This window comes from Pseudophryne corroboree, chromosome 6 (genome assembly GCF_028390025.1).
Source record: "Pseudophryne corroboree isolate aPseCor3 chromosome 6, aPseCor3.hap2, whole genome shotgun sequence".
In the NCBI taxonomy this organism is placed as follows: domain Eukaryota; kingdom Metazoa; phylum Chordata; class Amphibia; order Anura; family Myobatrachidae; genus Pseudophryne; species Pseudophryne corroboree.
Window position 1 is genome coordinate 825,703,409 of NC_086449.1, and position 60,948 is coordinate 825,764,356.

General features: G+C 50.8%; 2 protein-coding genes and 1 pseudogene across 3 annotated transcripts in view; 2 read left to right on the forward strand and 1 right to left on the reverse strand.

The window, feature by feature from the left end:
* BCL2L14 (BCL2 like 14) overlaps positions 1-15,585 on the forward strand; it is a 32,819-nt gene extending 17,234 nt beyond the window's left edge. For both annotated transcript variants that reach the window (XM_063929261.1, XM_063929260.1), the window contains 5 exons: positions 2,696-3,022; positions 4,091-4,255; positions 9,645-9,712; positions 10,012-10,278; positions 13,157-15,585. In XM_063929261.1, coding sequence (XP_063785331.1) covers positions 2,719-3,022; positions 4,091-4,255; positions 9,645-9,712; positions 10,012-10,278; positions 13,157-13,204 — 852 coding nt within the window. In that variant the 5' untranslated portion in view covers positions 2,696-2,718 and the 3' untranslated portion in view covers positions 13,205-15,585. The remainder of the gene's footprint in view (positions 1-2,695; positions 3,023-4,090; positions 4,256-9,644; positions 9,713-10,011; positions 10,279-13,156) is intronic.
* A 13,552-nt stretch (positions 15,586-29,137) lies between these two features.
* Positions 29,138-60,555, forward strand: LOC134933802 (uncharacterized). The gene is made up of 6 exons (XM_063929262.1): positions 29,138-29,577; positions 48,754-48,889; positions 52,273-52,639; positions 53,152-54,294; positions 56,431-56,655; positions 60,197-60,555. Exons 1-6 carry the CDS (start codon positions 29,294-29,296, stop codon positions 60,214-60,216), a joined length of 2,175 nt encoding a protein of 724 aa, XP_063785332.1. The 5' UTR covers positions 29,138-29,293; the 3' UTR covers positions 60,217-60,555.
* On the reverse strand, positions 57,117-57,235 carry LOC134937209 (5S ribosomal RNA; annotated as a pseudogene).
* Positions 60,556-60,948: the final 393 nt, after the last annotated feature.

A 60,948-nucleotide genomic window follows, 5' to 3' on the forward strand; every position in this document is an offset into this window, starting at 1 on the left:
GACTGAGGCAAGGGGCGTTTTACAGCCCCTGACGGTGTTTGAGGCGCCTGGACAGGCACTAAGTGAGTGTCCGGCCGCCTCATGTCGGCAAACGACTGCTTAAGCGAGTTGACGCTATCCCGTAATTCCACAAATAAAGGCATCCATTCTGGTGTCGACCCCCTAGAAGGTGACATCCTCATATTTGGCAATTGCTCCGCCTCCACACCAATAACGTCCTCATACATGTCGACACACACGTACCGACACACAGCAGACACACAGGGAATGCTCTATACGAAGACAGGACCCACTAGCCCTTTGGGGAGACAGAGGGAGAGTCTGCCAGCACACACCAAAAAGCGCTATATATGACAGGGATAGCCTTATGATTAAGTGCTCCCTTATAGCTGCTTTTATATTAATATATTGCCATTTATTTTGCCCCCCCTCTCTGTTATACCCTGTTTCTGTAGTGCAGTGCAGGGGAGAGACCTGGGAGCCTTCCTGACCAGCGGAGCTGTGACAGAAAATGGCGCCGTGTGCTGAGGAGATAGGCCCCGCCCCTTTTCCGGCGGGCTCGTCTCCCGCTATTTAGTACATTTAGGCAGGGGTAAATATCTCCATATAGCCTCTGGGGCTATATGTGAGGTATTTTTAGCCTTTTTAAAGGTTTACATTTGCCTCCCAGGGCGCCCCCCCCCAGCGCCCTGCACCCTCAGTGACTGCCGTGTGAAGTGTGCTGAGAGGAAAATGGCGCACAGCTGCAGTGCTGTGCGCTACCTTAAGAAGACTGCAGGAGTCTTCAGCCGCCGATTCTGGACCTCTTCTTGCTTCAGCATCTGTGAGGGGGCCGGCGGCGTGGCTCCGGTGACCATCCAGGCTGTACCTGTGATCGTCCCTCTGGAGCTTCATGTCCAGTAGCCAAGAAGCCAATCCATCCTGCACGCAGGTGAGTTCACTTCTTCTCCCCTCTGTCCCTCGTTGCAGTGATCCTGTTGCCAGCAGGAATCACTGTAAAATAAAAAACCTAAGCTAAACTCTCTAAGCAGCTCTTTATGAGAGCCACCTAGAATTGCACCCTTCTCGGCCGGGCACAAAAATCTAACTGGAGTCTGGAGGAGGGTCATAGGGGGAGGAGCCAGTACACACCACCTGACCTGTAAAAGCTTTACTTTTGTGCCCTGTCTCCTGCGGAGCCGCTATTCCCCATGGTCCTTTCAGGAACCCCAGCATCCACTTAGGACGATAGAGAAATAATGTTAATAAATAGACCCCTTAGTGGCATCCTGGGTGAGAAAGGGTCTGATCCCGGAAATATTTTTGAGATGAAAACGGCAGGACCGTGGCCCTCATTCCGAGTTGACCGCTCACTAGCTATTTTTTGCAGCACTGCGATCAGATAGTCGCCACCTACAGGGGAGTGTATTTTTACTTTGCAAGTGTGCGATGGCATGTGCAGTTTTTGAGTAGCTCAGAACTTACTCAGCCGCTGCAATCACTTCAGCCTGTCCGGGACCGGAATTGACGTCATACACCCGCCCTGCAAACGCTTGGACACGCCTGCGTTTTTCCATCCACTCCCAGAAAACGGTCAGTTGCCACCCAGGAACGCATTCGTGCTGTCAAACACTTTGCGATAGCTGGTGCAAAGGATTTTTTCATAGGAACCCACGCTGCCGGACAGCAAAGCGCCTGCGCATTGCGGCCGCAGTGCATGCGCATTCCGGAACCGATAGCACGGCTGCGAAAAATTGCAGCTTGCGATCGGGTCGGAATGACCCCCTGTGAGAGGTGCTGAATGTGTGGTGTGAAGGAGAGGGAGGAGTCAATGATTACTCCAAGACAGCGCACTTGGGGGCTAGAGGAGATAGTAGTGCCATCTATAGATAATGAGATTGTGGGAGGTGAGGTTATGCGGGAGGGAGGGAAGATGATCAGCTCGGTCATAGACATGTTAAGTGTAAGAAAGTGCTGGGACATCCAGGTAAAAATAGCAGAGAAATTAGTGAGGAGCATAGAGGAGTTACTGGAGGCCAAAGAAGCTGATGAACTTATCTGAAGAGGCTGTATAATAGGAGAAAAGGAGAGGTCCAAGAACAGAACCTTGGGGAACACCTACAGTTAGTGAAGAGGGAGGAGGTCGAGTCATGAGAGTAGACAGAGAAGGAACGGTCAGAGATGTAGGAGGACAGCCAGGAGAGGGCAGTATCACGCAAACCAAGGAAGTGAAGGATTTGATGGAGAGGGTGGTCTACAGCGTGGAGATCATTGCTGACTTTTATGAGGTTAGTTTCTGTGGAGTGGAGAGGACGGAAGCCAGACTGGAATGGGTCAAGCAGGGAGTTGGAGGAAAGAAAGGCAGTGAGGCGATTATAGACAATAGGCTCAAGGAGTTTGGAGAAAAAAGGGAGGAGAGAGATTGGGCGGTAATTAGAGTGTGTCCAATGGGGATTGGTGATACTTAATCACTCTACAAGCGTTGATAAATATGCCTCCAACTCCTGAGATCGGGGGTCTGTGTGCGTCGCACCTAACTAAATCCTGTCTTTCATCTCAATATTTTCCATCAGTAGCCTCATATCATTATATAATATAATAATATCATTATATAATAATATAATGTTGCTGGAACACAGATAAATGCACCATCGGTCACTGAGCGTTATTAGGTTATAGTGAGATAGACTATAACACCGCTATTATGTCTTCACAGTTGCTGTCTTGCGCTCCGGCACAATGGTTTCGGTACAAGAGAGTGGGATGGACGAGATCCCCCTCCAGGAGGAGGAGACTACTATGGAATACAGGGTGATGATGGCGTATGCCCAACGGACCATGCCCGCCAGCAAATACCATCACCTTCTCGGTAAGACGCCGTCCGGGCAGGGGGCAGAGGAAGTCACCTGTAACGGGGAAGGCCATAGGGTGGAAGAACGCACCCCCCGACAGAAGGACAAAAAGAAGAGTCTGCGTAAATGGCTGACCCCCCAATGTCTGCGAGCGCCAAGCTACAAGAGGAAAAAAGGACGCCACGCACCAGGTGACTGATGTGAAGGGTTAATTACATATATATCACACTTCCAATCAGTACAAAGATGGGGGTCTCTTTAAAGTATTGGGGAGAGATGTATCAAACCATTGAGGGAGATAAAATGGAGGTGTTGCCGATAGCAACCAGGTTTTTAAATGATATTTTATAGACTGTGCTAGATTTAGGATAGCTAGCCGCAGGAAATCTACCATCTCTGAATCCAATGTACGGAATAATATTGTGGGTTCTAAGGGGGACATTTACGAAGCAGTGAAAAGTGTGGAGAAGTGATCCAGTGGAGAAGTTGCCCATGGCAACCAACCAGCAGCTCTGTATAATTTTATAGTATGCAAATTATAGATGTTAGTTCAGTGCTGATTGGTTGCCATGGGTAACTTCTCCACTGGCTCACTTCTCCACACACTTCACTGCTTAGTAAATGTTCCCCTAAATTACAAATGATGATGGTTATGCTGGGAAACCAACGTATAATGCGCCGCGTGTAACACGTATGGGGACATGTGTCTGAGGCAGATAAACGTCTGTTTATCGTTATTGGTGAAAGAGATCCTAAATACATAGCGCTCTGTCCGGCGAGCAAATTTCTACCCACATTACGCGGATACGAGCGTTTCCGCATTATGAATGTAAGTATTCTCGCTATTTAGCAAAGGGTTAACGGTAAAGATAATTGCGTTATACCCCGCACGTATATATATATATATATATATATATATATATATATGCCAGGGACAATGATTAATGCAACTGCTGTACCTGGGAAATTTTCCTGCACACTGGGGAAAAGAACTGCTTGCGCACTATGATCTATACGCATGCGCAGACGATCGTTAATGTTGGTGAATGGAGCTCACGGTAATATAAACACGAATTACATTGCATAAAAAATATCCCACTATTATGGCGGCCAAGTTATGTAGCACAGAACAGGGAAACGGGATGTGGGGGCAGAGATTCGGATCGCCTCAAAGTCGCTAGCTACGCGCTGGTTGAATTTCTCTGCTCACAAGTAGATAGGCTAGAAGCAGCTTAAAAATATGTTTCTTTTTCCATCAGAGGACATGTGGAACCCGTGTGCAGTAGAGAATCCAGATTTGGAACGAACCAAAGCCATCGCCCACAGATTACAAGATATCATCCAGCGAATCACAAAACGCAGCCGAGAAGATGGGGGGTACAGGTGTATGCAGCGGGCATGCAGCGTTGAGGCGGACGGAGACGGTAAGCTGGAAATATAACAATTACATTCAGCTACCTGAACGACAGCTCTCACCCTCCTGCGTCACCCACAGGGTGCATCCCGGCCCCACCACAGACCTTATATAGAGCAGGTGGAGGCCGCTCAGCAATCAGACATTGATAAAGTCATTTTTGTGACACTGGGGGTTATTCAGAGTTGTTAGCAAACCCCCAAAAAAGTTAGCAATTGGGCAAAACCATGTGCATTGCTGGTGTGGCAGATGTAACATGTGCAGAGAGTTAGATGTGGGTGGGTTATATTGTTTCTGTGCAGGGTAAACACTGGCTGCTTTATTTTTACACTGCAATTTAGATTTTAGTTTGAACACACCCCACCCAAAATCTAACTCTCTCTGCACGTTACATCTGCCCCCCCTGCAGTGCACATGGTTTTGCCCAATTGCTGACTTTTTTGGTTTGCTAACAACTCTGAATAACCTTCTATGACCATAACGGAGCAGTTTCAGGCGGAGGTACCGTAGCAAGCATCAGCCGTTATTACTATGTAAGTCTGGGGATATCAATATTACCCCACCCCATCAGCACCAACATAGTCTGCAGACCCAGACTATCAGAGCTTTATTTAGGTTCATCCACCCCTGGCCCGAGGATCTTACAATCTACTATTCCTAATACAGATTACAAGAGAGACCGTGGTTGTCCTGAGACGGTTTGGTAAATGCTACTTGTAGCTCACAATGAGATCTTATACAGTAAGATTAATTTTACTTATATCTTGCTGGTTTACCTAAATCATAATATCACACCAGAGCTACACAATGCAAGGCCGCCCAGGTTCCAGTGCAACTATAAGTCCCCACTTGTCCCATAAGGCTGAGACTTGTAGTTCTACAAAAGCTGGAGAGTCACGTTGCTTATCGTCTAAGACTAACCTTAACTCTAATATAATGTTGCATTTGACAAAATGGCCACTAGATGGCACTGAACTGAAGCTATTGTAGGCATAGGCCCAAATCCACCCTATGGCCCTCATTCCGAGTTGATCGCTCGCTAGCTGCTTTTAGCAGCAGTGCAAACGCTAAGCCGCCGCCCTCTGGGAGTGTATGTTAGCTTAGCAGAAGTGCGAATGAAAGGATCGCAGAGCGGCTACAAAAAAAAATTGTGCAGTTTCTGAGCAGCTCGAGACTTACTCCTAGCTAGCGATCACTTCAGACTGTTTAGTTCCTGTTTTGACATCACAAACACGCCCTGCATTCAGCCAGCCACGCCTACGTTTCCCCAGCCACTCCTGCGTTTTTATCCGACACGCCTGTGTTTTTTCACACACTCCCCGAAAACTGTCAGTTACCACCCAGAAACACCCACTTCCTGTCAATCACTCTGCGGCCAGCAGTGCGACTGAAAAGCGTCGCTCGACCTTGTGTGAAACTGCATCGGCTTTTGTGAAAGTACGTTGCGCATGCGCACTGCGGCCCATACGCATGCGCAGAAGTGCCGCTTTTTCACCTAATCGCCGCGCTGCGAACGAAAGCAGCTAGCGATCAACTCGGAATGAGGGCCTATAATACCCTTCCATTATCTAGAACCCCAGTGCCTGGCATCCGCACAGTATCAAGACCATATCAGCTCCACTATTCACTTTAACTAATCCTGTGATTGGCACACCTGTGCTCAAGCAGGGACGTGTGATAGTCCATGGCGTGCTATCTTAGCTTCCCCCAACATGTAATATATGACTGCAATATAATAATCTTTAATGTTTAAATATCCATCCAATTATGGGGGAAATTTATCAACGCTTAGAGAGAGATAAAGTGGTGAGAGATTAAGGTGATCGCTAGCTGCATTCGTTCGCTGTGCAGCGACGAGGAAAAAAAGGCACTTCTGCGCATGCGTATGCAGCGCAATGCGCACGCGCTAAGTAATATTACAACGAACGTTGTAGTTTCACACAGGGTCTAGCAAAGCTTTTCAGTCGCAATGCTGGCAGCAGAGTGATTGACATGAAGAGGGCGTTTCTGGGTGTCAACTGACCGTTTTCAGGGAGTGTTCGAAAAAACACAGGCGTGCCAGGAAAAACGCAGGCGTGGCTGGGTGAACACAGGGCGTGTTTGTGACGTCAAAACAGGAACTGAACAATCTGAAGTCATTGCAAGCGCTGAGTAGGTTTTGAGCTACTCTAAAACTGCACATAAAAACTTTGCCGCCGCTCTGCGATCCTTTCATTCGCACTTCTGCTAAGCTAAAATACACTCCCAGTGGGCGGCGGCATAGCGTTTGCACGGCTGCTAAAAACTGCTAGCGAGCGAACAACTCGGAATGACCACCTAAGTACCAGCCAATCAGCTCCTAACTGCCACTATGTTACAGGCTGTGTTTGACAAATGACAGGAGTTGATTGGCTGGTACTTTATCTCTCTCCAATTGATTTCTCGCCAAGCTTTGATAAATATCCCCCAAATATCATATTTCAATAGCAGAGACTGGGTGGGATGTACTAAATGCAAAATGTGGCCAAACCTCTGAAAACTGCAACTTGTCTTCCACCTCACAATCTGTCACCCGGCAGACGTGGGGTCTGACAGGAATCATTCACTGATCAGCATTTCCTAACTCTGATGCCAGAACAGTCCCCAACACAGCTCTGAGGATTTTATTCTGTGGGAACAGGTGGGATAATTACTGAGCCGACCAAATAGGTTCCCAAACGCGGTCCTCAAGGCACCCCAACAGTCCAGGATTTAGGTATATCCCTGGCTCAGCACAGATGGGTAAATCAAATTGACTGAGGTGCTAATTAAGTCACCTGTGGCCAAGCACGGATACATTTAAAACCTGGACAGCTGGGGTGCCTTGAGGACCGCATTTGGGAACCTCTGAAATAGTCTGTAAGACCTGTGCAAATCACAAGCCGGGTTAAGGGCCACATGGGCCCAAAATGATCAAGGGTCTACTGTGAGTTGTGGAGGAGGTGTGGCCAGTGCAGTGGGGGTGTGGTCAGTGGGAGTGGCCAGTGCTGAGTGGGTGGTGCCTGGAGCAAGCTATGTTTTCGCGCCCCCTCCCCTGTACTGAATTGTTACATTTAAAAATCCTAAATTGGTGACAGGGCCGGTTCTAGACCTTGTGGAGCTCAGGGCAAAAGTTCCCTTTGGGTGTCTCCCATGTTTAAAATAGGGTCAGTGCGTGCCAAAGACTTGCAACAACAATATAGGGGCATGGCAGTAAGGATGGTGTAGTGGTTAGCATTGCTGCCTCACAGCACTGAGGTCACGGGTTCACTTCCCACCACGGCCCTAACTGTGTGGAGTTTGTATATTCTCCCCGTACTTGCGTGGGTTTTCTCCGGGTACTCCGGTTTCCTCCCACAATCCAAAAATACACTGGTAGGTTAATTGTATCCCAACAAAAATAACCCTAGTGTGTGTGTGTTATGTCATACAGTAGAGCCCCTTATACACATTATGCCACACAGTAGAGCCCCTTATACATATTACACTATGGTTGAACCCTTTATACACATTACACCATGGTAGAGCCGCTATGGAAGTAGCTGTATTTAACTATTTACTTGTTTATTTAAGATAAATTAAAAACACTATATATGCCCCAACTGACCTGACCTCATGACCCCCAATTCATCAATGAAAATACAGCCTCAAATGTGACCCCCCACAGACCTGACAACCCCACTATCAATAAAAATAATTCACCAAAATTGTCCTCCGCCCCAATTTTAAAATCCCCCAATGCCTCAATAAAAATAATACCCTAGAACTGCCTTTCAAAACCTGATTATCCCACTATGCTTCAATTAAAATAATGTTCCAGAATTGCCTAAGAGGCATAGAGCTGTGCCGCAGCAGCCTGAGGAGCAGAGAGAGAGGTGCTGCAGCAGCCTGAGGGGCAGAGAGCTGTGCCGCAGCAGCCTGAGGGGCAGAGAGAGGTGCTGCAGCAGCCTGAGGGGCAGAGGGAGGTGCTGCAGCAGCCTGAGGGGCAGAGGGAGGTGCTGCAGCAGCCTGAGGGGCAGAGAGAGGTGCTGCAGCAGCCTGAGGAGCAGGGAGAGGTGCTGCAGCAGCCTGAGGGGCAGAGAGAGGTGCTGCAGCAGCCTGAGGGGCAGAGAGAGGTGCTGCAGCAGCCTGAGAGACAGAGTGAGGTGCAGCAGCTTCTAATGCAGAGAGAAGTGCTGCAACAGCAGCTGGGGCAGAGAGAGGTGCTGCAGCATCAATGTAGAGAGAAGGGCTGCAGCAGCCGGAGCAGAGAGAGGTGCTACAGCAGCTTTGGTAGACAGAGGTTCTGCAGAAGCCTAGGCAGAAAGAGGTGCTGCAGCAGCTAGTGCATAGAAGAGCTGCTGCAGCATCTGAAGTAGAGACATGTGCTACAGCTTCCAGGAGAGAGAGAGGTGCTGCAGCAGAAGGGGCAGAGACTGGTGCTGCAGCACAGAAGTAACCCTGATACACAACTACAAGCAGACAGTGAGACATATAAAGAGGGCGGGCAGAGCTCCAGTATGTGCCGGCTGTCAGTGTCTCCTGCTGTCACCTCTGCCCTGCCTTGTTCCCTACCTGGTCTCTGAGTCCGAGTCAGTGTGTGCCCCCTCTGCTCCTGCTCTGCGGCTGCCAGTACAGTGGCCTGTGGTAAGGAAGGGTGGGGGGTGATGGGCGGCAGCGCACCCTCTAACTTTTTCGGCACCCGGAGCTCATGCTCCACTGGAACCACCCTTGCTACACCCCTGGGTGTGACCATCTCAATGTCACCCTAAATATAGTCCAGTGGTTCCCAAACTGTGTGCCGTGGCTCCCTGGGGTGCCTCGGGACACTTGCAGGGGTGCCCTGGGTTGGTGGTCCAGGACCAATTCAAATTATTCATGGTCAATATCATAGGCAAAACCAGTGCTGGTGGCTGCCAGTCATAAAATGTGGCCAAACAGAAGCAAATCTTGTCCCTCACCACACAACTGACCCTAAGGATGACATATAAACACAATCTACTTAATGTAATATTTCTTTCTAAATTTCACAATAAGAAATTTTTGGCCTAGGGGTGCCGTGAAAAAAATTCTGATACTATAGGGCGCCGTGATTCAAAAAAGTTTGGAAACCACTGATATAGTCTAAAATGAGATCACCCTGTGAGGTAAATAGAAATACAATTGTAGTAGTAATGTCTTATAGGCATTTGGCCACTATCAGGCTGTCATGGCGATGGGCCTATTTTTATGTGGAGGCCTGGAGCTGTAGCCCCGTCTGCCCAGGAACAGAGGAACCCTGCACTAGATCTCTGAGTTATTGATCAGTGAAATGGTTTATCCATGCGTTAGGATGGGTGATATTTATTTTGTGTATGCGTTGCTTGACCATTCTGGCATTTGGGTGTGAGCGGCACCTGACAACAACTTACCCTCTTTTCCAGGTGATGATGAATTAATCGCTAATATTGTTGAGATTCTGCGGTCGTCGGGGGACGCATTGAACGAGCAGGTGAGAGACACGTTGTGGGATCATCATGTAAATTTCCAAGCTCAGGGAATGATGTATCAAAGAGATGAAGCACCAGCCAATCAGCTCCTAACTGCCATGTTACAGGCTGTGTTTGAAAAATGACAGTTATGAGCTGATTGGTTAATGCTTTATCTCTCTCCATTCTCTGATAATACCCCCCCTGGGTCATTTAAATTGTTGCTACTCTCTCAGCCGGTCAAAGCTGGTGAGAACGCTTTTATATGGTGGCCGCAGGGCAAGTGTCTGACGCACTTTTCCCATTTTTGGTTTTCTCCTAGTTAATGAAAGAAAAGGACATTTCCCAGAAACTCCAAAGCTCCTGGTCTTACGGCTTCTTCAGGAAACTGGCGGACTATTACCTGTGCGATAGTGCGCCCGCCTCGGGGTCAGAGTACCAGCAGCAGACCAGTAAAATAGCGCTGTGTATCCACGCCACCACCAAGCTCACCGCGCTAGATAATCAACCCATGAACAAGGTGCTCGGGTTTGGGGTCCGCTACCTTCAGGAGAACTACACCCCCTGGATTCACAGCCAAGGAGGATGGGTATGATGAAAGGAGAAATTTTATTAAATGGAAACTCACTGCGTGAGAACGCTTTGTGTTTCATATGAAATTAACTTTAGTTATTTAGCAGTGATTCTCAAATGCCGTCATCTGGACCCAAAACAGGTCACCAGCAGGTGCACAGGTGTACTCATTACTCACTGACACATTCCCAGGGCACCCAGCAGGTGCACAGGTGTACTCATTACTCACTGACACATTTCCCAGGTCATCCAGCAGGTGTACAGGTGTACTCATTACTCACTGACACATTTCCCAGGTCATCCAGCAGGTGCACAGGTGTACTCATTACTCACTGACACATTCCCAGGGCACCCAGCAGGTGTACAGGTGTACTCATTACTCACTGACACATTTCCCAGGTCATCCAGCAGGTGTACAGGTGTACTTATTACTAACTGACACATTTCCCAGGTCATCCAGCAGGGGCACAGGTGTACTCATTACTCACTGACACATTTCCCAGGTCATCCAGCAGGTGTACAGGTGTACTCATTACTCACTGACACAGTTCCCAGGTCACCAGCAAGTGCACAGGTGTACTCATTACTCGCTGACACATTCCCAGGGCACCCAGCAGGTGCACAGGTGTACTCATTACTTACTGACACAGTTCCCAGGTCACCAGCAAGTGCACAGGTGTACTCATTACTCACTGACACATTCCCAGGTCATCCAGCAGGTGTACAGGTGTACTCATTACTCACTGACACAGTTCCCAGGTCACCAGCAGGTGCACAGGTGTACTTATTACTCACTGACACATTTCCCAGGGCACCCAGCAGGTGCACAGGTGTACTCATTAACTGACACATTTCCCAGGTCATCCAGCAGGTGTACAGGTGTACTCATTACTCACTGACACAGTTCCCAGGTCACCAGCAGGTGCACAGGTGTACTCATTACTCACTGACACATTTCCCAGGTCACCAGCAGGTGCACAGGTGTACTCATTACTTACTGACACAGTTCCCAGGTCACCCAGCAGGTGCACAGGTGTACTCATTACTCACTGACACATTTCCCAGGTCATCCAGCAGGTGTACAGGTGTACTCATTACTCACTGACACATTTCCCAGGTCATCCAGCAGGGGCACAGGTGTACTAATTTCTCACTGACACATTCCCAGGTCACCCGACAGGTGCACAGGTGTATTTATGACTAGCAGACACATTTCCCAGGTCACCCGGCAGATGTACAGGTGTACTCACTAACTGACACATTTTCCTGGTCACCCAGCAGGTGCACAGGTGTACTCATCACTCACTGACACATTTTTCAGGTCACCAGCAGGTGCACAGGTGTACTCATTATGCACTGACACAGTTCCCAGGTCACCCAGCAGGTGCACAGGTGTACTCATTACTCACTGACACATTTCCCAGGTCATCCAGCAGGTGTACAGGTGTACTCATTACTCACTGACACAGTTCCCAGGTCACTAGCAGGTGCACAGGTGTACTCATTACTCACTGACACAGTTCCCAGGTCACACAGCAGGTGCACAGGTGTACTCATTACTCACAGATGAAGCTAATTTATTTCACTTGTGATTCTGAGGAGATCTGGAAAACATGAACTGTTTCGGGTCCTGAGGGCCGAGTTTGACTACCTATGTTACATAGCACCAAAATATCAATGTCAGATATTATTAGTCCCTTATAAGTTAATATCACACACAAGCCTGTGATGGGTGGGGGGGGGGGGCTTAGGAAGAAATCCCTACAGCTAGCCCTCCCATCATGCTTACAAGACGTTAGTACGTCATGGTGTCCGCCAGGTACAAATGAGGTTTTGATCGCAGCAACATGTTTGTTAGCAATTGGGCAAAACCATGTGCACTGCGGGGGGGGGGCAGATATAACATGTGCAGAGAGAGTTAGATTTGGGTGGGTTATTTTGTTTCTGTGCAGGGTAAGTACTGGCTGCTTTGTTTTTACACTGCAATTTAGATTTCAGTTTGAATACACCCCACCCAAATCTAACTCTCTCTGCACATGTTACATCTGCCCCACCTGCAGTGCACATGGGCCCTCATTCCGAGTTGTTCGCTCGCTAGCTGCTTTTAGCAGCTTTGCACACGCTAAGCCGCCGCCCTCTGGGACTGAATCTTAGCTTATCAAAACTGCGAACGAAAGATTAGCAGAATTGCGAATAGACAGTTCTTAGCAGTTTCTGAGTAGCTCCAGACTTACTCCTACACTGCGATCAGTTCAGTCAGTTTCGTTCCTGGTTTGACGTCACAAACACACCCAGCGTTCGCCCAGACACTCCCCCGTTTCTTCAGACACTCCCCCGTTTTTCCCAGAAACTGCAGCGTTTTTTCACACACACCCATAAAACGGCCAGTTTCCGCCCAGAAACACCCACTTCCTGTCAATCACACAACGATCACCAGAACGAAGAAAAAACCTTGTAATGCCGTGAGTAAAATACCTAACTGCATAGCAAATTTACTTGGCGCAGTCGCACTGCGGACATTGCGCATGCGCATTAGCGACTAATCGCTCCGTTGCGAGAAAAAAAATAACGAGCGAACAACTCGGAATGACCCCCATGGTTTTGCCCAACTGCTAACAAAATTCCTGCTGCGATCAACTCAGAATTACCCCCACTATCACAATTCATTTTCTGTAACTCTGGTCACCAGATGGCGCTGTTCTATCAGTCTATGACACAATATTACATGTCACCCTCAGCCACACCATCTATGTGAATAGATCTATATGGAGACAAAGTTCTCAGTAGTGTCGCTCACGTCCACGCGGATTACCGCTAGATACACGGCTGCCATGTATGAAGCAGCGATTAATATCCAGAGTCGGTTCTCACACCAGATTTTAATCTCATTTCAGGAAAAAGTTATGGGGGTTAAAGAGGAGGAAGAGGAGGAGGTGGAATGAGAAGGCCGCAGCGGGACCGGACACCATTTGGCGCCCTCTGATCTCTAAGACACCGAATCCGGCGGCTCACGTGAGAAAAGACGGAAAACCTGCGAGGAATCAGTCCCCCCCCCCCCCCCCCCCCCCCATTTCTCTGGGAAAGGACCAAAGTTCGGAGGAAGGGAGAAGTAGAGGACGAGGGCTGCCGGGTTCTGTTGCAGGTCTTCATTTTATATAGACAATAGTATTTCAGGACCTGGTTTCTATTCCAGCTGAATGTTGGGGGAGGGGGAAAGGGGCTGAGTTGGCGACCTGAGGCCTTATACGGAGGTATTTTGTCGGACAAGGTCACCTGTATTACCAGCAGGCCCTCTGCTTATCCTTATCGGACATGGATCCATAAATACACCAGTGATAGGAGCCGGGAACTTGGGACTCCAGACTGTCACATATGGAATATAAGTCATTCTGACCACGTGTATGGGGGTCTTAGGATATTGCTGGTATGAGACTCGGGCTCTTTGGTTGATCATAAATAAAATGTTTGGCAACAGTAATGGTCGGATCACAGAACTACTGTACGGGGAAGAGCCAAGTCCTGGGGGAAAAGCTGCTGCAATCTCCAAGAGACTCCGGACATGGGAAAATATTCATATCCCAGCAGGACGATGCTGCAAAGCACAGAGTGTGTCCGTCGGAGCCAGGATCTCATCCCCTATACTCAATAGCTTCTGGCAGATCATTACAGCCGTCACTCCTCCACGGTATAAGGAGCAGGCATCTGACGGTTCTGCTGTTATATGGCGGTGGCAGCGTTCGCGGGTGATCTAATAACGGAGGGCGTACAGTTAGCAGCAGGCGGTTACAGAGACACCGTTACTGTCATTATAGGTGGTCGTTATCAGGGCCGGTGCTAGGGTGTTCGGCGCCCCCCTGCAAACTATAAATTTGCGCCCTCCCATATTCCTTTGGCGCGCGCCGGGAAAAGGGGTATGGTCTCACAAGTAAGGGGCATGGCCACACAGTAGTACCCCCATTTAAAATTACGCCACAATGTAGCACAATCTTATTAATCTTATACGTAATGCCCCACCCGTAGTAGTAGCGTCCTTATACGTAATGCCCCACCCGTAGTAGTAGCGTCCTTATATGTAATGCACCCCAGTAGTAGTAGCATCCTTATACATAATGCCCCTCCAGTAGTAGTAGCATCCTTATACATAATGCCCCCCGAGTAGTAGTAGCGTCCTTATACATAATGCCCCCCCAGTAGTAGTAGCATCCTTATACGTAATGCCCCCCCAGTAGTAGTAGTATCCTTATACATAATGCCCCCCGAGTAGTAGTAGCATCCTTATACATAATGCCCCTCCAGTAGTAGTAGCATCCTTATACATAATGCCCCTCCAGTAGTAGTAGCGTCCTTATACATAATGCCCCCCAGTAGTAGTAGCATCCTTATACATAATGCCCCCCAGTAGTAGTAGCATCCTTATACATAATGCCCCTCCAGTAGTAGTAGCATCCTTATACATAATGCCCCCCGAGTAGTAGTAGCATCCTTATACATAATGCCCCTCCAGTAGTAGTAGCATCCTTATACATAATGCCCCCCGAGTAGTAGTAGCATTCTTATACATAATGCACCCACAGTAGTAGTAGCGTCCTTATACGTAGTGCACCCCCAGTAGTAGACGCGTCCTTATACGTAATACCCCCCAATAGTAGTAGCGTCCTTATACGTAGTGCACCCCCAGTAGTATTAGCGTCCTTACACGTAATGGCCCCCCCAGTAGTAGCGTTGTTACACGTAATGCCCCCCTGTAGTAATAGGGTCCTTATATGTAATGCCCCCCCAGTAGTGGCGTCCATAGAGCGCGCGCACAGACATACCTCACACACACACACACACACACACAATTCACACATATATACACACACACACACACACACACACACACACACACACACACACACACACACTTCTCTCTCACCCTCCACTTACCTAATCCAGTCTCCCTCTGTACAGCAGCCAGGTCCGTGTAGCTCCGCCCCCTTATGGTCCGTTTAGCCACGCCCCCTATCGTCCCGTGTAGCTCCGCCCCTTCTGTCCCGTACTCGGCGCTCTCACAGTCACACAGAATTACAGATGAGATGAGGTGAGGGGAGGGAGGAGGCGTATCATGCTGCAGGTGCCCGCTGCCAGTGCCTGTCATACAGTGACAGACACAGCAGTGGCAGCAGCAGCAGGAGGGGGGACAGGACGGCGCAGCAGGGAAGGGATGCAGAGCAGTGGAAGCGCCTATCCGTCCCAGCGCCTCCCTGCACTGCATCCCTTCGCTGAGCGGGTAGCGCCGGGCCTGGTCGCTATTTTGGATGAATAAATGACAAAATTTAAAATCTGTTCTGTTGAATTTTTGACCAGAGTCTGTTTAACACATTTTAAGATTTAGGGACGTATTCATCATGAAAAAAATTGTGCAATGAGAATTTTTAGTTTTCAATTCTCATTGAATTCTCTCACAATTTTTTCAGTATTCAATATGCCCCAATGAGAAAATGATCACTTCCGAAAAACTGCTTCTTTTTAAAAAAAAAAAGTGATACATTTTCCCCTCTTGCTGCCCTGTGAACAAGGTAGTGAATAAATATAAATATATATATTCACTATACAACCCTGCTCCCCCACCCCCCCACCCCACTCCGGCGGCTCCTTCATAAGGGGTGCCCAGCGGCAGTGAACATGCTGCAGCCGCGGCCCCCACTGCCTCCCCTTCTGTCGGCATTCCGCTCCCAAGATCCTGGCGGAGGTATGGCGACTGGCAGTCTCCTGAGCTCCTGTCACCATACCACACCCCTACTATCAGGTAATACCCTTTTTCCACTGCCTAAAAAACATGGGTAATTGCTGTGTCTACCTGGTACTGTTCCAAGGAAAATATCCCAGGTCTACTGACCCAAGATTTCTTCCCGGGCATCGAGCGGGTGTTTAGCAGGTAAAACAGCTCTTATATTCTTACCCGTTTTTCTTACCCATGAAATTGCAAATGCCACTGATTGGTCTTTCCAGAGCGCTGACTGCTGATGTAATCACCCAGAGAAGCGTCCGCGCTCAGAGAAGCTGGAAGGAGAACTGGGTGCACACAGGCAGAGATGGGTGCTGGGCACTGGGCACAGAGTGGGCCTAGAAGGAGAGCTGAGCACACATAGGCCTGGAGTGCTTGGAGAGCTGGGCACCAGGCACACAGGTCACAGGTCAGGTGAGAGAGGGCATGGAGGGAGAGCTTGGCACTGGGCACACAGGTCACAGAGAACACAGGTCAGGTGAGAGAGGGCATGGAGGGAGAGCTGGGCACCGGGCACACAGGTCACAGGGAACACAGGTCAGGTGAGAGAGGGCATGGAGGGAGAGCTGGGCACCAGGCACACAGGTCACAGAGAACACAGGTCAGGTGAGAGAGGGCATGGAGGGAGAGCTGGGCACCAGGCACACAGGTCACAGAGAACACAGGTCAGGTGAGAGAGGGCATGGAGGGAGAGCTGGGCACCAGGCACACAGGTCACAGAGAACACAGGTCAGGTGAGAGAGGGCATGCAGGGAGAGCTGGGCACCGGGCACACAGGTCACAGAGAACACAGGTCAGGTGAGAGAGGGCATGGAGGGAGAGCTTGGCACTGGGCACACAGGTCACAGAGAACACAGGTCTGGTGAGAGAGGGCATGGAGGGAGAGCTGGGCACCAGGCACACAGGTCACAGAGAACACAGGTCAGGTGAGAGAGGGCATGGAGGGAGAGCTGGGCACCGGGCACACAGGTCACAGAGAACACAGGTCAGGTGAGAGAGGGCATGGAGGGAGAGCTGGGCACCAGGCACACAGGTCACAGGGAACACAGGTCAGGTGAGAGAGGGCATGGAGGGAGAGCTTGGCACTGGGCACACAGGTCAGGTGAGAGAGGGCATGGAGGGAGAGCTGGGCACTGGGCACACAGGTCACAGAGAACACAGGTCAGGTGAGAGAGGGCATGGAGGGAGAGCTGGGCACCAGGCACACAGGTCACAGAGAACACAGGTCAGGTGAGAGAGGGCATGGAGGGAGAGCTTGGCACCAGGCACACAGGTCACAGGGAACACAGGTCAGGTGAGAGAGGGCATGGAGGGAGAGCTGAGCACTGGGCACACAGGTCACAGAGAACACAGGTCAGGTGAGAGAGGGCATGGAGGGAGAGCCGGGCACTGGGCACACAGGTCACAGAGAACACAGGTCAGATGAGAGAGGGCATGGAGGGAGAGCTGGGCACTGGGCACACAGGTCACAGAGAACACAGGTCAGGTGAGAGAGGGCATGGAGGGAGAGCTGGGCACACAGGTCACAGAGAACACAGGTCAGGTGAGAGAGGGCATGGAGGGAGAGCTGGGCACCGGGCACACAGGTCACAGAGAACACAGGTCAGGTGAGAGAGGGCATGGAGGGAGAGCTGGGCACCGGGCACACAGGTCACAGAGAACACAGGTCAGGTGAGAGAGGGCATGGAGGGAGAGCTGGGCACCAGGCACACAGGTCACAGGGAACACAGGTCAGGTGAGAGAGGGCATGGAGGGAGAGCTTGGCACTGGGCACACAGGTCAGGTGAGAGAGGGCATGGAGGGAGAGCTGGGCACTGGGCACACAGGTCACAGAGAACACAGGTCAGGTGAGAGAGGGCATGGAGGGAGAGCTGGGCACCAGGCACACAGGTCACAGAGAACACAGGTCAGGTGAGAGAGGGCATGGAGGGAGAGCTTGGCACCAGGCACACAGGTCACAGGGAACACAGGTCAGGTGAGAGAGGGCATGGAGGGAGAGCTGAGCACTGGGCACACAGGTCACAGAGAACACAGGTCAGGTGAGAGAGGGCATGGAGGGAGAGCCGGGCACTGGGCACACAGGTCACAGAGAACACAGGTCAGATGAGAGAGGGCATGGAGGGAGAGCTGGGCACTGGGCACACAGGTCACAGAGAACACAGGTCAGGTGAGAGAGGGCATGGAGGGAGAGCTGGGCACACAGGTCACAGAGAACACAGGTCAGGTGAGAGAGGGCATGGAGGGAGAGCTGGGCACCGGGCACACAGGTCACAGAGAACACAGGTCAGGTGAGAGAGGGCATGGAGGGAGAGCTGGGCACCGGGCACACAGGTCACAGAGAACACAGGTCAGGTGAGAGAGGGCATGGAGGGAGAGCTGGGCACCGGGCACACAGGTCACAGAGAACACAGGTCAGGTGAGAGAGGGCATGGAGGGAGAGCTGGGCACCGGGCACACAGGTCACAGAGAACACAGGTCAGGTGAGAGAGTGCATGGAGGGAGAGCTGGGCACCGGGCACACAGGTCACAGAGAACACAGGTCAGGTGAGAGAGGGCATGGAGGGAGAGCTGGGCACCGGGCACACAGGTCACAGAGAACACAGGTCAGGTGAGAGAGGGCATGGAGGGAGAGCTGGGCACTGGGCACACAGGTCACAGAGTACACAGGTCAGGTGAGAGAGGGCATGGAGGGAGAGCTTGGCACCGGGCACACAGGTCACAGAGAACACAGGTCAGGTGAGAGAGGGCATGGAGGGAGAGCTTGGCACCGGGCACACAGGTCACAGAGAACACAGGTCAGGTGAGAGAGGGCATGGAGGGAGAGCTTGGCACCGGGCACACAGGTCACAGAGAACACAGGTCAGGTGAGAGAGGGCATGGAGGGAGAGCTGGGCACCAGGCACACAGGTCACAGAGAACACAGGTCAGGTGAGAGAGGGCATGGAGGGAGAGCTGGGCACCAGGCACACAGGTCACAGAGAACACAGGTCAGGTGAGAGAGGGCATGGAGGGAGAGCTGGGTACCAGGCACACAGGTCACAGAGCACACAGGTCAGGTGAGAGAGGGCATGGAGGGAGAGCTTGGCACCGGGCACACAGGTCACAGAGAACACAGGTCAGGTGAGAGAGGGCATGGAGGGAGAGCTGGGCACCGGGCACACAGGTCACAGAGAACACAGGTCAGGTGAGAGAGGGCATGGAGGGAGAGCTGGGCACCGGGCACACAGGTCACAGAGAACACAGGTCAGGTGAGAGAGGGCATGGAGGGAGAGCTGGGCACCAGGCACACAGGTCACAGAGAACACAGGTCAGGTGAGAGAGGGCATGGAGGGAGAGCTTGGCACCGGGCACACAGGTCACAGAGAACACAGGTCAGGTGAGAGAGGGCATGGAGGGAGAGCTGGGCACCGGGCACACAGGTCACAGAGAACACAGGTCAGGTGAGAAAGGGCATGGAGGGAGAGCTTGGCACCAGGCACACAGGTCACAGAGAACACAGGTCAGGTGAGAGAGGGCATGGAGGGAGAGCTTGGCACCAGGCACACAGGTCACAGAGAACACAGGTCAGGTGAGAGAGGGCATGGAGGGAGAGCTTGGCACTGGGCACACAGGTCACAGGGAACACAGGTCAGGTGAGAGAGGGCATGGAGGGAGAGCTGGGCACTGGGCACACAGGTCACAGAGAACACAGGTCAGGTGAGAGAGGGCATGGAGGGAGAGCTGGGCACCGGGCACACAGGTCACAGAGAACACAGGTCTGGTGAGAGAGGGCATGGAGGGAGAGCTGGGCACCGGGCACACAGGTCACAGAGAACACAGGTCAGGTGAGAGAGGGCATGGAGGGAGAGCTGGGCACCGGGCACACAGGTCACAGAGAACACAGGTCAGGTGAGAGAGGGCATGGAGGGAGAGCTTGGCACCAGGCACACAGGTCACAGAGAACACAGGTCAGGTGAGAGAGGGCATGGAGGGAGAGCTTGGCACCAGGCACACAGGTCACAGAGAACACAGGTCAGGTGAGAGAGGGCATGGAGGGAGAGCTTGGCACTGGGCACACAGGTCACAGAGAACACAGGTCAGGTGAGAGAGGGCATGGAGGGAGAGCTGGGCACCGGGCACACAGGTCACAGAGAACACAGGTCAGGTGAGAGAGGGCATGGAGGGAGAGCTTGGCACCAGGCACACAGGTCACAGGGAACACAGGTCAGGTGAGAGAGGGCATGGAGGGAGAGCTGGGCACCAGGCACACAGGTCACAGGGAACACAGGTCAGGTGAGAGAGGGCATGGAGGGAGAGCTTGGCACTGGGCACACAGGTCACAGAGAACACAGGTCTGGTGAGAGAGGGCATGGAGGGAGAGCTTGGCACCGGGCACACAGGTCACAGAGAACACAGGTCAGGTGAGAGAGGGCATGGAGGGAGAGCTTGGCACCGGGCACACAGGTCACAGAGAACACAGGTCAGGTGAGAGAGGGCATGGAGGGAGAGCTTGGCACCGGGCACACAGGTCACAGAGAACACAGGTCAGGTGAGAGAGGGCATGGAGGGAGAGCTGGGCACTGGGCACACAGGTCACAGAGAACACAGGTCTGGTGAGAGAGGGCATGGAGGGAGAGCTGGGCACCAGGCACACAGGTCAGGTGAGAGAGGGCATGGAGGGAGAGCTGGGCACCGGGCACACAGGTCACAGAGAACACAGGTCAGGTGAGAGAGGGCATGGAGGGAGAGCTGGGCACTGGGCACACAGGTCACAGAGAACACAGGTCAGGTGAGAGAGGGCATGGAGGGAGAGCTTGGCACTGGGCACACAGGTCACAGAGAACACAGGTCAGGTGAGAGAGGGCATGGAGGGAGAGCTTGGCACCGGGCACACAGGTCACAGGGAACACAGGTCAGGTGAGAGAGGGCATGGAGGGAGAGCTTGGCACCGGGCACACAGGTCACAGAGAACACAGGTCAGGTGAGAGAGGGCATGGAGGGAGAGCTGGGCACCGGGCACACAGGTCACAGAGAACACAGGTCAGGTGAGAGAGGGCATGGAGGGAGAGCTGGGCACCGGGCACACAGGTCACAGAGAACACAGGTCAGGTGAGAGAGGGCATGGAGGGAGAGCTGGGCACCAGGCACACAGGTCACAGGGAACACAGGTCAGGTGAGAGAGGGCATGGAGGGAGAGCTTGGCACCGGGCACACAGGTCACAGGGAACACAGGTCAGGTGAGAGAGGGCATGGAGGGAGAGCTGGGCACAAGGCACACAGGTCACAGGGAACACAGGTCAGGTGAGAGAGGGCATGGAGGGAGAGCTGGGCACTGGGCACACAGGTCACAGAGAACACAGGTCAGGTGAGAGAGGGCATGGAGGGAGAGCTGGGCACCAGGCACACAGGTCACAGAGAACACAGGTCTGGTGAGAGAGGGCATGGAGGGAGAGCTTGGCACCAGGCACACAGGTCACAGAGAACACAGGTCTGGTGAGAGAGGGCATGGAGGGAGAGCTGGGCACCGGGCACACAGGTCACAGAGAACACAGGTCAGGTGAGAGAGGGCATGGAGGGAGAGCTTGGCACCGGGCACACAGGTCACAGAGAACACAGGTCAGGTGACAGAGGGCATGGAGGGAGAGCTTGGCACCGGGCACACAGGTCACAGAGAACACAGGTCAGGTGAGAGAGGGCATGGAGGGAGAGCTGGGCACCAGGCACACAGGTCACAGAGAACACAGGTCAGGTGAGAGAGGGCATGGAGGGAGAGCTGGGCACCGGGCACACAGGTCACAGGGAACACAGGTCAGGTGAGAGAGGGCATGGAGGGAGAGCTGGGCACCAGGCACACAGGTCACAGGGAACACAGGTCAGGTGAGAGAGGGCATGGAGGGAGAGCTGGGCACCAGGCACACAGGTCACAGGGAACACAGGTCAGGTGAGAGAGGGCATGGAGGGAGAGCTTGGCACTGGGCACACAGGTCACAGAGAACACAGGTCAGGTGAGAGAGGGCATGGAGGGAGAGCTTGGCACCGGGCACACAGGTCACAGAGAACACAGGTCAGGTGAGAGAGGGCATGGAGGGAGAGCTTGGCACCAGGCACACAGGTCACAGAGAACACAGGTCAGGTGAGAGAGGGCATGGAGGGAGAGCTTGGCACCAGGCACACAGGTCACAGAGAACACAGGTCAGGTGAGAGAGGGCATGGAGGGAGAGCTTGGCACTGGGCACACAGGTCACAGAGAACACAGGTCAGGTGAGAGAGGGCATGGAGGGAGAGCTGGGCACCGGGCACACAGGTCACAGAGAACACAGGTCAGGTGAGAGAGGGCATGGAGGGAGAGCTGGGCACCAGGCACACAGGTCACAGGGAACACAGGTCAGGTGAGAGAGGGCATGGAGGGAGAGCTGGGCACCAGGCACACAGGTCACAGGGAACACAGGTCAGGTGAGAGAGGGCATGGAGGGAGAGCTGGGCACCAGGCACACAGGTCACAGAGAACACAGGTCAGGTGAGAGAGGGCATGGAGGGAGAGCTTGGCACTGGGCACACAGGTCACAGAGAACACAGGTCAGGTGAGAGAGGGCATGGAGGGAGAGCTTGGCACCGGGCACACAGGTCACAGAGAACACAGGTCAGGTGAGAGAGGGCATGGAGGGAGAGCTGGGCACCGGGCACACAGGTCACAGAGAACACAGGTCAGGTGAGAGAGGGCATGGAGGGAGAGCTTGGCACCAGGCACACAGGTCACAGAGAACACAGGTCAGGTGAGAGAGGGCATGGAGGGAGAGCTTGGCACCAGGCACACAGGTCACAGAGAACACAGGTCAGGTGAGAGAGGGCATGGAGGGAGAGCTTGGCACTGGGCACACAGGTCACAGGGAACACAGGTCAGGTGAGAGAGGGCATGGAGGGAGAGCTGGGCACTGGGCACACAGGTCAGGTGAGAGAGGGCATGGAGGGAGAGCTGGGCACCAGGCACACAGGTCACAGAGAACACAGGTCAGGTGAGAGAGGGCATGGAGGGAGAGCTTGGCACTGGGCACACAGGTCACAGAGAACACAGGTCAGGTGAGAGAGGGCATGGAGGGAGAGCTTGGCACCTGGCACCAGGCACACAGGTCACAGAGAACACAGGTCAGGTGAGAGAGGGCATGGAGGGAGAGCTGGGCACCGGGCACACAGGTCACAGAGAACACAGGTCAGGTGAGAGAGGGCATGGAGGGAGAGCTGGGCACCGGGCACACAGGTCACAGAGAACACAGGTCAGGTGAGAGAGGGCATGGAGGGAGAGCTGGGCACCAGGCACACAGGTCACAGAGAACACAGGTCTGGTGAGAGAGGGCATGGAGGGAGAGCTTGGCACCAGGCACACAGGTCACAGAGAACACAGGTCAGGTGAGAGAGGGCATGGAGGGAGAGCTTGGCACCAGGCACACAGGTCACAGAGAACACAGGTCAGGTGAGAGAGGGCATGGAGGGAGAGCTGGGCACCAGGCACACAGGTCACAGAGAACACAGGTCTGGTGAGAGAGGGCATGGAGGGAGAGCTTGGCACCAGGCACACAGGTCACAGAGAACACAGGTCAGGTGAGAGAGGGCATGGAGGGAGAGCTGGGCACCGGGCACACAGGTCACAGAGAACACAGGTCAGGTGAGAGAGGGCATGGAGGGAGAGCTTGGCACCAGGCACACAGGTCACAGGGAACACAGGTCAGGTGAGAGAGGGCATGGAGGGAGAGCTTGGCACCGGGCACACAGGTCAGGTGAGAGAGGGCATGGAGGGAGAGCTGGGCACTGGGCACACAGGTCACAGAGAACACAGGTCAGGTGAGAGAGGGCATGGAGGGAGAGCTGGGCACTGGGCACACAGGTCACAGAGATCACAGGTCAGGTGAGAGAGGGCATGGAGGGAGAGCTGGGCACTGGGCACACAGGTCACAGAGAACACAGGTCAGGTGAGAGAGGGCATGGAGGGAGAGCTTGGCACTGGGCACACAGGTCACAGAGAACACAGGTCAGGTGAGAGAGGGCATGGAGGGAGAGCTTGGCACCGGGCACACAGGTCACAGAGAACACAGGTCAGGTGAGAGAGGGCATGGAGGGAGAGCTTGGCACCGGGCACACAGGTCACAGAGAACACAGGTCAGGTGAGAGAGGGCATGGAGGGAGAGCTTGGCACCGGGCACACAGGTCACAGAGAACACAGGTCAGGTGAGAGAGGGCATGGAGGGAGAGCTGGGCACTGGGCACATAGGTCACAGAGAACACAGGTCAGGTGAGAGAGGGCATGGAGGGAGAGCTTGGCACCAGGCACACAGGTCACAGAGAACACAGGTCAGGTGAGAGAGGGCATGGAGGGAGAGCTTGGCACCAGGCACACAGGTCACAGAGAACACAGGTCAGGTGAGAGAGGGCATGGAGGGAGAGCTGGGCACCGAGCACACAGGTCACAGAGAACACAGGTCAGGTGAGAGAGGGCATGGAGGGAGAGCTGGGCACTGGGCACACAGGTCACAGAGAACACAGGTCTGGAGAAAGAAGGCGCTGAGTACAGGTCTGGTGTGCGGTACTTTACCGGGGTAGCATTCCAAAACATGTTTCCGGTACTCTGCCGGGGTAGCATACCACCACAGGTTGTGCAGTACTCTGCCAGGGCTAGCATACCACCACAGGTTAGTGCGGTACTCCGCCGGGGTAGCAATCGCTAGTCTCCTTCTTGGGTTGATGGGCTTTTGGAACTTGGTCGTCTGCATGGTCAGTGCTGGGGTAAGAAGGTCCAGTATATACTGAGAGGTAGCACATGACATCCAGGAGTGTGCCATCCACTGCTCATCCTGAAAGGCTTCCACAGTCGTCAGGAAGGCCTCTCCGTGCCTGCGGTTTCTGACCCGCATTCTCGGTTGTTTCACTATGGTTCCATGGTGGATGAAATCAGGGTTCACCTCCTGCACAAATACTGATGGCGAGAATTAGCCACTCCATCAGAAATTACGTTCTACCCTCCTCCTTAAATCACCATGCACTAGGTGGCACAGCATCACACGTGCCTCATTCTCTCAGTAGCTGTGTAACCAGAGCCGGCCCTAACCAATATGATGCCCAGGGCAAGATTTTGGCTGGTGCCCCCTAGCACCGCCGCTACCGTAGGTCCACCTCTGACCCTGTACCCCTTTCCCAGCACCATCACCCCTCAACCATAGCAGTCCTCATTTTGGTGTTCCTACCCAGTGGCGTCACGAGGTGGGTGGGGGGGTGCGGCCCGCACCCGGGTGTCACCCTATTGGGAGTGGTATGGGTGCTGTGTTGTGTGGGTGCTGTGTGAGCGTAGTATGGCCGCTGTGTGAGCGTAATATGAGTGCTGTGTAGTATGGGTGCTGTGTGAGAGTAGTATGGGTGCTGTGTGAGAGTGGTATGGGTGCCATGTAGTATGGGTGCTGTGTGAGCTTAGTATGGGCGCTGTGTGAGCGTAGTATGGGTGCTGTGTAGTATGGGTGCTGTGTGAGCGTAGTATGGGTGCTGTGTGAGAGTAGTATGGGTGCTGTGTAGTATGGGTGCTGTGTGAGCGCAGTCTGGGTGCCGCTGTGTGAGCGTAGTATGAGTGCTGCTGTGTGAGCGTAGTATGAGTGCTGTGTGACGTAGTATGAGTGCTGCTGTGTGACGTAGTATGAGTGCTGCTGTGTGACGCAGTAGGGGTGCCGCTGTGTGAGCGTAGTATGGGTGCCGCTGTGTGAGCGTAGTATGGGTGCAGTTTGAGTGTAGTATGAGTGCTGTGTGACGTAGTATGGGTGCTGCTGTGTGAGCGTAGTATGAGTGCTGCTGTGTGACGTAGTATGGGTGCTGCTGTGTGAGCGTAGTATGGGTGCTGCTGTGTGAGTGTAGTATGGGTGCTGTGTGACGTAGTATGGGTGCTGCTGTGTGAGCGTAGTATGGGTCCTGTTTGAGCGTAGTATGGGTGGTGCTGTGTGAGGGGAGCTTTATGTGAGCTGATAGTGTGGGTGGATTAATGTGCTAATGGGTGTTGGGAGGAGGTATTGATAATGAATTAGGGAGAGATGGGGTAATGGATGCACGGAAATGGGGGGGGCTTCAGTAATGGGTTCTTGGACAGGGATATGTTTGCGGTTGCTGTTTAGGGGAAATTGGTTAATCAGTACCACCACCAAGTAAATCCCATGCCACCTCTAAGACACCACATGATACCCCATGTCACCTTTAAGACACCACATGATACCCCATGTCACCTCTAAGACACCACATGATACCCCATGTCAGCTCTAAAACACCACATGATACCCAATGTCACCATCAAGACACCACGTGTCACCACCAAGACACCACATGATACCCCATGTCACCACCAAGACACCATATGTCACCACCAAGACACCACGTGATACCCCATGTCACCCCATGTCACCTCTAAGACACCACATGATACCCCATGTCAGCTCTAAAACACCACATGATACCCCATGTCACCACCAAGACACCACGTGTCACCACCAAGACACCACATGATACCCCATGTCACCACCAAGACACCACATGTCACCACCAAGACACCACGTGATACCCCATGTCACCCCATGTCACCTCTAAGACACCACATGATACCCCATGTCAGCTCTAAAACACCACATGATACCCCATGTCACCACCAAGACACCACATGATACTCCATGTCACCACCAAGACACCACATGTCACCACCAAGACTCCACATGATACCCCATATCCCCACGATACCCCATTTCACCACGATACCCCATATCCCCACATGTCACCACATTTCACCAGTTGAGCTGCGGTTTAGTATGCTAAGGGGGCTATTCAATTGTTTGAAAAGTCAGTTGGGAGTCTGTTTTTTCCTATCTAATAGACAGACACCCAACCGACTTTTCAAACATTTGAATCTCCCCCTAAAAGTAGCAAAACTACAACTGCTTTCTCTAGCATGAGGGGGGGCCGCCGTCCCCCACCCCCCCACTGATACACGAGTGCATTGCTATACAGAGATGCGCTCGCATTTTAAGGGTAGCCCTCTGCTTCTGCACCCTAGCTGTGAAGGCAGTCGCCGGGCCGCCATCTTTTGGGTCACAGCTGCTGCGTGTGCCGTCATGCAACCGCTGCGGCCCGCCCGACAAAAGGTCCAGAAACGTCTGCGTTGTCCGGACCACGCCCCTCAAACAGAGCGTGACCCTGCCAGGATTCCTTATGGTGTGATAGGGGAGGAGGTCCATGGGGGGGTGACACCAACCCTAGTGACTCCTCTGTTCCTACCCCCTATATTTTAAATAGGAACAGTGCGCACATTCGGTGCACAGCCCAAAAATGGGCGTGTTCTTGCTGGGAAGGGGCATGGCCACACAATAGTAACCCCAATTCAAATTACACCACAGTACTGCAACTTTAATCACATTATATCATGCGATAGTGTCCATAATTCATATTACATCCCACAGTAGTATCACTTTACCTTATAAACGTTACTCCTCACAGTAGAGCCCCTTATTCACATTACACCCCATACCCTATTGCTCTTTATTCACATTAGACCACACAGTAGTGCCCTTTCTATACGTTACGCCACATATTAGAGCACCTTATACACATGATGCCACACATTAGTAATGCATTTATACACATACAGTAATACCACACAGTAATGCCCCTTACACATATGCCGCACATTATTAATGACCTTATACACATAATGACACACATAGTGCCCCTTACACATATGCAGAACACTATTGCACAACCAACCCACCCGCACACAGCACTCACATGGCCGCTAACACTGCGACCTCTACCTCTGCTTGGATACAGATGTGTCCTCATACATCTTGCCTCAATACGCCAAGCAGCAGGAGATGCCTGGCATGAGTCAGCTGGCAGCTCTGCTAACATTGGGCGCCTTTTTGATGAAAATGCGTCTTATTTGCATTACTATGTGGCTAGGATGCACAAGCAGCTTCTGCTGATTAAAATGATATGCGACATGCCTATGGTGGTCATTCTGAGTTGTTCGCTAGCTGTTTTCGTTCGCAGCGCAGCGATTAGGCAAAAAAGCGACACTTCTGCGCATGCGCAACGTACTTTCACAACAGCCGATGTTTTTTTACACAAGGTCTAGCAAAGCTTTTCAGTCGCATTGCTGGCCGCTGAGTGATTGACAGGAATGGGGTGTTTCTGGGAGGTAACTGACCGTTTTCAGGGAGTGTGCTGAAAAACGCAGGCGTGTCAGATACAAACGCAGGTGTGCCTGGGGAAACGCAGGCGTGGCTGACCAAACGCAGGGCGTGTTCGTGACGTCAAAACAGGAACTAGTCTGAAGTGATCGCAAGCGCTGAGTAGGTCTGGAGCTACTCTGAAACTGCTCGAAAATATTTTTGTAGCCGCTCTGCGATCCTTTCGTTCGCACTTCTGCTAAGCTAAAATACACTCCCAGAGGGCGGCGGCTTAGCGTTTGCACGGCTGCTAAAAGCAGGTAGCGAGCGAACAACTCGGAATGAGGGTCCATATTCTGTGTGCGACTGCGGCTGTATCTGCATACGAAATGCTACATTGCAGTGATTTCCAGGCATACACTGTAACATAGCATTTTGTATGCAGATACAGCTGCAGTCATACGCAGAATGTAGGCATGCCGCATATCATTTTAATCACCAGAAGCCGCTTGTGCCCCTAGTCATACCAAATGCCCTAGACATTTGCCTAGTTTACCTATGCCTAGGGCCGGCTCTGTGTCTTAACGCGAACAGTACTCCAGGATAACGCAGGTACTCCGCCGGCCATCATTGCCGCAAACACTGGTTTTGCTGGGGTTACCCGTGTTCAGTGGAAACGGAGTCGATCCGGGAAAAACCCGGGAAAGAGGGTCTAAGCCGGGTACGACCTGGGAATTTGGTGGAAAAGGGGTACATAGAAAGAGGAGACCGCAGGTTTTTTGCAGAGCTGACACTCTACCATCATTACCTGAGGTCAGAATCAGATCGCTGTGTGGAGAGAGGAGACATCAGGTGATATGGGACAGGGGTCAGTTTAGGTTTCGTTTCTCTTATCTGTCATCAGAGGAGGATCCGCCCCGGGATGGATAATAATAGTCCTGACATACCAGGGGCAGCCTCAGTCTATCACAGCACTCAGAGAGCACCGCTAAGCTCGGCAGTGTGAGGTGACCCCAGCAGTGTGAGGTGATCCGGGGGCCCGGCAGTGTGGGGTGATCCGGGGGCCCCGGCACTCAGGGGACCCCCTCCCCCGGGAGACCAGGGCCATGTCGGACCCCACGGTCACCGCCTTCCTGACCAAGCTGCTGTGCTCGCACGGGGGGCGGCTGCCGAGGGAGCGGCTGACGCAGCTGCTGGAGCTCCCCCCGGAGCAGATCGGGCAGATCCTGCAGGATGAGGCGCAGAGGTTCCCGCAGGTGGGAGAGCTGGTCCTGGCCCAGAGCCCCGTCAGGATCTGCCGCAAGTACCGGAAGAAAGAGGAGGAGGAGGAGTGCGGGAGCCTGCACCTGTGCAGGGAGTACATGCGGGGCACATGCTGGCCGGACATGAGGTGGGTACTGCTGGCATCATCCCATACACAGGGGGCAGGAGGTGGGTACTGGCATCATCCCATACACAGGGGGCAGGAGGTGGGTACTGGCTGGCAGCGTCCTATACACAGGGGGCAGGAGGTGGGTACTGACTGGCAGCGTCCTATACACAGGGGGCAGGAGGTGGGTACTGGCTGGCAGCGTCCTATACACAGGGGGCAGGAGGTGGGTACTGACTGGCAGCGTCCTATACACAGGGGGCAGGAGGTGGGTACTGGCTGGCAGCGTCCTATACACAGGAGGCAGGAGGTGGGTACTGGCTGGCAGCATCTCATACACAGGGGGTAGGAGATGGGTACTGGCTGGCAGCTATGGGGCATTCTGTTGTCACGGGTGGGACATTTGCACTAAGGTTTTCTCTCTCTCTCATATTATGATGTATAGTTACATAATTATGGTAGTATACATACAGTGTGCAATGCCTGGTATAAGATGTGTATGGTAACTCTTTATTTGCATCATTCGGTATGGCGTGACTTGTGTCACGGGTGGGACCAGTGCTGCAAGTATGGCGATACGGGGCTGTACTGCATACCGGTAAGAAATTACCAGCCGGTACGCAGTACCGCCGGGCCGACCGCCATGCTTGCAACCCGCTGCTGTGTCAAGGAAGGAGAGCGCGGTCCCTCAGTGCTCAGTCAGACTGTGGTCTCCGGCGGCGGCTTGTATCTTCTCATTGAGGCGCCGGTTTGTTAGCCAATCAGAGCTCGCGGACCGGCAGCCGCAGCTCCTGATTGGCTGCCGGTCCACAAGCTCTGATTGGCTAACGAACCGGCACCTCAATGAGAAGATACACGCCGTGCCGGAGACCAGAGTCTGACTGAGCAGCACTGAGGGACCGCACTGCACTCTCCTCTCCTTAGCAGACACAGCAGCAGCAGAGGGGGGTGGGGGTGGGGGGTTCGGTATATTGACTATGATTTCTGGCACTGTGGGGCATATGTATAACTGGCACTGTGGGGCATATCTGGCACTGTGGGTCATATGTATAACTGGCACTGTGGGGCATATGTATATCTGGCACTGGCGGCATATGTATAACTGGCACTGTGGAACATTTGTATAACTGGCACTGTGGGGCATATCTGGCACTGTGGGGACATATGTATATCTTGCACTGCAGCACTGGCACTGGGGGCATATGTGTATATCTGGCTACGTGGGACATAGGTATATTTGGCACTGTGGGGCATATCTGGCACTGTGGGACATATGTATAACTGGCACTGTGGGGCATATGTATATCTGGCACTGTGGGGCATATCTGGCACTGTGGGATATATGTATAACTGGCACTGTGGGACATATGTATAACTGGCACTGTGGGGCATATGTATATCTGGCACTGGTGGCATATGTATAACTGGCACTGTGGGGCATATCTGGCACTGTGGGTCATATGTATAACTGGCACTGTGGGGCATATCTGGCACTGTGGGGCATATGTGTATCTGGCACTGGGGGCATATGTGCTGTATATCTGGCACTGTGAGGCATATGTATATCTGGCACTGTGGGGCATATGTGTATCTGGCACTGTGGGGCATATGTGTATCTGGCACTGTGGGGCATATGTGTATCTGGCACTGTAGGAGCATAACTGGCACTGTGGGGGCATATCTTGCACTGTAGGAACATATCTGGCACTGTAGGAGCATATCTGGCACTGTGGGGGATATGTGTATCTGGCACTGTGGGGGCGTATCTGGCACTGTAGGAGCATATGTGGCACTTTGGGGGCATATCTGGCACTGTAGGAGCATATGTGTATCTGGCACTGTGGGGCATATGTGTATCTGGCACTGTAGGGCATACGTGTATATGGCACTGTGGGCACATATCTGGCACTATAGGAGCATAACTGACACTGTGGGGGCATATCTTGCACTGTAGGAACATATCTGGCACTGTGGGGGCATATCTGGCACTGTGGGGGATATGTGTATCTGGCACTGTGGGGGCGTATCTGGCACTGTAGGAGCATATGTGGCACTTTTGGGGGCATATCTGGCACTGTAGGAGCATATGTGTATCTGGCACTGTGGGGCGTATCTGGCACTGTGGGGGCATGTGTTTATCTGGCACTTCTGGGGTCATATGTGTATCTGGCCCCCATTGTCATTGACCACACCCCCATGTGGCCACACCCATTTTTTGGCGAACACACACAGTACCACTAAGAAATCTTTTCTACTTGCACCACTGGGTGGGACAGAAAGTAGACCTACCTTCTCACATAGCGACCTACCTTCATACATAGTGAGCAGTTTCATACAATCTCTGTGAATGTACAGGTGGGATAAAATGTATAATAATTGTGAAGTAAGAACTTGGTGTAAAATAGATTACAAAAAAAAACAAGAAGAGAAGTATTAGATTTATGCAAAATAATGTTTTCAAATGTCACGGGTGGGACACAGTGCAAAATCATTCTCAGTAACACCCACTGTATGTGTGTAAAACAAATACACTTTGCTATATAATCATTTTTGTCATGTAACGTGTCAATTTTATTACAAACATTTCACTTTTAACTAGTGATGAGCGGATTCGGTTTTACTCGGTTTTACTCGGTTCTCAAAACCGAATCTTATTGGCTCACTGGTGTCACGTGTTTTGGATAGCCAATAAGATTCGGTTTTGAGAACCGAGTAAAACCGAGTAAAACCGAATCCGCTCATCACTACTTTTAACCCTGTTCAGCACACCTTCCATAGCAGGAAACTCATAATAACTGCCTGTAACCGTATATAGAAGAACTGGTGCAGGTGACGCTGCAAGAATCTGATCAACATTTACAAAATCAATATCATTTTCATTTATTTTGAACAGTTTTCCATTTTCCCCAACAACCTTCAGTAGCATTACTGTCACTGACCAGTCATTGTCACTAGAGCCCTGAGCAATGCCAGTATATATCTGTAGTGAGCAGTAATTCTGGAAGATGTTTCTGGAATTATTTAATAGTAACAAAGCCCAAGGACAGGCATAGGAGGAGAAGACCAGGTGTAAAAAAAACAGTCACCAGATTTCTATATGTCCCATAGAATCATCCCCCTAGCCAGCCAGGGGCGTATAGGAGGAGGGGGGCGTCTAATGTCCCACTTAGAGAAAAGGATGTTGTTATTATTATTATTATTATTATTATCCTTTATTTATATGGCGCCACAAGGGTTCCGCAGCGCCCAATTACAGAGTACATATGCACATAATCAAAACAGGAAAAGTGACTTACAGCTGAAGACAATATAGGACAAGTACAGGGTAACTAAGCATAACTACACCAGTAGACGACATAGAGATGACTTTCAAGGTGGCCAAAAAACTGCGGGATCTGGGCGGTTCAGGATTATTAAAGTAAGAAAAGGATAAGCACATGAGGGAAGAGGGCCCTGCTCGTGAGAGCTTACATTCTAAAGGGGAGGGGTAGACAGACAGGGGTGACACAGATGGGGTACATAGAGAGCGTGGAACAGAGGCTTAGGATGAGATTTGGCTGGGTTTGGTGAAGAAGTGGGTCTTGAGAGCCCGATTGAAGTTCTGTAGAGAGGTGGAGAGTCTGAGGGGGAGAGGTAGGGAATTCCAGAGAAGTGGTGCAGCACGTGAAAAATCTTGGAGGTAGGAGTGGGAGGAAGTAATCAGAAGACAGGAGAGTCGGCGTGCATTAGCAGAGCGAAGAGGATGGGTGGGAGAGTAAAGGGAGATAAGGTCAGAGATGTAGATGGGAGAGGAGTGGGTGAGGGCTTTGTAAGCGAGTGTGAGAAGCTTGAAATGGATTCTGAAAGGGAAGGGAAGCCAGTGAAGGGCTTGTAGGAGAGGAGAGGTGGACATAGTGCGTTTGGTGAGGAAGATGAGCCGGGCAGCAGCATTGAGGATAGATTGGAGTGGAGAGAGGTAGTAGTCAGGGAGGCCAGTCAGAGGAGATTACAGTAGTCCAGTCTGGAGATGACCAGTGAGTGGATAATGATCTTGGTGGCATCCTGGGTGAGAAAGGGTCTGATCCTGGAAATGTTTTTGAGATGAAAATGACAGGTTTGTGAGAGGTGCTGAATGTGTAGTGTGAAGGAGAGGGAGGAGTCAAGGATTACGCCAAGACAGCGCACTTGGGGGCTAGAGGAGATAGTAGTGCCATCAATAGATAATGAGATTGTAGGAGGTGAGGTTATGCGGGAGGGTGGGAAGATGATCAGTTCAGTCTTAGACATGTTGAGTTTAAGAAAGCGCTGGGACATCCAGGAAGAGGTAGCAGAGAGACAGTTGGAGGTACGAGTGAGGAGAGCGGGGGAGAGGTCAGGGGAGGATAGGTAGATTTGAGTGTCATCAGCATAGAGGCGGTATTGGAAACCAAAAGAACTAATAAGTTCAACTAAAGAGGACGTATAGAGAGAGAAAAGGAGAGGACCAAGAACGGAGCCTTGGGGGACACCAACAGTTAGTGGAAGTGGGGGGGAGGTAGCATCATGGGAAGAGACAGAGAAGGAACAATCAGAGAGGTAGGAGGACAGCCAGGAGAGGGCAGTATCACGCAGACCAAGAGAGTGAAGGATTTGCAGTAGGAGAGGGTGGTCCACAGTGTCAAAAGCAGCAGAGAGATCAAGAAGAATAAGCAGAGAGTAGGGGAAATTATAGGGAAAACTTGGCACATCTATTCTATGGAACATATCACTAGTATTCTAAAGGGATCCTCTAAAACTTTCTTAAGGTCTGGGAACCCTGGACCTCTTTTTTTTAAATCCCACCCCCCTTTAATTGACTAGCCTTTGGTCTCCTATACACATAAACTGCAAATATACTATTACGATGATTTCTAGATTATTATCCGGAGACATGACCAGCCGAGGTATCCCCCATCCTTCCACTCTATATTTTTCCTATTCTCTGTCTCCATTCTCCTTTATCCTCTATTTCTATTCTCATTCTTTTTCTTTCTCTCTTCCTCTCCTCTCTCAATTCGTACACTGTTTCTCAATGTATTAAAAATACGATGAGACTGTTTAATGGTCTACAGATGCATATGTTTTCAGGAATCTTTATATATCAAGCACTGGTTTCTCAATCACTGTTTATTTTGGGTATCCGTTAATCTTGTATGTACGCTGTTGTACGCTGTTGCTGACAATTTCTGTAATGCATGTCATCTCTCTAATAAAAAACTTGACTTTAAAAAAATACAAATAATAATAATAATAGTAGTAGTAGTAGTAGTAGTAGTAGTAGTAATAATAATAATAATAGTAGTAGTAGCAGCAATAATAATAATAATAATAGTAGTAGTAGTAATAATAATAATAATAATAATAATAATAATAATAGTAGTAGTAGTAGTAGTAATAATAATAATAATAGTAGTAGTAGCAATAATAATAATAATAATAGTAGTAGTAATAATAATAGTAGTAATAGTAGTAGTAGTAGTAATAATAATAATAATAATAATAATAGTAGTAGTAGTAGTAATAATAGTAGTAGTAGCAATAATAATAATAATAATAATAATAATAATAATAGTAGTAGTAGTAATAATAATAATAGTAGTAGCAATAATAATAATAGTAGTAGTAGTAGTAATAATAATAATAGTAGTAGTAGTAGTAGTAGTAGTAATAATAGTAGTAGTAATAATAATAATAATAATAATAATAATAGTAGTAGTAGTAGTAATAATAATAATAATAATAGTAGTAGTAATTATTATTTTCTCTGACGTCCTAAGTGGATGCTGGGGACTCCGTAAGGACCATGGGGAATAGCGGCTCCGCAGGAGACAGGGCACAAAAGTAAAAGCTTTAGGATCAGGTGGTGTGCACTGGCTCCTCCCCCTATGACCCTCCTCCAAGCCTCAGTTAGGTTTTTGTGCCCGGCCGAGCAGGGTGCAATCTAGGTGGCTCTCCTAAAGAGCTGCTTAGAGTAAAAGTTTTGTTAGGTTTTTTATTTTCAGTGAGTCCTGCTGGCAACAGGCTCACTGCAACGAGGGACTTAGGGGAGAAGAAGTGAACTCACCTGCGTGCAGGATGGATTGGCTTCTTAGGCTACTGGACACTAGCTCCAGAGGGACGATCACAGGTACAGCCTGGATGGGTCACCGGAGCCGCGCCGCCGACCCCCTTGCAGATGCCGAAGAGAGAAGAGGTCCAGAAACCGGCGGCTGAAGACTTCTCAGTCTTCATGAGGTAGCGCACAGCACTGCAGCTGTGCGCCATTGCTCTCAGCACACTTCACACCAACGGTCACTGAGGGTGCAGGGCGCTGGGGGGGGCGCTCTGGGCAGCAATGAAAGTACCTTTTGGTGTGTGCTGGCAAACTCTCCCTCTGTCTCCCCAAAGGGCTAGTGGGGTCCTGTCCTCTATCAGAGCATTCCCTGTGTGTGTGCTGTGTGTCGGTACGTGTGTGTCGACATGTATGAGGACGATGTTGGTGAGGAGGCGGAGCAATTGCCTGTAATGGTGATGTCACTCTCTAGGGAGTCGACACCGGAATGGATGGCTTATTTAGGGAATTACGTGATAATGTCAACACGCTGCAAGGTCGGTTGACGACATGAGACGGCCGGCAAACCAATTAGTACCTGTCCAGGCGTCTCAAACACCGTCAGGGGCTTTAAAACGCTCATTACCTCAGTCGGTCGACACAGACACAGACACGGACACTGACTCCAGTGTCGACGGTGAAGAAACAAACGTATTTTCCATTAGGGCCACACGTTACATGTTAAGGGCAATGAAGGAGGTGTTACATATTTCTGATACTACAAGTACCACAAAAAAGGGTATTATGTGGGGTGTGAAAAAACTACCTGTAGTTTTTCCTGAATCAGATAAATTAAATGAAGTGTGTGATGATGCGTGGGTTTCCCCCGATAGAAAATTATTGGCGTTATACCCTTTCCCGCCAGAAGTTAGGGCGCGTTGGGAAACACCCCCTAGGGTGGATAAGGCGCTCACACGCTTATCAAAACAAGTGGCGTTACCGTCTCCAGATACGGCCGCCCTCAAGGAGCCAGCTGATAGGAGGCTGGAAAATATCCTAAAAAGTATATACACACATACTGGTGTTATACTGCGACCAGCGATCGCCTCAGCCTGGATGTGCAGCGCTGGGGTGGCTTGGTCGGATTCCCTGACTGAAAATATTGATACCCTTGACAGGGACAGTATTTTATTGACTATAGAGCATTTAAAGGATGCATTTCTATATATGCGAGATGCACAGAGGGATATTTGCACTCTGGCATCAAGAGTAAGTGCGATGTCCATGTCTGCCAGAAGATGTTTATGGACACGACAGTGGTCAGGTGATGCAGATTCCAAACGGCACATGGAAGTATTGCCGTATAAAGGGGAGGAGTTATTTGGGGTCGGTCCATCGGACCTGGTGGCCACGGCAACAGCTGGAAAATCCACCTTTTTTACCCCAAGTCACATCTCAGCAGAAAAAGACACCGTCTTTTCAGCCTCAGTCCTTTCGTCCCCATAAGGGCAAGCGGGCAAAGGCCAGTCATATCTGCCCAGGGGTAGAGGAAAGGGAAGAAGACTGCAGCAGGCAGCCCCTTCCCAGGAACAGAAGCCCTCCACCGCTTCTGCCAAGTCCTCAGCATGACGCTGGGGCCGTACAAGCGGACTCAGGTGCGGTGGGGGGGTCGTCTCAAGAGTTTCAGCACGCAGTGGGCTCACTCGCAAGTGGACCCCTGGATCCTACAAGTAGTATCCCAGGGGTACAGATTGGAAATTCGAGACGTCTCCCCCTCGCAGGTTCCTGAAGTCTGATTTACCAACGTCTCCCTCCGACAGGGAGGCAGTATTGGAAACAATTCACAAGCTGTATTCCCAGCAGGTGATAATCAAAGTACCCCTCCTACAACAAGGAAAGGGGTATTATTCCACACTATTTGTGGTACTGAAGCCAGACGGCTCGGTGAGACCTATTCTAAATCTGAAATCTTTGAACACTTACATACAAAGGTTCAAATCAAGATGGAGTCACTCAGAGCAGTGATAGCGAACCAGGAAGAAGGGGACTATATGGTGTCCCTGGACATCAAGGATGCTTACCTCCATGTCCCAATTTGCCCTTCTCACCAAGGGTACCTCAGGTTCGTGGTACAGAACTGTCACTATCAGTTTCAGACGCTGCCGTTTGGATTGTCCACGGCACCCCGGGTCTTTACCAAGGTAATGGCCGAAATGATGATTCTTCTTCAAAGAAAAGGCATCTTAATTATCCCTTACTTGGACGATCTCCTGATAAGGGCAAGGTCCAGAGAACAGTTGGAGGTCAGAGTAGCACTATCTCAAGTAGTTCTACGACAGCACGGGTGGATTCTAAATATTCCAAAATCGCAGCTGATTCCGACGACACGTCTGCTGTTCCTAGGGATGATTCTGGACACAGTCCAGAAAAAGGTGTTTCTCCCGGAGGAGAAAGCCAGGGAGTTATCCGAGCTAGTCAGAAACCTCCTAAAACCAGGCCAAGTGTCAGTGCATCAATGCACAAGAGTCCTGGGAAAAATGGTGGCTTCTTACGAAGCGATTCCATTCGGCAGATTTCACGCAAGAATTTTTCAGTGGGATCTGCTGGACGAATGGTCCGGATCGCATCTTCAGATGCATCAGCGGATAATCCTGTCTCCAAGGACAAGGGTGTCTCTTCTGTGGTGGCTGCAGAGTGCTCATCTACTAGAGGGCAGCAGATTCGGCATTCAGGACTGGGTCCTGGTGACCACGGATGCCAGCCTGAGAGGCTGGGGAGCAGTCACACAGGGAAGAAATTTCCAAGGAGTGTGGTCAAGTCTGGAGACTTCTCTCCACATAAATATACTGGAGCTAAGGGCAATTTACAATGCTCTGAGCCTAGGAAGACCTCTGCTTCAAAGTCAACCGGTGCTGATCCAGTCGGACAACATCACGGCAGTCGCCCACGTAAACAGACAGGGCGGCACAAGAAGCAGGAGGGAAATGGCAGCAAGGATTCTTCGCGGGGCGAAAAATCATGTGATAACACTGTCAGCGGTGTTCATTCCGGGAGTGGACAACTGGGAAGCAGACTTCCTCAGCAGGCACGACCTCCACCCGGGAGAGTGGGGACTTCATCTGGAAGTCTTCCACATGATTGTGAACCGTTGGGAAAGACCAAAGGTGGACATGATGGCGTCCCGTCTGAACAAAAAACTGGACAGGTATTGCGCCAGGTCAAGAGAACCTCAGGCAATAGCTGGGACGCTCTGGTAACACCGTGGGTGTACCAGTCGGTGTATGTGTTCCCTCCTCTGCCTCTCATACCCAAGGTACTGAGAATTATAAGACGGAGAGGAGTAAGAACTATACTCGTGGCTCCGGATTGGCCAAGAAGGACGTGGTACCCGGAACTTCAAGAGATACTAAGAAGGGACTTGCTTCAGCAAGGATCATGTCTGTTCCAAGACTTACCGCGGCTGCGTTTGACGGCAGGGCGGTTGAACGCCGGATCCTAAGGGAAAAAGGCATTCCGGAAGAGGTCATCCCTACTCTGGTCAGAGCCAGGAAGGAGGTGACCGCACAACATTATCACCGCATTTGGCAAAAATATGTTGCATGGTGTGAGGCCAAGAAGGCCCCCACGGAGGAATTTCAACTCGGTCGATTCCTGCATTTCCTACAAACAGGAGTGTCTATGGGCCTCAAATTGGGGTCCATTAAGGTTCAAATTTCGGCCCTGTCGATTTTCTTCCAGAAAGAATTGGCTTCAGTTCCTGAAGTCCAGAAGTTTGTCAAGGGAGTACTGCATATACAACCCCCTTTTGTGCCTCCAGTGGCACTGTGGGATCTCAACGTAGTTCTGGGATTCCTCAAATCACATTGGTTTAAACCGCTCAAATCTGTGGATTTGAAATATCTCACATGGAAAGTGACCATGCTGTTGGCCCTGGCCTCGGCCAGGCGAGTGTCAGAATTGGCGGCTTTGTCTCACAAAAGCCCATATCTGATTGTCCATTCGGACAGGGCAGAGCTGCGGACTCGTCCCCAGTTTCTCCCTAAGGTGGTGTCAGCGTTTCAACTGAACCAGCTTATTGTGGTACCTGCGGCTACTAGGGACTTGGAGGACTCCAAGTTGCTAGATGTTGTCAGGGCCCTGAAAATATAGGTTTTCAGGACGGCTGGAGTCAGGAAAACTGACTTGCTGTTATCCTGTATGCACCCAACAAACTGGGTGCTCTTGCTTCTAAGCAGACGATTGCTAGTTGGATGTGTAGTACAATTCAGCTTGCACATTCTGTGGCAGGCCTGCCACAGCCAAAATATGTAAATGCCCATTCCACAAGGAAGGTGGGCTCATCTTGGGCGGCTGCCCGAGGGGTCTCGGCTTTACAACTTTGCCGAGCTGCTACTTGGTCAGGGGCAAACACGTTTGCAAAATTCTACAAATTTGATACCCTGGCTGAGGAGGACCTGGAGTTCTCTCATTCGGTGCTGCAGAGTCATCCGCACTCTCCCGCCCGTTTGGGAGCTTTGGTATAATCCCCATGGTCCTTACGGAGTCCCCAGCATCCACTTAGGACGTCAGAGAAAATAAGAATTTACTTACCGATAATTCTATTTCTCGTAGTCCGTAGTGGATGCTGGGCGCCCATCCCAAGTGCGGATTGTCTGCAATACTTGTACATAGTTATTGTTACAAAAATCGGGTTATTATTGTTGTGAGCCATCTTTTCAGAGGCCCTGCTGTTATCATGCTGTTAACTGGGTTCAGATCACAGGTTGTACAGTGTGATTGGTGTGGCTGGTATGAGTCTTACCCGGGATTCAAAATCCTTCCTTATTGTGTACGCTCGTCCGGGCACAGTATCCTAACTGAGGCTTGGAGGAGGGTCATAGGGGGAGGAGCCAGTGCACACCACCTGATCCTAAAGCTTTTACTTTTGTGCCCTGTCTCCTGCGGAGCCGCTATTCCCCATGGTCCTTACGGAGTCCCCAGCATCCACTACGGACTACGAGAAATAGAATTATCGGTAAGTAGTAGTAGTAATAATAATAATAATAATAAATAAGAATTTACTCACCGGTAATTCTATTTCTCGTAGTCCGTAGTGGATGCTGGGAACTCCGTAAGGACCATGGGGAATAGCGGGCTCCGAAGGAGGCTGGGCACTCTAGAAAGATCTTAGACTACCTGGTGTGCACTGGCTCCTCCCACTATGACCCTCCTCCAAGCCTCAGTTAGGTACTGTGCCCGGACGAGCGTACACAATAAGGAAGGATTTTGAATCCCGGGTAAGACTCATACCAGCCACACCAATCACACCGTACAACTCGTGATATGAAACACAGTTAACAGTATGAAACAATAGAGCCTCTCAACAGATGGCTCAACAATAACCCGATTTAGTTAACAATAACTATGTACAAGTAATGCAGATAAACCGCACTTGGGATGGGCGCCCAGCATCCACTACGGACTACGAGAAATAGAATTACCGGTGAGTAAATTCTTATTTTCTCTAACGTCCTAGTGGATGCTGGGAACTCCGTAAGGACCATGGGGATTATACCAAAGCTCCCAAACGGGCGGGAGAGTGCGGATGACTCTGCAGCACTGAATGAGAGAACTCCAGGTCCTCCTCAGCCAGGGTATCAAATTTGTAGAATTTTGCAAACGTGTTTGCCCCTGACCAAGTAGCTGCTCGGCAAAGTTGTAAAGCCGAGACCCTTCGGGCAGCCGCCCAAGATGAGCCCACCTTCCTTGTGGAATGGGCATTGACAGATTTTGGCTGTGGCAGGCCTGCCACAGTATGTGCAAGCTGAATTGTAGTACAAATCCAACGAGCAATAGTCTGCTTAGAAGCAGGAGCACCCAGCTTGTTAGGTGCATATAGGATAAACAGCGAGTCAGATTTTCTGACTCTAGCCGTTCTGGAAACATATATTTTCAGTGCCCTGACAACGTCTAGCAACTTGGAGTCCTCCAAGTCCCTAGTAGCCTAGGCACCACAATAGGCTGGTTCAGGTGAAACGCTGACACCACCTTTGGGAGAAACTGGGGACGAGTCCTCAATTCTGCCCTATCCATATGGAAAATCAAATAAGGGCTTTTACAAGACAAAGCCGCCAACTTTGATACTCGCCTGGCAGAAGCCAAGGCCAATAACATAACCACCTTCCACGTGAGATATTTCAGATCCACGGTTTTTAGTGGTTCAAACCAATGTGATTTTAAGAAACTCAACACCACGTTGAGATCCCAAGGTGCCACAGGAGGCACAAACGGGGGCTGACTCTGCAGCACTCCTTTTATAAATGTCTGAACTTCAGGTACTGAAGCTAGTTCTTTTTGAAAGAAAATCGACAGAGCCGAGATCTGTACCTTAATGGAACCCAATTTAAGGCCCATAGTCACTCCTGCTTGCAGGAAATGCAGAAATCGACCTAGTTGAAATTCCTCTGTTGGGGCCCTTTCGGCCTCACACCATGCAACATATTTTCGCCATATGCGGTGATAATGAGTTGCTGTAACCTCTTTCCTGGCTTTAGTAAGCGTAGGAATGACTTCCTCCGGAATGCCCTTTTCCTTCAGGATCCGGCGTTCAACCGCCATGCCGACAAACGCAGCCGCGGTAAGTCTTGGAACAGACAGGGCCCCTGCTGCCGCAGGTCCTGTCTGAGTGGCAGAAACCATGGGTCCTCTGATATAAATTCTTGAAGTTCTGGGTACCAAGCTCTTCTTGGCCATCCACGAGTATCGTTCTTACTCCTCGCCTTCTTATTATTCTCAGTACCTTTGGTATGAGAGGCAGAGGGGAGAACACATAAACCGACTGGTACACCCACGGTGTTACCAGAGCGTCCATAGCTATCGCCTGAGGGTCCCTTGACCCGGTGCAATATCTTTTATAGCTTTTTGTTGAGGCGGGACGCCATCATGTCCACCTGTGGCCTTTCCCAATGGTGTACAATCCTATTGGAAGACTTCTGGAGGAAGTCCCCATTCTCCCGGGTGGAGGTCGTGTCTGTTGAGAAGATCTGCTTCCCAGTTGTCCACTCCGGGAATGAACACTGCTGACAGTGCTAACACATGATTTTCCGCCTATCGGAGAATCCTTGTGGCTTCTGCCATCGCCATCCTGCTTCTTGTGCCGCCCTGTTGGTTTACATGGGCGACTGCCGTGATGTTGTCTGATTGGATCAGTACCGGCTGGTTTTGAAGCAGAGGCCTTGCCGGCCTCAGGGCATTGTAAATGGCCCTCAGGTCCAGAATATTTATGTGTAGGGAAATAACCTGACTTGACCAAAGTCCCTGGAAATTTCTTCCCTGTGTGACTGCCTCCCAGCCTCAAAGGCTGGAATCCATGGTCACTAGGACCTAGTCCTGTATGCCGAACCTGCGGCCCTCTTGAAGATGGGCACTCTGCAGCCACCACAGTAGAGATACCCTGGTCCTTGGAGACAGGGTTATCAGCCTATGCATCGGAAGATGCGATCCGGACCACTTGTCCAACAGGTCCCTCTGAAAAGTTCTTGTATGGAACCTGCCTAATGGGATTGCTTCGTAGGAAGCTACCATTTTTCCCAGGACTCGCGTGCAATGATGCACCGCTACCTATTTTGGCTTCAGGAGGTCTCTGACTAGAGATGACAACTCCTTGGCTTTCTCCTCCGGGAGAAACACTATTTCTGGTTTATGTCCAGAACCATCCCCAGGAACAGTAGACGTGTCATAGGAACCAGCTGTGACTTTGGACTGTTTAGAATCCAACCATGCTGTTGTAGCACTTTCCAAAATAGTGCTACCCCGACTACCAACTGCTCCTTGGACCTCGCCCTTATAACGAGATTGTCCAAGTACGGGATAATTACAACTCCCTTTTTTTGAAGGAGTATCAACATTTCGGCCATTACCTTGATAAAACACCCTCTGTGCCATGTACAGTCCAAACGGCAGTGTCTGGACTTGGTAATGGTAATCCTGTACCACAAATCTGAGGTACTCCTGGCGAGGATGGTAAATGGGGACATGCAGGTAAGCATCCTTGATGTCCCAGGATACCATGTAATCCCCCTCGTCCAGGCTTGGAATAACCGCCCTGAGCGATTCCATCTTGAACTTGAATTTTTGTGTTCAAGGATTTTAAATATAAAATGGGTCACACCGAACCATGCGGTTTCGGTACCCCAACCCGTGTGGAATAGTAACCCCGTCCTTGTTGAAGTAGGGGCACCTTGAGTATTACCTGCTGGGAATACCGCTTATTAATTGCCTCTAGCACAGCCTCCCTGCCTGAGGGAGTTGTCAGCAAGGCATATTTTAGGAAACGGCTGGGGGGAGACATCTCGAATTCCAGCTTGTACCCCTGAAATACTACTTGAAAGAAACAGGGATCCACCTGTGAGCGAGCCCACTAATTGCTGAAATTTTTGAGACGGCCCCCCACCGTACCTGGCTACACCTGTGGAGCACCCGCGTCATGGTGTGGCCTCACAGGAGGCGGGGGAAGAATCTTGATTCTGGGAACAGGCTGACTGGTGCAGCTTTTTTCCCTCTACCCTTGTCTCTGTACAGAAAGGAAGCGCCATTTGTTTCTGAAGCCGAAAGGACTGTACCTTTGTCTGTGAGGAAACCTGAGGTAAAATTATTTCTTCCCAGCAGTTGCTGTGGATACGAGGTCCCAGAGACCATCCCCAAATAATTCCTCACCCTTATAAGGCTCTCTATGCGCTTTTTAAGTCAGCATCACCTGTCCAGTGACAGGTCTCTAATACCCTCCTGACAGAATGGACATTACATTTATTTTGGATGCCAGCCGGCAAAATATCCCTCTGTGCATCCCCCATATATAAGACGACGTCTTTAATATGTTTTTATGTTTGCCAACTAGTATCCCTGTTTGACAGGGTCACCGACCACGCTGCAGCAGCACTATCTGCAGGTCTCAGTCTAGTACCTGAGTGTGTAAATACAGACTTCAGGATAGCCTCCTGTTTTTTATCAACAGGTACCTATTAAAGTGGCCGTATCCTAAGACGGCAGTGCCACCTTTTTTGACAAACGTGTGAGCGCCTTATCCACCCTAGGGGATATCTCCCAGCGTAACTTATCCACCTGGCGGGAAAGGGTACGCCATCAGTAACTTTTTATAAATTACCAGTTTCTTAACGGCGGAACCCACGCTTTCACACACTTCATTTATTCATCTGATGGGGGAACAAAACACTGCCTGTTTTTTCTCCCCAAACCTAAAACCCATTTTTAGAGGTGCTTGGGTTAAAGTCAGAAATGTATAACACATTTTTTATTGCCGGGATCACGTCACGGATGTTCCTAGTGGATTGTGTATATGTCTCCACCTTGTCGACACTGGAGTCAGACTCCGTGTCGACATCTGTGTCTGCCATCTGAGAGAGCGGGCGTTTTTGAGCCCCTGATGGCCTTTGAGACGCCTGGGCAGGCGCGGGCTGCGAAGCCGGCTGTCCCACAGCTGTTACGTCATCCACCCTTTTATGTAAGGAGTTGACACTGTCGGTTAATACCTTTCACCTATCCATCCACTCTGGTGTCGGCCCCACAGGGGGCGACATCACATATATCGGCCTCTGTTCTGTCACCATATAAGCCTCCTCATTCAACATGTCGACACAGCCGTACCGACACACCGCAGACACACAGGGAATGCTCTAAACGAGGACAGGACCCACAAAAGCCCTTTGGGGGGACAGAGTAAGAGTATGCCAGCACAAACCAGAGCGCTATATATATACAGGGACTAACTGAGTTATGTCCCTAATAGCTGCTTTTTATATAATATACTGTATACAGTGCCAATTTTAATGCCCCCCCTCTCTTTTCCCTCTTACTGTACTGTAGAATTGCAGGGAAGAGCCAGGGAGCTTCCCTCCAGCCGAGCTGTGAGGGAAAAATGGCGCCAGTGTGCTGAGGAGATAGGCTCCGCCCCTTTTTCGCGGCCTATTCTCCCGTTTTTTATGGAATTCTGGCAGGGGTATTTACCTCATATATAGCCCCTGGGGCCATATATTGAGGTATTTTAGCCAGCCAAGGTGTTTTTATTGCTGCCTCAGGGCGCCCCCCCCAGCGCCCTGCACCCTCAGTGACCGGAGTGTGAAGTGTGTGAGAGGAGCAATGGCGCACAGCTGCAGTGCTGTGCGCTACCTTGGTGAAGACAGAGTCTTCATGCCGCCGATTTTCCGGACCTTCTTGCTTCTGGCTCTGTAAGGGGGACGGCGGCGCGGCTCCGGGACCGAACATCAAGGCTGGGCCTGCGGTCGATCCCTCTGGAGCTAATGGTGTCCAGTAGCCTAAGAAGCCCAATCCGGCTGCAAGCAGGCGAGTTCGCTTCTTCTCCCCTTAGTCCCTCGCTGCAGTGAGCCTGTTGCCAGCAGGTCTCACTGAAAATAACAAATTCTAAGACTATAACTTTCTAAGAGCTCAGGAGAGCCCCTAGTGTGCATCCAACCTCGGCCGGGCACGAAATCTAACTGAGGCTTGGAGGAGGGTCATAGTGGGAGGAGCCAGTGCACACCAGGTAGTCTAAGATCTTTCTAGAGTGCCCAGCCTCCTTCGGAGCCCGCTATTCCCCATGGTCCTTACGGAGTTCCCAGCATCCACTAGGACGTTAGAGAAATAATAATAATAATAATACTACACCATTACTTCCACTGGGCACAGGTCCTCCAAATGAGAATTTAATATATAATTTTGATGGAATTTGTTTTAGCAACCAACATAATATACAAATTACTACAAATGTATTTTTCGTTTATCCTATTTTTTAGGACTATAGTTCCACCTAATTTAGGTCCACAGTCAATAGATTTACCCCATATGGTTGACACGCATAGATATAAAAGGTCCACATGTAAAAGGTTGACAGTAATTAAAGTTCAACAGGTACAAAAGTTCAGCAGGTTCAAATGGTCGACACACCTGTGGTCAACATTTTTAAGTTTAAAAAAAAACACTTTTTCATACTCTACCATCCACACGGACTACGATTGGGAATAGTAACCTGTGCCGACCGCCGTGGAAGCGCAGCGAGGCTCCTTGCCCAAAGCCTGGTGAGCGAAGGGGTACACTTATGGGGTGTTAGAGCAAAACACATGGCAAAAAATGTGTCAACATTTTTGTGTCAACCTTTTCCATGTCGGTCTTTTTGTCTCTGCCGACCTTTTGTGCCTATCGATCATAGAAACTGTTGACCTTTAACATGCTGACCTATTGACTCTGCCACCCTTTTGTCTCGGTTGATCTTGTGCATGTCGACCATATAGGGTCAACTTTATTTAGGGCGACCTAGTGATTCACACCCATTTATTCTGTACACATTTTGTATATTCCTTTATATCTGTGACTGAGATGTTTATATTTCTAGGTTAGGTTAGTAAATGTCGCATTGTCAGGCTGCTATCAGTCAGGTGACCGGGCGCGCCCTCGCTGCCTACACTCTGCGATCACAGGTTGGGTTTGGGTCACACAGGACCACCTGTTACTGACTCCACCCACTGCGCAGTGGGCGGGTATTTTGCTGCTCCTACCACGTGGCACCTGGAACCACGTTTCTGCTCAGGCTCCTACCACCGGCACCTGAATACCGCTTATTGCTGTGTATGCATAGATACGCTGCTGCCACATCTCCTGGTTGGCTGACCCCCACTGGCCACTGACCACGCCCCTGCATCGGTAACTGGCAGAAGGCGGAGCTTGGAGACGTTGGGCTTACTTCAGGACAGGCGGAGAACGAGACTGCGTTTGTCACATTCCTATTGGTCGCAAGATGAAGGCAGATGTCTTGAGGCAAAATGTTTAGTCACTCAAAATAAATCTTAAAAAAGACCCTCCCCTGTTGCCAGGGGTTGCAGCATATAAAATGGTTACAGCAGTTCAATCCCTCTTGATGTCCCACAAGGCACACACATTTTAAGGATCACAGACTTATTTTTACCTCACTCCAATACATTATACCATAGGGGGCAGTTCCGCCCTGTTCTCTTTACCCAATCACAGTAAGTGCATGCCTCGGGCAAATACATGTTTAACATTGTCCCCTATGGACAGTGGTCAGTGGTTACTCCTCTGTGCCTTAGCCCATCCAGGGTGTTAGTCACGCCCATGGTGCCACCATGTTTGTGAGGAAAAAAAGTTCCCTCCAAAAACTACTTCCAGGGATCTGCCAGGGGACCAAGCCTGCTACCTCTAGTCTGAATCCAAGCACCACAGATGGGCAGCCAGGGTCCCCTGGCAGGGTCTCCTGACCACCGAGTGGAAGTCCCTCGGGGCTCACTGAAGCCCTTTAGCTGGCTGAGTGGCCAGCTCATTTCTCTGCCTTCCCATGCAACTCCCATCCGGGAGGCTGCCTGGGAAGGCATTCCGTTTTCCTGGGAGAGGGCTGGGGGTCCCAGTACCCCACACAGAGCCCTAGATCCCCCTAGACCACCAGGAAACAAATGCACCTTCTCCTTAAAATACATTAACACATGCTTAATTTAAAATACATTTTTGCTGCCCTGCACCAGGCATTTACACAGTGCAGCACTGCAGCCTGGGATTTGCTTGCCTGGCTCAGTGCTGCTCATACTTTTTAAATAACGTTTACACATTTACACATTTGATGCTGGGGGTGCCAGGAGCAAGCGACCGATCCCCAGTGTCCAAAGCTCACACATCACATCGCTCCTGGTCCCCCCAGTGGGCTGCTCTGCACCTTCCCCTGGTGCACCGCACCAGGGGTGAACACTCAGCCTTGCTGCAACCTGAGCTGGGGGTACAGGGAGCGGACTCTCCCAGTTGCCCAGTGTGCAGCACAATCTTGCATTGATGGGGTCCCTGTGTGGAAACCTCACTCACAGCCCTGCAGCCAGGTCTTGGTTGCAGAAGCATGTTGCACCAAGCGCTCCGTTTGTCCATTTAAAGATGGCGCCGCAGCACAAGGGTTAACCTCTTCAGTGCCATCTTCTCCACATGGGTTGGGGTCTCTGGCCACAGGGCGGAGGATCAAGTACAGATGTGTGGGGGCCATGGCAGAGTAACCCAGCATTACACCTCTCTCACCTCCAGACCCTTTAGCGGCGGTGCCCCCCACAGGCATGTTACTCCAACACTGGCCCAATGTATTATATTCAATTTTAGCTAAAACAATATTTTTTTTGCCTATGTTCCAGGTGTCCGCGCTGGTTGTCCCATAATATGTTATCAGATCACAATCAGATGGTGCTGAAGGATAATGAGCTCAGCGGGCTAAATGACCAGGAATTAAAGGTCCTTCTGCTGCAGAATGACAGCCAGCTGCTACCGGAGGTGAGACTTACCACCGCTGGGCTGGGAGGATCAGTGCTGTGTATAGCGGCACTGGCGCTATTAGTGTTTATGTATATTTTGGCGCTAAACTTGGGTTTCTCAGCACCAGTAAATTTGTACAATTCTAAGATATCGCCGAGAGGACCGAGGGGGAAATTCCGATCTGATCGCTGGGCTGCGTTTTTTGGTGCCCTGCGATCAGATAGTCGCCGCCTACAGGGGGTGGGGAAATCGCTGTGCAAGTGTGCGATCGCTTCGTTAGCAGAGCTGCACAAACATCAGTTTGTGCAGTCTCTGCGCAGCCCGGGACTTACTCTGCCGCTGCGATTAAATCCTCCTGATCGGGGCTGGAGCTGACATCAGACACCCTCCCTCAAAACGCCCGTCTGCGTTTTTCCAGACACTCCCGGAAAACGGTCAGTTGCCACCCACAAACGTCCTCGTCCTGTCAATCACCTTGCGAACTCCCGTGCGATTGGATCCTTCGCACCATCCAGTCGCAGCGCGCCATCCCCGTAGCAGCTGTCCGTCGCACCGGCGCATTGCAGGGCTCAGATGCATGCGCAGTTCAGATCTGATCGCACGCTGTGCGAAAGTGCACAGAAGTCATCAGATCTGAATTACCCCCTGAGTTTTTCAGAATAGTTCTTGGTTTGTAAGATACCTATAAGGGGAGAGACCTCACCCATAAAACTGCGCCGTAGGGTAACAAAGCTGTGTTGCAAATGTCCCTTTGCCACCATACTATGCTCCATCCGAGGTAGGTATCAGCCAGTAAATGTGTAATAAATAACTATAAAAAATTGATCTCATAGGGGTCAATCAAATTGCCGGCCAGGGTTAGGCTGTAGGGAGGTGGAGTTAGGATTTAGGCACCACCTAATCCTTGTCGGGATGCTATTGTTGGTATTCCGACTGCCGGCATCCCAGTACCTACCCGTAGAGACTATGGGGGACATTTACTAAGCAGTGATAAAAGCGGAGAAGTGGAGAAGTTGCCCCATCAACCAATTAGCAGCTCTGTATCTTTTTACAGTATGCAAATTATAGATGTTACTTCAGTGCTGATTGGTTGCCATGGGCAACTTCTCCACTGGCTCACTTCTCCACTCTTATCACTGCTTAGTAAATGTCCCCCTAAGTGACATATAATGACATATGATCCCTGCCCGCTCCTGTTGTATTATATGACTTGTGACTAGGGAGGCCAATCCCGGGCCGTTTTTTTAACGGTGTAGGGAGCAGCGCTGGAGGGTAGGTAGCGGTGCGGGAGGGTGTAGGTAGCGGCGGGGAAGGGAGGGAGGGTGTAGGTAGCAGTGCAGGAGGGTGTAGGTAGCTGGGCGGGAGGGTGTAGGTAGCGGTGCGGAGGGTGGAGGTAGCTGGGCGGGAGGGTGTAGGTAGCGGTGCGGAGGGTGTAGGTAGCTGGGCGGGAGGGTGTAGGTAGCGGTGCGGAGGGTGTAGGTAGCTGGGTGGGAGGGTGTAGGTAGCAGTGCAGGAGGGTGTAGGTAGCGGTGCGGAGGGTGTAGGTAGCTGGGCGGGAGGATGTAGGTAGCTGGGCGGGAGGGTGTAGGTAGCGGTGCAGAGGGTGTAGGTAGCTGGGCGGGAGGGTGTAGGTAGCTGGGCGGGAGGGTGTAGGTAGCGGTGCAGAGGGTGTAGGTAGCTGGGCGGGAGGGTGTAGGTAGCGGTGCGGAGGGTGTAGGTAGCTGGGCGGGAGGGTGTAGGTAGCGGTGCGGAGGGTGTAGGTAGCTGGGCGGGAGGGTGTAGGTAGCGGTGCGGAGGGTGTAGGTAGCTGGGCGGGAGGGTGTAGGTAGCGGTGCAGAGGGTGTAGGTAGCTGGGCGGGAGGGTGTAGGTAGCTGGGCGGAAGGGTGTACAGTAGGTAGCGGGGAGGGTGATGTTAGCACTGCACGGAGGGAGGGTGGGTGTAAGTACCACTTACTATTAGGTGGGCGCCAGCCATGGACACACTGAACGCGGCGGCATTTCAAATGAAGCGCCGGCCGCCAGCCAACCAGAGCTGGCGGACCAGCAGCCAATCAGGGAAGCGGCCGCAGCAGTCGCTCCTGATTGGCTGCCGCGGCAGCTTCCCTGATTGGCTGCCGGTCCGCCAGCTCTGATTGGCTGGCGGCCGGCGCCACATTTGAAGTGCCGCCGCGTTCAGCGTTCGTCTATGGCTGCCGCCCGCCTAAGTGTAAGTAGTATTACTTACACACACTCCCTCCCGCACATGCGCAGTGTAATCCCGTGAATCCCATTTTTGGGCCCAAATCCCGGGATTGGCCTCTCTACTTGTGACAAAGGCTGCAAGGTATGTATTACAAGGAGAGAATATGGGGCGTATGTGACTAAGGGAGATTAAGGGACATTAGCAAGAAGGGGAGGGGGTGCATACCTGTGTATGACAATGAGTAGGAAAGTGTGACTAGAAGAGAGAGGGGGGTATATGTGACAAGTGGTGACATAATGTGGGGCAGATGTGGAGGGACCAGATGTGGCCGGTACGCGAGGCACCACATGATGTATGTTTATTTTAATTTAAGACGTGCATGTGGGGAAGGGGCCCCTGGCATATGTCAAATTTAGGGCCCCAGATTGCCTTAATCCCCCACTGAGCACATCCCATCATTGCATTACATTTGCTGTTACAATTCTGTCATGCTACCGCAGCGAATGCAATAAATATAAGTATGGACAATGGGGGTCATTCCGAGTTGTTAGCTCGTTATTTTTTTTCCGCAACGGAGCGATTAGTCGCTAATGCGCATGCGCAATGTCCGCAGTGCGACTGCGCCAAGTAAATTTGCTATGCAGTTAGGTATTTTACTCACGGCATTACGAGGTTTTTTCTTCGTTCTGGTGATCGTAATGTGATTGACAGGAAGTGGATGTTTCTGGGCGGAAACTGGCCGTTTTATGGGTGTGTGCGAAAAAACGCTGCCGTTTCTGGGAAAAACGCGGGAGTGGCTGGAGAAACAGAGGAGTGTCTGGGCGAACGCTGGGTGTGTTTGTGACGTCAAACCAGGAACGACACTGACTGAACTGATCGCAGATGCCGAGTAAGTGTGGAGCTACTCAGAAACTGCTAAGAAGTGTCTATTCGCAATTCTGCTAATCTTTCGTTCGCAATTTTGATAAGCTAAGATTCACTCCCAGTAGGCGGCGGCTTAGCGTGTGCAAAGCTGCTAAAAGCAGCTTGCGAGCGAACAACTCGGAATGACCCCCAATGTGAGACAGAGCAGTAATCGCAACCCCAGACTTTTGCAACGTTCAGCAAATGAAATATACTTGTTTGGCCTCAGAATACGAGCGAGCGTCCTTCTTACGTGTCTCATGTGCAGCAGAGGTGTGGGGCTTATTACTGTATCGCTGACTCTTTTCTCTGCAGGTCTGTTGGAAATACCTGGAAGTCACCTGTGAGCAAGGAAATGCGTGTACACGGCTGCACGTCTGTGAATATTTCACGCGAGGGGAATGTAACCGCCGTGTTTGCAAGAAGTCGCACAATCTTCTGGAGGCGAGCCCCGATTTACTGCATGATCGCCACAAGCTACCTGTCGACGCTGTGCAGAACTTTCAGATGCTCTGCGTACTCAAACATAACCAGCGGCTCCAGGAACGAGGCAAAGACGTGAGAAGGAGGGCAATGCGAGGCCGCAGGGGCAGAGACTGGCGAAGATCCAAAACTAGACGTAGAACTGTATCTCGGTGCGTAATGCAGGACAGGAGTCGAAAAAGACAGATGAAAGGAAAAGGTATCCCGTAAAAAAATTATCTTCTTATGGCCACTGTAAATGAGTAATTTAATTACCACAATCACTGTACAGTTATTAAAGTCCCGGTGCTAATGGGGAATTTGGAAGATTAGAATTATACCTAAATTTGCAATTAACTTGAATAAACTATAAAAATGATTATAGTCTCATCCAATATCATTTAAACCATGAGGCTCATTTATCAACGAGTGATAAAACGCGTTGTGAATGATAAAACACGCTGCGTATGATATATGGTGTTCCAGCCAATCCGCTCGCAACTGTCATTTGTTCAGCTCCTGTCGTGTGTTTGAAAAATGACAGTTGGGAGCTGATTGGCTGGAGCACCATTCATCATACGCAACGCGTTTTACCACTCGTTGATAAATGGGCCTTGTTTTTCATTTAAATTAAATAATTCCCCTATTTTTCATAGAAGTCTAACATAAACAACATAATTGTCATTTTGGTTCCATCTATGGTGATCTAATGCTGTTAACAAATTAATTTAGGGTTCCAGGTTCGGGGGAGATCTAGCAGCCGACCAGCGTCTGAGAGTGGCGAGAGCGATCATTGCGAGTCTGTAGAAGATGACGATGACGATGGACATGAGAAACCTGAGCTAGAAAAGTTAAAAGATGACTGGTGTAGACCCAAAACACCCGGTTCAGGCAACACACACGTGGGATCAGATAGACGACTCAAATTAGCTGCACCGTCATGCAACGCGCCCAAAGTGCATCCTCCTTTGTCAGATACTACTATACCTAATGCAGCGCAAGCTCGCACAGAGGGACTGCCATCTGCTAGATCAGACAAAGCAATGAGTGCACCAAGCGCTCCACTTACAGGATCCAGTGAGACAATCGGACCATCCCGTGTTACCACAAAGTCAAATTATTCCACCGCTGGTGACCCCAGTTTTATAATGGTCGCATCTATAAGAGATACTTATACTTCTCACCCAACACCGCCTGCAGGATCTACTAAGCCTGTAATTACTCCAATCTCAGCAACATGGAGTGCATTATCCACTGCCCAGCCCTCGACACAGTACAGTAGAATAAACAGGACAACATCATCTCCAGTAATCCCTCCAGTCACTGTGACACGCCTTGGGGAGCGTTATCAACCGAATACTACTTCACATAATGCTGCGCAAATCAGAACGGAGCAAGTATCACCTGCTGCATCCAGCAACGCAATGAATACACCAACTGACGCACTTCAAAAATCCAGTCAACGGCTTGGACCATCTACTGTTCCACCAACATCTTCAGTTAGCTTGACTTCAAATAAGCCAACACAGCTCACTGGAGCAATGTCGGTATCCAGCAACGTGTCCAATTATCAGAGGAGGAGGCCACGCCGTATTCCACCAGTAACGGCTCATGCTTTATCCACCGCTACAACACCTGCTAAGGCCGCAATATCTCACCTTGGAGGTACCAGAAGCCTACGTGCATCAAACGTCTGTAACCACCCATCCAGGCTATCTGAGGGAGCTGACCAATCAAGCAAGCTCCTCACCAGTGTAAAGCCAGTGTCAAGACCTGATCTCAGCCAATTTTCTGGCACTAGATCAGCAGTTGAAGTTCTCAAACATCATCCGGTTGCCAGAACGTCCCCAGATAGACCTACGTCATCCAGAAAATGTAAGCTCTTGTGTCCAGTGTTTGAGGAAAGGCGGGGTTGTTTTAAAAGGTTTGTGATCTATTACAATACAAACCATAGATAGTCACTTAATGCTTAGTTATATTGTTTTGTTTTTATATATACTACATTGCGTGGAAATGCCCCTGCAAGCAGTGATCGTTCTTCGAAAATAGGGGGATCCCCTTGCACATGATGTGGAAAGGGGAGTCAGCCCAGAACAGGGGCCCTTATGATATAAGAAGAGTGCATAGACACAGGGGTAAAGCTACGCGCTTTCACCTGGAGAAAATAATCAGTTTGGCCCCCGCCTTCCCTAGCCTACTTCCCAGTAATATCCACCACCACTGCCCCTACTTATTCCCCCTCTTCCTGCAGTGCCAATGTAGTGCTGCACGGTCATACCCATGTAACACGCTGGTGTAAAGTAACATTAATCTTGCACTTTTAGATGTTCACCTGTATCACATCACATTCCTATTAGAAATGCGATTATACCGATACATCGCTATAACATCTCTACTTGTAACCACCCAACGCATAAGTACGCATGGGTTATTGCTCCCTACTACAATATCTTTCAAAGCCACTTCATATTTCTCTAACTACCCCTCATATATCTCACTGCCCCCATATCTCTCTGACGGGTGGTCTTCTGTATGCTGGCGGTCGGGCTCCCGGCGCTCAGTATACCGGCGCCGGGAGCCCGACAGCCGGCATACCGACACTTATTTTCCCTCGTGGGGGTCCACGACCCCCATAGAGGGAGAATAAAATAGTGTGGCGCGCATAGCGCGCTACCGTGCCCATAGCGTGGCGAGCGCAGCGAGCCCGCAAGGGGCTCATTTGCGCTCGCCACGCTGTCTGTAAGCCGGCGGTCGGGCTCCCGATCGCCGGCCAGCCGTAGTGAACCCCTCTCTGACTACCCCTTCCATATCTCTCAATAACTGCCCCTATATTTCACTAGCTCCCCATATCTCTCTAACTACCCCATCCGTAGCTCTCTCTCACTTCCCCCATCCGTAGCTCTCTCACTTCCCCCATCCGTAGCTCTCTCACTTCCCCCATCCGTAGCTCTCTCTCACTTCCCCCATCCGTAGCTCTCTCTCACTTCCCCCATCCGTAGCTCACTCTCACTTACCCCTCCGTAGCACTCTCTCACTTACCCCTCCGTAGCACTCTCTCACTTCCCCCTCCGTAGCACTCTCTCATTTCCCCCTCCGTAGCTCTCTCACTTCCCCCTCCGTAGATCTCTCACTACCACCTCCATAGCTCTCTCTCACTACCACCTCCATAGCTCTCACTTCCCCCTCCATAGCTCTCTCTCACTACCACCTCCATAGCTCTCACTTCCCCCTCCGTAGATCTCTCACTACCACCTCCATAGCTCCCTCTTCCCCCTCCATAGCTCTCTCTCACTACCACCTCCATAGCTCTCACTTCCCCCTCCGTAGATCTCTCACTACCACCTCCATAGCTCCCTCTTCCCCCTCCATAGCTCTCTCTCACTACCACCTCCATAGCTCTCACTTCCCCCTCCGTAGATCTCTCACTACCACCTCCATAGCTCCCTCTTCCCCCTCCATAGCTCTCTCTCACTACCACCTCCATAGCTCTCACTTCCCCCTCCGTAGATCTCTCACTACCACCTCCATAGCTCCCTCTTCCCCCTCCATAGCTCTCTCTCACTATCACCTCCATAGCTCTCACTTCCCCCTCCGTAGATCTCTCACTACCACCTCCATAGCTCCCTCTTCCCCCTCCATAGCTCTCTCTCACTATCACCTCCATAGCTCTCACTTCCCCCTCCGTAGCTCTCGCTCACTTACCCCTCCGTAGCTCTCGCTCACTTCCCCCTCCGTAGCTCTCGCTCACTACCCCCTCCGTAGCTCTCGCTCACTACCCCCTCCGTAGCTCTCGCTCACTACCCCCTCCGTAGCTCTCGCTCACTACCACCTCCATAGCTCTCTCTCACTTCCCCCTCCATAGCTAACCTAACTAAAATCTGTCTTTCATCTCAATATTTTCCATCTGCAGCCTCATATCATTATATGTCTGCCATAAACGTAGCCATCGGCCACTGAGCGTTATGAGGTTATAGTGAGACAGACCATAACACTTCCATTGTGTCTTCACAGTCACTGTCTCGCACTACGGCACAATGGTTTCAGTACAAGGGAGCGGGATAGACAAGAGCCCCCTCCAGGAGGAGGAAATCACCTGTAATGAGGAACGTTGTAACGGTAGGGTGGAAGAACGCTCCTCCCAACAGAAGGACAAGAAGAAGAGTCTGCTAAAATGGCTGATCCCCCAATGTCTGCAAACGGCAATCGACAAATGGAAACAAAAACGTTACTCACCAGGTGACCGATATGAAAGGGTTAATGACATATATTCACACTTCCAATCATTACAAAGATGAGTGTCTCTTTAAAAGTAGTGTGGGGGAAGGGAGATGTATCAAGTCTGTCAGGTTGGACACCTCTCCCCATTAATGTCTGTAACCTGCTAGCTGTGATCCAGAGACAGCAGCTGGAAAAGGAGAGCTATGGTAGATTTGCCTTGGTCAACTCTCTTTCTTCGAAGTCTGGTACACAGAAGAATCACAGTCTCCCGCTACACAGTGTCCAAGAGAAAAGAACCCATAGAAGCCAGGTGTGTTGGGGTGGGCGCCCTGTGGACCCGAAGGACCTTGAAGAAAGGAGTTAACAAAGGCAAGTCTACCATAACTAATTTTCTTCTTCAGTATCCATAGGGCTCTACAGGGGAGACAATGGGGATGTTACATAGTTTCTGAGGTTGAAAAAAGACAACTTGTCCATCGAGTTCAAAGCAACAGGTATTCCCAGGTGGTATCCCATCCAAATACTAACCAGGCCCAACACTGATTAGCTTCCAAGATCAGATGAGATTGGGTATATCCAATGTGGTGTGGCTGTATGTCTCAAAGCAGTTGTTCAAGGGAGGGAACGCTCCGGAGCGGAGAGAAGAATCTGACGTCCAAATAAGGCATCCTAAGAGGTAAATGTATCAAAGGCATAGAACCTGAGAAAGGTGTGTACAGAAGACCACGTAGCTGCCTTGCAGAGTTGTTCGGCAGACGCGCCACAGTGGGCTGCTCACGACAGAAACCCGCAGAGCGAGTATAATGAGCAGAGACTGTATAAAGAACGGAGAGGTCAGCCTGTGTGTCAGTCTGTGAGATAGTCATGAGAAGCCATCTGGCCGTGATCTGTTTGTAAGCTGGCCAGTCCCTCTTGCGGAATCCGTAGAGGACAAAGAGGGAATACGATTTCTGGATGGAACTGGTACGATCCACGTAAATCCAAGGGGGCCTACCAAGCCGAGCGGTCCAGGGAGTGGAAGGCTGGTACCACAATTTTATTGTTAAGGTGGAAACGGGGACACTATCTTGGGAAGGTAGCCAGGTAGAGTACGAAAAACATTCCTGTCCCGATGAAAGAACAGAAAGGCAAAGCGACAGGAGAGCGTTCCCAAATCAGACACCCTTCAGGCCGATGCAATAGCAAGAACAAAAAGTCTTTGACATTAGCCATTTGAGGTCCTTTGATTCCAGGGGTTCAAATTGAGGCTGCTGAAGCGCCTGGAGAACCACTGACAAAGCCCATGGAGCCACTGGAGGGACAAAGGGAGGTTGAATACATATGACACCCTTAAGAAAGGTACCAACATCAGGCAGTTCAGCAATTCTGCCCTGGAATCAGATTGACAGAGCAGAGACGTGGGGAGAGGTATCCAACCTGTAAAAGTTTTAGGCAGGTGTGGAAAAAATGCTGCAAGGTAAGAATGCTTTCAAAAATAGAAGCGTTAGTTTATTTTTTATCAATTAACAAAATGCAAAGTGAATGAACAGACTGACCACCCATCTCATTACTCACCGACACATGTCCCAGGTCACCCAGCAGGTGCACAGGTGTACTCATTACTCACCGACACATGTCCCTGGTCACCCAGCAGGGGCACAGGTTTACTCATTACTCACCGACACAATTCCCAGGTCACCCAGCAGGTGCACAGGTTACTCATCACTCACTGACACAGTTCCCAGGTCACCCAGCAGGTGCACAGGTGTACTCATTACTCACTGACACATTTCCCAGGTCATCCAGCAGGTGCACATGTGTACTCATTACTCACTGACACATTTCCCAGGTCACCCAGCAGGTGCACAGGTGTATTCATTACTCACTGACACATGTCCCAGGTCATCCAGCAGGTGCACATGTGTACTCATCACTCACTGACACATGTACCAGGACACTCAGCAGTACTCATTACTCACCGATACATTTCCCAGGTCACCCAGCAGGTGCACAGGTGCACTCATTACTCACTGACATTTCCCAGGTCAGCCAGCAGGGACACTCATTACTCACTGACACATGTCCCAGGTCACCCAGCAGTGGCACAGGTGTACTCATTACTCACTGACACATGTCCCTGGTCACCCAGCAGGTGCACAGGTGTACTCATCACTCACTGACACAGTTCCCAGGTCACCCAGCAAGTGCACAGGTGTACTCATTACTCACCGACATTTCCCAGGTCACCCAGCAGGTGCACAGGTGTACTCATCACTCACTGACACAGTTCCCAGGTCACCCAGCAGGTGCACAGATGTACTCATTACTCACTGACACAGTTCCCATTCCCAGGTCACCCAGCAGGTGCACAGGTGTACTCATCACTCACTGACACATGTACCAGGACACCCAGCAGGTGCACAGGTGTACTCATTACTCACCGACACATTTCCTAGGTCACCCAGCAGGGACACTCATTACTCACTGACACATGTCCCAGGTCACCCAGCAGGGGCACAGGTGTACTCATTACTCACTGACACATTTCCCAGGTCTCCCAGCAGGGGCACAGGTGTACTCATTACTCACAGACACATGTCCCAGGTCACAGGTGTACTCATTACTCACTGACACATTCCCCAGGTCTCCCAGCGGGTGCACAGGTGTACTCATTACTCACGGACACAATTCCCAGGTCACCCAGCAGGTGCACTGGTGTACTCATTACTCACTGACACAGTTGCAAGGTCATCCGGCAGGTTTACAGGTGTACTCATTACTCACTGACACAGCCTATGGTGAGGTGTGTGTGTGTGTTGGGGGGGGGGGTAAATTAAGCCATAATCCCCACAACTAGCACTCCCATCATAGTTACAAGACGTTAGTACGTCATGGTGTCCACCAAGTACAATAAGACAGAATCAGGTGAGCAGTGCTGTTCTTCATGCCTATAATACACTAATTTCTGACATTGAAATACACAGAACTGACAGTTCATTCATTTTAAGACACATAAAAGTATAGCTACGAAACTACCCAGATTGTACAGTTTATTGTGGAGTAATAGGAAGCTGCATTTATGACACTTTTGAGTGGTGAATAAAGAAAGAGAATCTGAACATTGGACTTTGCGTGCTATTACTGGCTCCAGGTCACACAATAAAACATCCCTACAGATTGTACACCTGCGAGCTGGTTCTTCCTACCTCTATGACTGTTCGTTATTACCCAGTTTTGATTTATCATTATTTCCAATTGTAAAGTGCAACAGAATATGCTGCGCTATATAAGATACGGTTATTAAATAAACAAATTGTCTAGAACAGACCTACATAGAGTATACAGTACATGAACTTCCCGTAACTTTGGCCACCAGATGGCGCTGTTCTATCAGTCTATGACACAATATTACATGTCACCCTCAGCCACACCATCTATGTGAATAGATCTATATGGAGACAAAGTTCTCAGTAGTGTCGCTCACGTCCACACGGATTACCGCTAGATACACGGCTGCCATGTATGAAGCAGTGATAATATTCAGAGTCGGTTCTCACACCAGATTTTAATTTAATTTTAGGAAAAAATTATGGAGGTTAAAAAGGAGGAAGAGGAGGAGGTGGAATGAGAAGGCCGCAGCGGGACCGGACACCATTTGGCGCCTTCTGATCTCTAAGACACCACTGAATCCGGCGGCTCATGCAAGAAAAGACGGAAAACCTGCGAGGAATCCGTTTCCCCCCATTCCTCCAGGAAAGGGCCAAAGTTCGGAGGAAGGAACAAGTAGAGGATGAGGGCTGCCAGGTTCCGCTGCAGGTCTTCATTTTATATAGAAAATCAGGATTTTGGTACTTACCGATAAATCCCTTTCTCCGATTCCACAGGGGCCACTGGAGCGCAGTTACAATGGGGAAATAGTAGGCCGTAACTGGGAGCTGGCACTTTAAAACTCAAACACTGTGGCTAGCTCCTCCCCTACTATGTCCCCCCTCCAAGCCAGTCTACGTAAAACTGTGCCCGAGGAGAGCTGGAATAAACTAACGTTAAAGTAGAGGAGGTTAACGCCGTCATGTAAACCAGGATAACACAAAACCAACTTGGAACCTAACAAAAGGTTAACCAAAAACAAACAAGCAGTCACATAAGTGATCTGCGAACAAGGAGGAGACAGCGCTGGGTGGGCGTCCAGTGTCCCCTGTGGAATCGGAGACAGGGATTTATCGGTAAGTACCAAAATCCTGATTTCTCCTTCATCCACTAGGGGACACTGGAGCGCAGTTACAATGGGGACGCCCCAGAGCTCCCAAAACGGGCGGGAGAGCGCTGAGAGTC

Excerpts from the sequence above, each read along its gene's own strand:
- LOC134933802 (XM_063929262.1), top strand. The coding sequence starts at position 29,294 with ATGTCGGACCCCACGGTCACCGCCTTCCTGACCAAGCTGCTGTGCTCG. Across the intron at positions 52,640-53,151 it reads AAGACAGATGAAAGGAAAAG|GGTTCCAGGTTCGGGGGAGA; the intron begins GTATCCCGTAAA and ends AAATTAATTTAG. Across the intron at positions 56,656-60,196 it reads ACAAAAACGTTACTCACCAG|GAAAAAATTATGGAGGTTAA; the intron begins GTGACCGATATG and ends ATTTAATTTTAG.